Source organism: Chiloscyllium punctatum, chromosome 4, assembly GCF_047496795.1.
Source record: "Chiloscyllium punctatum isolate Juve2018m chromosome 4, sChiPun1.3, whole genome shotgun sequence".
NCBI lineage: Eukaryota > Metazoa > Chordata > Chondrichthyes > Orectolobiformes > Hemiscylliidae > Chiloscyllium > Chiloscyllium punctatum.
In genome coordinates this window covers 10,148,818-10,220,906 of record NC_092742.1, presented here as the reverse complement: position 1 = coordinate 10,220,906, position 72,089 = coordinate 10,148,818, and positions in this window count along the sequence as shown.

Below are 72,089 nucleotides of genomic sequence, written 5' to 3'. Positions count from 1 at the left end.
GGAATGTGGACTAGTTGGATCAGCCATTAACTTGTTGAATGGCAGAGCTAGGTTGAGAGGTCTACGTCTGTTCCTAACTTATATGTTTATGGAAGACAATGGGAAAAGATTTGCTGATACTTTTCCATCCCAGTATATCTAAATACAGGCAGTCCCTGGTTTGTGAATGGTCTTGAATCCATTTGCAAGTTAATTTATGTGCATGATTTGCAGATGCTGGTGTTGGACTGGGGTGTACAAAGTTAAAAATCACACAACACCAGGTTATAGCCCAACAGGTTCATTTGGAAGCACTAGCTTTCGGAGCGCTGCTCCTTCATCAGGTGGTCGACAACCAATTAAACCTGCTGGATTATAACCTGGTATTGTGTGATTTTTAACTTTGTGTGCAAGTGGAAACACAATGCAAGATAATATAAAATAGCTGTTTATAAGTATAAGGAAACCTTTCATATGTCTTTACATATCTGTGTGGGATTGTGTTCACAAGTATGAGCATTTGTAATTCAGATGTTTGTAAAATGGGGATCCCTTGTATATTAATTCTGATAAAATAGAGTTTACTCTTGAATAAATTTGTGTTTCTTCCAGAGAAAATGGAGCAGCAAGTCGGAAACCCTAAACACAGTTAACAGCTCGTCACCATCCTTTGAGAGCCTATAGAATTAACTTGTGCAGTGGAATGGTTCGAGAGTGTGGTGCTGGAAAAGCACAGCAGGTCTGGCAGCATCTGAGGGGCAGGAGAATCGACGTTTCAGGCAAAGGCCCATCATCAGGAATGAGGCTTGTGAGCCGAGGGGGTGGTGAGATAAATGGGAGGGAGGGATGAGGCTGGGGTGAAGGTAGCTGAGAGGGTGATAGGTAGATGGAGATGGGGGTAAAGGTGATAGGTCAGAGGGGAGGGTGGAGTAGATAGGTGGGAAGGACGATGGACAGGTAGGACAGGTCATGAGGGCGGTGCTGAGTTGGAAGCTGGAACAGGGATGAGGTGGGGGGAGGGGAAATGGGGAAACTGGTAAAATCCACATTGATGTCGTGTGGTTGAAGGGTTCAAAGGCAGTCGATGAGGTGTTCCTCCTCCAGGAATTGGGTGATTAGGCTTTGGTGATAGAGGAGGCCCAGGACCTGCATGTCCTTGGCGGAGCAGGAAGGGGAGTTCGAGTGTTCAGCCATGGGGTGGTGGGGTTGGTTGGTGCGGGTGTCCCAGAGACATTGACTGAAATGATCTGCAAGAAGGTGTCCTGTCTCCTCAATGGAGAGGAGACAGCATGGGGAGCAACGAATACAGTAAATGACATGCGTGGAAGTGCAGGTAAAACTCTGATTGATGTGGAAGGGTCCTTTGGGGCATTGGATGGAGGTGAGGGGGGAGGTGTGAGCACAGGTTTTGCAATTCCTGCTGTGGCAGGGGAGGGTGCTTGGAGGGGAGGGTGGGTCGGTCGGGGCGTGGACCTGACCAGGTAGTCAAAGAGGGAACGGTCTTCACAGAAAGCGGATAGTGGTGGGGAGTGAAATATATCTCTAGTGGTGGGGTCCATTTGTAGATGGCGGAAATAGCGGAGGATGATGCGATGTATATGGAGGTAGGTGGGCGGAGGATGGTCGTACTGCAAAAGTGTTTGGAACTATTCCCCTGGCTCTGGTAGTGAGTACATCTGTCTTGATTGCTGGTGGTGTTAAAACTTCAAACCTATTTTGACTAGATTGCATGTTGATTTCATGAATATTGCAAATGTGGTGAATATGATGATTTGATCAACATATGTTTGGTGGCAAGGACATTTTGTGAGACAACTCTGATGTAGAGGAACTGAAAATGGCACTATCAGAAACCGATATCAGTAGCAGTCCATGCAAAGGAAGGGTTGTGAAGTGATGCAGGTGAGGTTTCGTCCAAGTCCAGAGGTAACCCAGAGGACAGAAACAAGGGAGGTATGGAATTAGAAGATGAGGTAGGTTAACAGTCTAACAATATGATTGGTATTCAGGATGATCGGACTTGAGGATGTCTTCATTGTCCAACTTCCGGCTTGTTCGATATGTGGCCCTGTAAATCCTGGTCCTGGAATCATAGAACATTCCAGCAAAGAATGAGGTCAGTCAGTCCACTGGATCTGTACTAGATCATTTGAAGAGTAATCTAATTTGTTCCGCTCTCTGTTTTTTTTTCCATTCCTTCGATTATTTCTCCTTCTAGAAATCCTCCCATTTCCTTTCGAAAACTGCTCTGGAATCTAGGCCCAGCCCCCCCCATATTGGCGGAGGCAGAGCGAGAGTTGGGGGTAGTCCTACAATGTCATTGGCTAGTTACAATAAAAGTTAAGATTCCTTCATGGCTTAGCTAGGTAAAGGTACTGGTAATCTATGGTTGGGTAAAGACAATGGTTAGTTAAAGTTAAGATGAGGGTTCCTTAATAGCTTATTTGGGTAAAGTCGATGTCTAGCTACTAAGCCCAAACAGATGAGTAGTCTGATTTTAACCTGATGAAGGTTTTTCGCTTGAAATGTTCCTTGGATGCTGCCTGACTGGCTGCGCTTTTCCAGCACCACACCCTCGACTCTGAATTTAGCCAGTGCTGAGTAAGTTTATTTCCATCAGGGTACTGGGGATATGAGAGTTAAACCTGCATTTTTTAAAAGATTCATTCACAGGATGTGGGCGCCACTGGCTGGGCCAGTATTTATTGTCCATCCCCAATGGCCCAGGGGGTAGTAAAGAGTCAATCACATTGTTGTGGGTCTGGAGTAGGCCAGAACAGGTAAGGGCAGATGTCCTTCACAAAAACTTTAGTGAATAAGATTTTTTTTCCACCCTAATAATTAGCAATAGCTTCAAGGTCAACATTTCATTTTGGACTCCAGATTTTTATTGAATTCAAATGTGGGATACCAAGTGGGATTTGAATGCAGGTCTCTAAAGCATTATCTGTATTGCTGGATTAATTGTCCAGCGATAATACCACCAGGCTATCACCTCCTACTGTGTTGTGATCAGGTAGTCTGACACAATGGTAAACTAGACAATTACCCTAAACATTTATCCTAACCCTTAATCCTTTTTTCAACTCTGTTCCTAATGTAATCATACTTTTGATCCTAACTTTAGCCTGATCTGTAAGTCTGACCCTTAATGCAACACTGACCCTAACCCTAACCCTAGCGCTAACATGAACTGTACTCTATTCATAAAACAGCACGATCTTAGAAATCGTAAAAATGGGACGTGAGAGCAAGGATAGAGTTGAGCAAATTTCTGCCAAAAATAGCAGAAAGGGAGATTGAGACAGTTCAGGACTTAATGAGTTAAAGTGAATTTAAGGTTTGAATGCATAAATTCCAAAGTCATTAAATTACATCTATACTTCCTGCGAGCTATAGTGTACAGTATTAATTTTTTTATATATATAACTGGATTCATCCCTGCTCTGCTCCAGTTACACCTAATGAGGATCATTATTCCAAGGCTTAACTATAATTCTGTATCAATTCCTAGGTTTTTGGAAGCTTTTATTGGCAGGAGTAGTCTTGCAGGACAAAGCAAAGCTACCTTCATTCTACGAAAACAGATGGTGCTACCCACCTTCCCCCATACCTACCCTGCAACCCCTCCAGAGAAACCTTCCCAACCCTTCCCTCCCCCACCTCTGTCACTCAGCCCCTGCGGTCTAAAGAACTGGGACTAATTCCCAAGTATAGTGACTTAGAGCAAATTTAAGGATGGGATTAAGGCTGGCTCATTCGAGAGGGTAGAAGGTTGAATTTTTTTTTCTGAACAAAAATATGCAGCTAATTCCATCTTGTCAACAGTGGGCATTGAAGATTATTAATTGGCAGATGCAGTTCATGTGGAACCACAATGGACACTCTGTTGCTGTTTAATTTTGGAGACTTGGAATAAATCTGGGATATAAGCAGGGTATCATCTGAAGGTGAAAGTGCAGGGGATTTACTGGGGCGTGTTAGCAGACACAGCAAGAGTTGCACTGGGGTCATTCGGTGGAAGAGAGAGCTGAACTTCGAAGGTAATTTCCTAGGCTTTTAGTTTATAACTTTTTATTGTTTTTGGCCTGGTTTATTTCATTCCAGTTACTTTGGTTTACAACTTCTGCAGCCATACAAAGCAGCACTCTTTGCAAACACCACTCTGTTCATTGTTGGCAGCATTTATTCTTTCCCTAGTTGCCTTTGAGAACTGAGCAGTGAACTACCTTCCTGATCTGCCACTGTCCAGTTGGACCCATGATGCTGTTAGGGAGGGAGTTCCAATGCTTTGACCTAATGACAGTGAAAATGGTGATATATTTCCAAGTCAGGACGGTGTGTGCCTTGGTTGGGAATTTGCATATGGTGGTACTCCCATGTATCTACTGTTCCTCTCCTTCTGGATGGAAGTGGTCTTGGGTTTAGAGAGTGTGTCAATGCATCTTGTAGATATGCACATAGTGAATGCATTTTCAATCATCCATGTTGGAAGGGGTATTGATTAAACAAGGTGCTTTTTGAGTGTTGTTAGAGCTGCACCCATCCAGGTAAGTGGGGAATATTCCACCAGATGACTTGTGTTTTGTAGGTGGTGGGCAGGAGATGAGTTACTCACTGCAGGATTCCTAGCCTGTGACCTGCTCTTGTAGCCACTGTATCGAAATAGCTAGTCCAATTGAGCTTCTGTTCAATGGTAACCCAGGATGTTGATAGTGGGTGGTTCAGTGATGGTGACACCATTGAATGTCAAGGGGTGATGGTATGCTTCTGTCTTTGTTGGAGCTGGTCATTACCTGGCATTTGTGTGGTGCAAATGTTATTTGTAAATCCTTCCAACAAAGTGAATGGCAGGAAGTAAGAGTGGGAATAATTCCTGATCAGCCTGTGATGGACATAAATTGGAGCTCATACCAACACCTTCCCTGGCTGCATGGAAAAGCCCACTTTATGATGGAAACTCAGATTCTCGGAGTGATACATGTTGGACACAAAGTGTTAGAAAATGTCCAGAAGATCTAGAAATAGCAGAGGTGAAATTTAAAAAGGAAATTAGGAAAGCAAAGGGTGAATATGAAACAATATCAGCAAGTCAAATCAAAGAAAGCCAAAAGTTGTCATATGCATATTCGAAGAGCAGAAAAATAAAGCTGAGCCTTTTAGAGATTAACGTATGCATGAAGATAGAATATCTCAACATTGTTCTTGATGAATATTTGCACCTCTCTTCACAAAAGAGAAGAACAGTGCAGACGTTGTGAAGATGCGGAATGTGAAATTTGGGTAAATGTAATTTGGCGGTGCTGGTGTTGGACGGTGGTGTACAAAGTTAAAAATCACGCAACACCAGGTTATAGTTCAGCAGGTTTATTTGGAAGTGCTTTTGGAGTGCTGCTCCTTCATCAGGTGGTTATGGAGTGTAAGATCATAAGACACAGAGTTTTTAGCAAAAGTTTACAGTGTGATGCAACTGAAATTATATATTGAAAAAGACCTGCGTTGTTTGTGAAGTCTCTCATCTTTTAGAAAGAACCGTGTTGGTTTCAGTTCTTTCATATATAAATCCCAGGACTTTTTTTTTAAAGTTACATTCTCAAGTGAACTTTAACAATAGGTGCCATGTCAGCTCAGATAATGCATTGAAGGTGTGGGGTGCCCTGTGTGAGGCTGTCTGTGCCCCAATGTTCAGACTGATTCCATTTCTAAAAAATAGAATAATTACAGAATCTTACATGGATTCATGCAGTTTTTAAGCAAAATAAAATGTAATACTTCAAGTACAAATTCACCCACAAACTTATATGTGTGTGTGTGCATGTGGGTGTGTGTGTGTGGGTAATGTTCATGCGTGAGTATAAAGGGGTATAAGTCTGTCAGAGGGTGTGTGTGTGCTGTGAGTGTTGGGGTTGTGTATGTGTGAGCGTATGAGAAAGAGCTTGTGTATGAGAGAGGGCCTGCTTGAGTGTATGGGTCTGTAGGTGTGTGTGTGTGGCGGCCGATGAGTTGAGCATTGTACCCCATTCTAATGGGGGCATCCTTGAGTACTTCCAAGTGCCCGATAAACATAGTGAGAGGAAATATTTAAAATCCTCGAAAGTAGCTAAATTACCAGGTTTCCCAAGATAAGGAAAGTGCTACATGGCAGAACAGTCAAGGAGCTGGAACTCCGAGAAGTCCAAATACAAGGTCCAGTTGAGTCTGCAACTGGAATTTTCTTTCAATACCAGTGCCTTGTTTTACTGTAAATCTCAATGATTTAGATTGCTCTGTCCAGACTATGATTAAGGAATCTGCAGCTGATACTAAAAGGATAAACCTGAAGAAAAAGGCTGTGGTCTGCAGGAAGATCTCAATGGACTGGTCAGGTGGGCAAATGGAATTCAGCCTGGAATATGGGGATCATTTAGTAAGGGCAGGTAAGACCAGGGGACAATGAATGATGGATATTGAGATATGTAGAGGAATAGAGTGAACGAAGTTCAGGGACATAAGGTGGTTAAATAGATAATGATGATCCTTTCTTTATCGGCTGACGCATAACGTGTAAGAATATGGAGATTTTACCAAGCAGTAGGGAAGTGAATTTAATGTTACCAAATTTGCAGATGAGACTATAATAGGTTGAAAGGCAGGTTGTGAGAGGGATACAAACAGTTCAGAGAGAGTTATTGATAGGTTAAGTAAATGGGCAAAAATGTTGAAAATGGAGTATAATGTGGGGAAATGTGGTGTTGTTCATTTTGGATGGAGAACAGTGTTTTATTTAAATGGAGAAAAATTGCAGAAAGCTGCAACACAAAGGGACTTCGGGGGATCTTGTGTACAAAGCACAGAAAGCCGGCACACAGGTACAACAGTTAATCAGGAAGGCTAGTGGAATGTTGATCTTTATTTCGAGGAGTTTGGAGTATTAGAGTAGGGAAATCTTACTAGACACGTACAAGGTGCTGGTGAGACCGCATCTGGAGTATTGTGAGCAGTCTTGGTCCCCTTATTTAAGAAAAGATTATCATGTTTTGAGAAGATTTGTGGCTCAGGTTTGAGGTTCTGGATATATGCTTGCTCACTAAAAAGCAAAACTAATGTCATTTACAAAATACCGTACAAGGACTATAACAAACACTACATTGGACAAACAGGCAGAAAACTAGCCACCAAGATACATGAACATCACTTAGCCACAAAACGACATGACCCACTCTCACTAGTATCCTTACATATGGATGAGGAAGGACACCATTTCGACTGGGATAACATATCCATCCTACGACAAGACAGAGACAAACGTGAGAATTCCTAGAAGCATGGCATTCCAACAGGAACTCTATCAACAAACATATTGACTTATATCCCATTTACCACCCCTGAGAAAAATAACAGGAAATGACATCACCATTGGAAATTATGCCATCACAGGGAATGACATCACCAACCCAAGGAAACTCAAACATATAAGTAGAAAGTGGGCTACACCACCAGTGCTTCATTCGGAGACTCACTGAAGATGTTACATATAATGGTGATCAAATGTCTGAAAATGAACCTTCCAGCTCAACGAGCAAACCTACAAAAAAAAGACTATCATTTCCTTGGAGGAAGTTCAAGAGAAGATTCACTTGGATGATCCCTGGTATGGAGGGATTGTCTTATGCGCAAAGGCTGAACAGGTAGGGATTCTACTCACTGGAGTTCAGAAGAATAAGAGGTGATCTCATTGAAACATATCAGATTCTTAAGGAGCATGGCAGGGTAAATGCTGAGAGAATATTTCCCCTCATGGGAGAGTGTAGGACCAGAAGGGATAGTCTCAGAATAAAGTGGCACCAATTTAAGACTGAGATGAGGAGGAATTTCTTCTCTCAGAGGGTTGTGAGTCTTTGGAACTCCTTACCACAGAGAGCTGTGGAAACAGAGTCCTTGTCTATATTTAAGGCTGAGAAAGAGAGTTTCTCGACCAGTCAAGGAATCAAGGGAAATGGCAGGAAATTGAGCGTGAGGTATGTTGGATCAGTCCTTATCCTATTGAATAATGGAACATGCTCAGGGGGGCAAACTTTATTCCTGTCCCTGTTTCTTTGGTCGTACCTCTATAAACTAATTAGATGACAGATACGGCACCAGGTACCATTCTGGCAATGACACTGACTGTAGAGCAAGCTGATGAGGAAGTATGCCAGGATTGGTGAATTTTAGTGATGAGTGAATATTTGTTAGGTGGGAATGTTTACTATAGAACAGAGGCAGTTGAGTGGAGATTTTAATTGAGTTATCTAAAATTATGAGGGGGCTGAGTGAAAGTGGGAAAATTTATTTCTGTTTGGAGAGAGAGGAGAAAGTTGAGGATGGATATTTTTTGCCTAAAGGGAGGCAGAGTTTGAAGTTCTCTGCCTGAATGTCTGGTGAGTATGGTTCATCACATCACATTTTAAAAATACCAAGCCATACTCCAACCCCCTGCAATAAGGGCCAACATTCCATTCACCTTCCTGATTATCTGCTGTACCTGTGTGCTAGCTTTCTGTGTTTCATACACAAATTCTCCCCAAATCCCTTTGGGTTTGCCACTTTCTGCAGGTTTTCTCCAATTAAATAATGTTCTGTTCCTCTGTTCTCTCTTGCAGCTTCACATTTTCCCACATTATACTCCATTTGCCTCATTTTTGACCACTGACTTAACCTATCGATATCTCCCTGTAAACTGTTTGCATCCCACTCACAATCTGCCTTTCCACCTATTGTAGAAAATTAGATTAGATCCCCTACAGTGTGGAAACAGGCCCTTTGGCCCCAACAAGTCCACACCGACCCTCTGAAGAATAACCAACCCTGACACATTTCCCTCTGACTAATGCACCTAACACTATGGGCACTTTAGTATGGCCAATTCACCCGACCTGCTCATCTCCAGGCTGTGGGAGGAAACTGGAGCACCCAGAGGAAACCCAAGTGAACACGGGGGGGAAAGTGCAAACTCCATGCAGATAGTCACCCGAGGCTAGAATTGAACCTGGGACCCTGGTGCTGTGAGGCAGCAGTGCTAACCACTGAACCACTGTCCCTAAAGGTCTCTTGCTTACAAGAGCAGAGTTGCGATGCGTTGGTCATTCGAACATTTGTTCAGGCAGCACAGACTCCTGGATGAAGTTACCTCTTACTGTGCTGTGAATTTTGATGAGTCCAATCTTCCCTCAGTCTTACTGTCTGTCGTTGTGAGGAGTGATTTGGTTGAGGCTGCACTGCAATTGATGCAGAACCCAGCTGACGTTTTGGAAACTCTGATTACTGCTGCAGTGAATTGCACAGTTAGGTGGCTGTTTGTGACCAGGGCAGACTCCATGGGCCTTTTCATGTACTGTAGACTTATAGGATTCTCTCCATGTGTTGGAATACCCGGGACCATAATGAATTGTCTCATGTTGTTTCAGTGTTGACTGACTGGGTTGTACAAACTCACTAACAATCCATCATCACTTTGACTCAGTGTGAATCCTTTCTGGGTGGTGAGTATTACTGGGCAGGGAGTGGGGGGCAGGAGTGGAAGGGTGGAAATTCAGCTTGGAAACAGCGAAATGTGACCCTTTTCAGTAGAGAGTGTTCTGGGTCAGCTCGGACACTGAATAAAACAAAGACGGCTCTGGGCCCTGGAATCATTTGAAGAATCTCCCAGTTGTGTTGATCTTGGACTCGTGAAACTCAAATCATTGATGTGCTACCAAGAAATGATTGAATTTAGTGTCAGGAAGTCCCATTCCCGGTTCGCTGCTTTTAGTGTAATTATTGTTCGTAAATGAAATGGAATTGCGTTTTAGAGTTCCCACTTTGATAGTCCTGTCAAGCACTGAAGGGGCTTTCAGTTGAAGATTTATTGGGTCTGGCAAGCTTCGGAATTCTCAGAACAAGTCGCTGAGCTTAGTGTCCACACTCAGAACGAGAGCCAGATGAAGATTTGCCAAATCAATGCATTGCCAAAGTACCAAGCCAGCCCAAGTGCCTTGACGGTTGAATGCGTGCCCTGTGTTGAACAGAACTACACAGAAAGATCCCACATTTAATTTGTTTCTCGTTACCTTGCTGGTTCGCTGACCTCAGAGGCGCCAGTCTCCCCACAGTCAGAGCAGGTTTAGGTGGAAGTAAACAGGCCTCCCATGTCTGATCTCTCGGGCTGGTGATGGTCACGCGTGTAGCCAAGATTGTTTCAGGCAGTAATGACAACAACAACTCACAGAATAGGCCCAGAACTGTCAACAGCTTCAGGTGTGGCAGCATTGCAGTCTCTGTAACACACACTCATCCCCTGCAAGCCCTCACAGGCAAGGACTGTGTGTACAGGGGCTGTGTGTCACTCTGCACATGCAGTATGCTCTGCATTCTTTAAGACCATAGATGCAGGCCATTCAGCCCATCGAGGAACATGCAATGCCATTTAATGAGATTGTAGCTGATCTGACATGACTCAGCACCACTCTTCGGATCCAGAAAATAGCACCGTCTTATTCCTCGACAAAACACTGCTGCAGGCTAACTTAATACTTATATTTTTAAATTTAATCAAGAGACAATACCTCAATAAAACATATGATCAAGAAAAAACCCACTCTACTGACTACTTAACAGCCTACTCGGTGATTAAGTCAGAAACAATGCCTTAATGAGGAAATGTAGACCAATGATGATGGACGATGAGAAAACTTCTTTTAGCTGTAACAGGCTACTCCTTTTTTGAGGTATTTGAGGTGTTGGAGGTGATTTCCTCGAATTCCAGGAGCAGCAATTACTGTTTTACATGCTGCTGCATTGTTTTGGAACTTTGGAGAAAAAAAGTCAAAACAACAGCAGTTTTAAAAGTGAGAGAAACAGACAAAGGCAACACATGGTGAGGTCAGTGCAGGAGAGAGAAAGAGAAAGAAACCCACATTGCTAACTGACACAGCAGTGAACCTGCACAGTTACTGCTTTTGCTGTTTGAATTTATGTATCACTAGACATCGGAGTGCATCTGGGAAAGTTACCAAACAGTGAAATTCACAAATAATCTTGGAGGAACCTGTTTGGGAGGGATCACAGCACAGAAACAGATAAATGAATAGTTTTAAGTGTGATTTGGAGGTGCTGGTGTTTTACTGCGGAGTACAAAGTTAAAAATCACACAACATCAGGTTATAGTCCAATAAGTTTATTTGGAAGCACTAGCTTTCGGAGCGCTGCTCCTTCATCAGGTCGTTGTGGGGCATAAGATCATAGGACACAGAATTTATAGCAAAAGTTTACATTGTGATGTAACTGAAATTATATATTGAAAAAGACCTGAATTGTTTGTTAAGTCTCTCATCTTTGTGGTTTTAGTTCTTTCAAATGTAAATTCCAAAACTTTCTTAAAGTTACATTCTCAAGTGAACTTTAACAATAGGTGCCATGTTGGCCCAGATGATGCATTGAAGGTGTGAGGTGCCTTGTATGAGGATGTCTGTGCCCCAAGTTTCAGACTGATTCTAATCTAAAAAATGGAGGCAATGGCATAATGGTATTTTCGCTGGACTGTTAATCCAGCGATCCAAATAACATTCTATACCCTTGAGTTTAGAAGACTGAGAGGGGATCTGATTGAAACGTATAGGATTATGAAAGGATTGGACACTCTGGCAGGAGGAAACATATTTCCGCTGATGGGGGAGTGCCGAACCAGAGGACACAACTTAAAAATACGGGGTAGACCATTTAGGACAGAGATGAGGAGAAACTACTTCACCCAGAGAGTGGTGGCTGTGTGGAATGCTCTGCCCCAGAGGGCAGTGGAGGCCCAGTCTCTGGATTCATTTAAGAAAGAATTGGATAGAGCTCTTAAAGATAGTGGAGTCAAGGGTTATGGAGATAAGGCTGGAACAGGATACTGATTGGGAAAGATCAGCCATGATCATATTGAATGGCGGTGCAGGCTCGAAGGGCTGAATGGCCTACTCCTGCATCTATTGTCTATTGTCTACTGTCTATTGTCTATTTACAGAATCTTATATGGATTTGTGCAGTTATTGAGCAAAATAAAATGCAATTCTGCAAGTACAAATTCACCTGACAAACTTTTGCATGTGATTGCATGTGGGTGGGTGTGTGCGTGGGCTAAGTATCTGTGAGAGGGTGTGTGTAGGTATGTGCATATAAGTGGGAGTGTAAAAGGGTATAAGTCTGTAGTGTGTGTGTGTGTGGGAGTGTATGTGCGAGCGTGTGAGAGAGAGCTTGTGTATGCGGGTCTGCATGAGTGTATGGGTCTGTAGTGTGTGTGTGTGTGTGTGTAGTGCAATGGGGTGTAGTGTGACATGTACCCAAGGTTCCGGTTAAGGCCAGCCCCATGGGTACCGAATTTGGGTATCAGCCTCTGCTCGGCCACTTTACGTTGTTAAGATTAGGGTAGTGCTGGAAAAGCACAGCAGGTCAGGTGGCATCCGAAGAGCAGGAAAATCGACATTTTGGGCAGGAGCCCTTTATCAGGAATGGCTGATGAAGGGCTTCTGCCTGAAACATCGATTTTCCTGCTCCTCGGATGCTGCCTGACCTGCTGTGCTTTTCCAGCACCACCCTAAGCTTGACTTTAATCTCCAGCATCTGCAGTCCTCACTTTCGCCCACTTTACATTGTTGTCTGTCCCAACAATGGAGGATGGTCACCCAAAGGTCCGAGGTTGAATGTCCCAGACCACTGAAGTGTACTCCGACTGGGAGGGAACCCTCCTGTCTGTTGATTGTTGTGCGGTGCCCATTCATCTGTTGCAGTAACCTCTGCTTGGTCTCACCAATGTACCAAGCCTCAGGGCATCCTTGCCTGCAGTGTATGAGATAGACAATGTTGGTTGAGTCACATGAATACTGGCTCCATACATGGTAGGAGGTGTCCCCATGTGTTTTAAGTTTTAAATGTGGTCTTGCCGTAAGTCTGCAGTAGTCAGTAGAGTTTTTTTTTTCTTGGTCATATGTTTTATTGAGGTATTGTCTCTTGATTAAACTTAAAAATATAAGCCATAAGTATTAAGTTAGCCTGCAGCAGTGTTTTGTCGAGGAATAAGATGGTGCTATTTTCTGGATCTGCAGATTGGAAGAAGCAAAATGACCCATTGTAGAGTGATATGCTCTTCTTGTCAGATATGGGAGTTTAGGGAGAGTTTACATGTTACTGAGGATTATATCTGCAATAAATGTCATTGGTTGCGAATCCTATCATATTGAATAGATTACTTGAAGCGACTGTTAGAGGCAATGAAGAATTTACAAGAGCAAGGGGGTGTGATGGATAGTGGTTATAGGAAAGGAGAAAAGTCACTGATACAGTCACATAGATGGGTTAACTCTAGGATTAACTCCCCATTTCAAGCAAATATGCTGTTTTAGAAAATGTAAGGGGTGATGGATTCTCAGGGGAATGTAGCATGAACAGCCAGGTTTCTGGAATTGAGACTGGCTCTAATGCAATGAGGGGTATGTCGGGCTCCAAAAGATCGATTTTATCAGGGGACTCTCTAGTCCGAGGCAAAGACAGATGTTCCTGTGGCCATCAGTGAAAAATCAGAATAGTGTGTTCCCTCCTTGGTGCCAGGATCAAGGACGTCTCAGAGAAGGTGCAAAATGTTCTCAAAGGGGAGGGGGGCCAGCAGAAGGTCATTGCACACATTGGTACCAACGACAAAGGAAGGGAAAAGGATGAGATTCTGAATGGAAAATACAGAGAGATAGGTAGACATTTAAAAAGGAGATTCACGAGGGTAGTAATATTTGGATTACTCCTGGTGCTATGAGCTAGTGAGGATAGGAATAGGAGGATAGAGCAAATGAATGCATGACTGAGGAGCTGGTGTATGGGAGAAGGATTCACATATTTGGATAATTGGAATCTATTCTTGGGTAGAAGTGATGTGTACAGAAAGGACAGATTGCGCCTGAATTGGAAGGGGACTAATATACTGGCAGGGAGATTTGCCAGAGTGCTCATGGGATTTAAACTAGTAAGGGGGGGGGGGGGGGGGGTGGGTGGTGTGGGGTGGGACCCAGGGAGTTAGTGAGGAAAGAGATCAATCCAAGCCTGGTGTAGTTGAGAAAAGAAGCGACTCAAAGAGTCAGGGCAGGCAGGGGCAAAGCAAAGAACAAGGTAGGGCTGATAAATTAAACTGCATTTATTTCAATGCAAGAGGCTTAACCGGGAAGGCAGATGAACTCAGGGCATGGTTAGGAACATGGAACTGTGATATCATAGCAATTACAGAAACATGGCTCAGGGATGGGCAGGATTGGCAGCTTAATGTTCCAGGATAGAAATGCTACAGGAAGGATAGAAAGGGAGGCAAGAGAGGAGGGGGAGTGGTGTTTTTGATAAGGGATAGCATTACAGCTGTGCTGAGGGAGGATATTTCCAGAAACACATCCAGGGAAGTTACTTGGGTGGAACTGAGAAATAAGAAAGGGACGATCACCTTACTAGGATTGCATTATAGATCCCCTAATAGTCAGAGGGAAATTGAGAAACAAATTTGTTAGGAGGTTTCAGTTATTTGTAAGAATTATAGGGTGGTTATGGTTGGGGATTTTAACTTTCCAAACAATAACTGGGACTGCCATAGTGTTAAGGGTTTAGATGGAGAGGAATTTGTTAAGAGTGTGCAAGAAAGTTTTCTGAGTCAGTATGTGGAGAAGGTGCAAAACTGGACCTACTGTTGGGAAATAAGGCAGGGCAGGTGACTGAGGTGTCAGTGGGGGAGCACTTTGCGGCCAGCAACTATAATGCTATTAGTTTTAAAATAGTGATGGAAAAGGACAGACCAGATCTAAAAGTTGAAGTTCTAAGTTGGAGAAAGGCCAATTTTGATGGTATTAGGCAAGAACTTTCAAAAGCTGATTGGGGACAAATGTTTACAGGTAAAGGGACGGCTGGAAAATGGGAAGCCTTCAGAAATGAGATAACGAGAATCCAGAGAAAGTATATTCCTGTCAGGGTGAAAGGAAAGGCTGGTAGGTATAGGGAATGCTGGATGACTGGAGAAATTGAGGGTTTGATTAAGAAAAAGAAGGAAGCATATGTCAGGTTTAACAGGATAGATCGAATGAATCCTTAGAAGAGTATAAAGGAAGTAGGAGTATACTTAAGAGAGAAATCCAGAAAAGATTGAAGAGGACTCTATTTAAAACCAGGAATGGGGATCAAATATCTTTTGTGATTACGGTTATTTCAACAAGATTTCCTGAAGCTCTGCTTTTAGGGAAAATTGTTGCAGAAACATTCATGATAAAGTAGTTCTGTTTGCTTTACATGATATTGATTACCCAAAGAAATACAATCAGATCAATGATTAAATGTTCTGTTGCAGATATTCATGGGAATGGTGAGTAATTTAGTAATTAAACCATTTACATCTGCCAGTTACAATCTTAAGGTGTGTTAGAAAAAGGACATCGAACTTTGAAGACCATGATTACACCTTATTCAGAATGTCCTAATGATTGGGAAAAAGGAATTCCTTTGACACGATTTATCATTAGGGATGCCCTTAATCAGCTCACAGGATTTAGTCTTTTTGAACTGATGCATGGGTGTAAATTAAATTAATCGCAGGTAAGTTGATAAATCAAAACTCAAATGCACTACAAATTGATATCTAATCCAGAATTTCTGAGAAAAACTAACCAACTTGAATGAGTTAGCTAAAAATATTTGAAAAAGGGTCAACAACAAATGAAAATTAGAGTGACAAAAAGGCCAATGTTTGAAAGTTTTTTAATGGAGTCTAGGCATTGCTCTTGTTACCTGTCTCTGGGAAACCATTGAAAGCAAGTTTCATGGGACCTTATCAAATCCAACAGAATTTTCAAGTTATGAATTATGTAATGAGTACACCAGACAGGGGGTAGAGTCAGTGAGTGTGTCATATTAGCATGTTTAAAATATATCATGATAAGGACAAGTACTGAATGACATATTGAATGTAATTTTAAAAAAATCTGAGTGGTTAGAGTTTTGACTTGTTCATTTTAAATTCAAAGTTAATCCCCAGACAATCAGATTGGATGTCACAGAGGTGCTTAACAGGTTAGATAATGTTATGCTTTATTTTACAGGAAACTCTGGAGGTGACATGAATGCGAATATAAATCAATTTGTGGGAAAGGCCAGGAAAATAGTTTTGACCCAAAGTGTAGCGCTGGAAAAGCACAGCAGGTCAGCCAGCATCCGAGGAACAGGAAAGTCGACACTTTGGGCATAAGCTGACTCACAGTGTGGATGTGACGGATGTGTTACCTAGAAAGGAATATTTGTACAGGCTCAATTGACAGAGATTAGCTCAGTTGAAGGAAACGATTAGGTTCATGATGGACAAAAACATTATTAAACTGAGTCATGGAGCTCACTTGATGTGTATTGATGATCTCATTGTCAAGGTTGGAATGAAAAGGGACTCACCCTAAACAGAAATTGGATGAATTGAACATGCACAATTTGCCATTAAAATTGACCTCCTAAGGGGAAACTGGCAAGTTCCTTTAACTGAGAGAGTGAAAGAAATACCAGTTTTGTAATGACCTACTTAATTCTTTGTGGGATCATCACAAAACTGAATGATTTGATAAGAAGCATTCAAGGGAAATCACAGGAAAGTGAATATCAGATCAGCCATCTGTCAATGGAACAATGGAGTCCATCAAAAGGACTTGCTGATATCCATTTTGGTGATAAATCATGCATTTCCAATTCTTTCAATGCAGTACTCCAATCTTAAATAGGATAAAATTGCACTTTTCTGGTGGTGTTGGCTTTATAATAATGCAGAGTATTTGAAACCAATTTGGTTTCAGCATCATCCATGATACCATGCTCCAATTCCAATGAGTCAGTCGATAATGTCAATCTCCAATATGTACTTAACTTCTTCTCCCTAGAGCTATTTTTTTCTGGATTGAGTCAGTAAGAATGGTAGCACATCCTCTGCATTAACACCATGAACAACTAAAGATATTTATTCCAGCCTATTCACACATTCAGTTATGATTCTGTGATTACCTTTGCAAGTCACTTCATTTGCTTTCTGAAAGATAAATCATTGTGTTATCTGACTGTGTGTTTGAGAGCATTCCTGAAGAGGAGCTTATGCTTGAAACAGCAACTTTCCTGCTCCTTGGATGCTGTCTGATCGGCTGTGCTTTTCCAGCACCACACATTCTTTGACTCTGATCTCCAGCATCTGCAGTCCTCACTTTCTCTTGATTGATTATAATCTTTGTGTTATCCAATCATATTGCTGGAGGATCAATTTCTGGTTAATTCTCCAATTATTCTGATATTATTGTTTTACTTCTTTTTTCAATACTATAAACAGAAATTTCTCCTGACTATTAGCCGTGTCATAATATTACCTTTTATATATTAACATGACACACTTGCTGATTCTTAATCCTTTCTGATTTAATTACAGCCTTGGTTCAAACATGAACAATAAAGGTAAATTCCAGAGGGGAGAGTGACAGACCTTGACATCAAGGCAGCATTTGGTCGAGTATAGCATCAGGGTGTAACATAACTGGAATCCGTGCATATCGGGGGCAAGCACTCTGCTGCTTGGGGTCATACCTGGGACATAAGAAGATGGTTGTAGTTGTTGGAGGTCAGTCACCTCAGCTCCAGGACATCTCTGCAGGAGTCCCTCAGGGTAGTGTCCTAGGCCCAACCATCTTTAGCTGCTTCATCAATAACCTTCCCTCCATCATAAGGTCAGAAGTGGAGATGTTTGGCAATGACTATGCAATGTTCAGCATCATTCATGACTCCTCAGATACTGAAGCAGTCCATGTTCAAAAGCAACAAAATCTGGGCTGACAAATTAGACACAAAGAAAACTGCAGATGCTAGAATCTAAGGTAGTCCAGCAGAAGGCTGGAACAGCACAGCACATCAGGCAGCATCAGGAGGTAGAGAAGTCGACATTTCAGGTGTAACCCTTCTTCAGGACTGATTCATGGGCTGACAAGTGGCAAGTAACATTCATGCCAAATAAATGCCAGGCTATGACCAGCACCAATAAGAGATAGTCTAACCACCATCCCTTGACATTCAATGGTGTCACCATCACTGAATTTCCCACTATCAACATCCTGGGATTTATCATTGACCAGAAACTCAGCCAGACTCACCACATAAACACAGTGGCTACAAGAGCAGGTCATGAGGATAGGAATACTGCGGCGAGTAGGGTAACTCACCTCCTGACTCCCCAAAGCCTGTCCACCATCTCCAAGGCACAAGTCAGGAGGGTGATGGAATACTCCTCACTTGCCTGGATGGGTGCAGCTCCAACAACGCTCCTCTTAATTCACATCACATCCACAAACATTCACTCCCTCCAATACCGATGCTCAGTAGCAACAAGATGCCGTGCAGAAATTCATCAAAGAGGCTTAGACAGCATTACCCAAACCCATGACTCCATCTAGAAGGACAAGGGCAGCTGATACATGGGAACATCACCTGCAAGTTCCCCTCTGGGCTATTCACCATCCTGGCTTGGAAAAATATCACTGTTCCTTCAGTGTTGTTGGGTGAAAATCCAGGAATTCCCTCCCTAAGGACATTTGGGTCCACACACAGCACATGGACTGCAGTAGTTCAAGAAGGGAGCTCACCCCCACCTTCTCAAGGGGCAACTAGGGACGGGCAATAATTGCTGGGCCCAGCCAGCAATGCCCACATCCCAGGAGTGAATGTTTCAATTTGCAATATTTTCTGTTTTTTGATTGCAGTATGACTTTGACTTCTGGTAACGAACTTTAGTGATTGTTATGGTCACTACACAGGATACAAAAAGAGTTAGAACTCATTCTTTCAACTGTTCAGTTTATTTAGCCTCACTCATATGTTCCGTGATTATAGGCGAATCTATGAATTTCATTTCAGCCAAATCACTCCCCAGGAGTGAGTCCACTCCGTTCACAGGTAATGTCCAAACTATCTTGGCTGCCGCTAAACCAGACAACAAATCATACTAAAAATGGGATTTGCATAATAAAACTAGGATTTTCCAAGCACATGAATAATTTTAAAATTGTACTGTCGTTGAATTAAGTTCCATTGAAATAAACATAAGTTTTTGTTCCAAAACATTTCCAAAAACAATACAAAATTTGAAGAATTGAGGTACATATCAGTTTCTTCCACTTTATTGCTGATGAATGTTTCAAAATGCTGTAGAGCCAGCAGAGGCATTTGTCTCTTTATCAATGAATGAATATTTATTGGTGACCTCTGGTCAGTTTCCAAGACCTTGTCATCATCTTGCAGGAAAACAGACCCCACACGAATATCACTGGCATCAATGAGGTTCATTTGAATGGTTTTGCCTAATTTGCCTAAAACACTGGTGCAGCTATCAGCATATGTTACATTATCAACGTTTTTTTGACATCCATTCAAAGGTTCTGTCTTTTCTCAATAAGTTTGTTAAAGGTGCAACAGTTCATAACTCAGACTTGCAATAGAATCCAGTCATGAAAAAAAAAATCAAATTACAGCACAGGAACAGTCCCTATATCACTCCAAGCCTGCACCAATACAGATCCTCCATCTAAACCTGACACCTATGTTCTCAGGGTCTGTATCCCTCTGCTCCCTGCCCATTCATGTATTGTGCTAATAGAACATAAAATGTCACCTTTTGTCCTGGGCATGGGCAAATCCAAACAGCTTGTATCTTCTCTTTTCGAGGTGCTACTTGGCCAGGTCCTACAGCGTGGCCCAGATAAGTTGCCTTTCCCTTGGCAATTTCACTCTTAGCCAGAAGGTTATGACCATGAGAGGTTTGGGTGGCTTCCCTCACCGTATCTTAACAAACTTGGCCAATGTACCAGAGCAATGGCTGAACAAAGGCCATCACCAGGGGTTATGGTAACACCATAAGCAGATGTTAGGGTAGCTGAAACTCTATTGAAAAAGGAGAGTCATCAATATTAGCATTTGGCATGTCCTTAGTAATTGAGGCTCTAGAAGAAGATGCAAAGTTTAAAACATTAGTCCAGTTAGCTCACACTAAATCTGAAGATTAGCGGGTTGCAGTGAAGGATTAGACTATAAGGGAGGTTCTGATAAGGAAGTGGAGACACCATCACAGACTTATAGATGATGATTGGAAGGCTGTTCATCAAATAGTAGCATCGTACAGATATTGTAAGGAGATATTATGAATAGACTATGAGATTCCTATGGCACCATGTATTGAAATACAAGAAAACGCAAGCATCAATAAACATGATCAAGACTTCAAAAGAACATAGTGTGATTCTGTAAAATGTATCAGATAGTAGGAAATCCTCGGCATGTAATCAAGCTAGTAACTCTAGCATTTTGAAAGAACCACTCAGTCAAGTGCGAATAGATCACACAAGGTCATTACCAAAAATGAACACAGGACATCGGAATATCCTGACAATTGTAGATATGAGAACCTGATTTCCAGGAACCAATCCTTTAACACAATTACTGGTGAAGTTGATGGAAATCTTCTGAAAACAGTCATATCAGACTCGAAATGTTAACTCTGTTGCTCTCTTTGCAGATGCTGTCAGACCTGCTGAGTTTATCCAGCAATTTCTGTTTCTATTCCAGAGTATTTTGCTTTTATTTCAGTGGAAAAGTTGACCAACATTTTGCACATTACGGCCGACCAGTTGAAATATAGTGTCATCAAGATTCTAACTGAAAGTTCTCCTGAACATCATCAACAACATGGGTATAAGACAATTGTAGCCAACTGCTCATCATCCATAAACGCATTTATAGAGATGGCAAAGGACTCTAAAAAACCATAGATAAGACAGACTGTCATGAATACCAACAGGATTGACCTTGATCAGATGGATTGATGGGATGAGGAGTGGCAGATGGAGTTTAATTTAGATAAATTCAAGGTGCTGCATTTTGGAAAGGCAAATCAGGGCAGGACTTATACACTTAATGGTAAGATCCTGGCAAGTGTTGCTGAACAAAGAGACCTTGGAGTGCAGGTTCATAGTTCCTTGAAAATGGAGTCACAAATAGACAAGGTGGTTAAGAAGGCATTTGGTACGCTTGCCTTTATTGGTCAGTGCATTAAGTACAGGAGTTGAGAAGTCAATTTGCAGCTGCACAGGACATTGATGAGGCCACCTTTGGAATACTGTATTCAGTTCGGGTCTCCCTCCTATCAGAAGGATGTTGTGAAACTTGAAAGGATTCACAAAAGATTTACAAGAATGCTGCCAGGGTTGGGGGTTTTGAGTTATAGGGAGAGGCTGAATAGGCTGGGGCTGTTTTCCCTGGAGCATCTGAGGCTGAGGGGTGACATTATAATGTTTTATAAAATCATGAAGGGCACTGATAGGGTAAATAAACAAGGTCTTTACCCCCAGGTAGGGAAGTCCAAAACTAGAGGGCACAGGTTTAAATTGAGAAGGGAAAGATTTAAAAGGGACCTAAGGGGTAACCTTTTCACACAGAGGGTGGTGTGTGTATGGAATGAGCTGTCAGAGGAAATGGTGTAGGCTGGTACAATTACAACATTCAAAAATGGTAGCCATGATGAGGAGATGCTGGGGTGGAACTGGGGTGGACAAAGTTAAAACATCACACAACACCAGGTTATAGTCCAACAGGTTTATTTGGAAGTACAAGCTAGCTACCTGACGAAGGAGCAGCACTCCAAAAGCTAGTGCTTCCAAATAAACCTGTTGGACTATAACCTGGTGATGTGTGATTTTTAACATCTAAAAAGATATCTGGATGGGTATATGAATAGGAATGGTTTAGAGGGATATGGGCTGGCAAATGGGAATAGATTAATTTAGGATATCTGGTCAGTATGGATCTGTTGGGCCAAAGGATCTGTTTCCATGCTGTTCATCACTATGACTCGAAGTGTTTGACTTATCTTCAGTAATTTGGCCTCAGAAAGTGGATCAGAAGTTAAGTATGTCAGCACAACAGCTCACACTGACCGTGAGGCTGAAGGCATTACAGTCTGTTATTATATAAGAAACAGAGTTCTGGTAAGGAAAAGAAGGCTTCATCGTAGACCTGCAGATGAATAATCAGTATTGATACAGACCAGATATCATAAGGTTCCTATGGCTGGACAATGGAGGAAAATGGAGAGCTCGAGTGTTGATTAACAGGTATTTTACGTGACGAAGACGTGGTGAAATTCTGTAAAACGTATCATCTGTGTCGATAGGAAAGCCTTAGCATGTAATCAAACTAGCTCCTTTAATACCCATAGCTGGTTTGAAAGAACCAATCAATTGCATGATCATAGATTGTTTTGGACTATTAGCTAAAACAAAAGCAGGACATCTTCACTATATCCTTACTATTATAGATGGGAATATATGGTAACCAGAAACTTCTCTACTGAGGACAATTACAGACAAGGCAGCAGTCATTGATGTTGGCTGAAGATACAATTTGTCTTCTATAGGGGTTAACAAAGGAGATAATATGATTTGGAGATATATATGGAGGTTACAAACCAGCACCATGATACAGAATTGGATTAAAGAGTGACTTAGTAAATGCAGAAGTTGTGGTTGGAACCAAAAGAGAGAATACTGGAGAAACTCAGCAAGACTAACAGTATCTGTGGAGAGAGAAAGAGACTTAATACGCTGAGTCTGCTATGACCAATCTCCAGAATGGGAAGAAGCATACGTGACTTGAAATGTTAGCTCTGATTCTCTCTCCACAGTTCCTCCAGCATTCTCTTTGTGGAAACTGGAAATCTGAAACAGTATTTTGCTTTTATTTAAGTTAAAAATCACACATCACCAGGTTATAGTCTAACAGGTTTATTTGGAAGTACAAGCTTTCTGAGCGCTGCTCCTTCATCATTTAGGGATTTCTGGGATTTACATATTAATGAATCAAAACTTAGGACAGCACAGTGGCTCAAGGGCAGCATGGTGGCTCAATGGTTAGCACTTCTACCTTACAGTGCCAGGGTCCCAGGTTCAATTCCAACCTCGGGCAACTGTCTGTGTGGAGTTTGCACATTCTCCCCGTGTCTGTGTGGATTTCCTCCGGGTGCTCTGGTTTCCTCCCACAGTCCAAAGTTGTGCAGGTCAGGTGAATTGGCCAGGCTAAATTGCCCATAGTGTTCAGGGATGTGTAGGTTAGGTGTATTAGTCTGGGGTAAATGTCGGGAATAGGTCTGGGTGGGTTACTGTGGACTTATTGGGCTGAAGGGTCTGTTTCCACACTGTATGGATTCTATGAAACCTGCAACCCATTCTAAAAGATGAACGACCTAACAGCAACCTAGGTTTGTTCAATATATCGCACCAGTTGTATGATACTATGATCTTTTACAACAAATTCTGCGTCCTGTGATTCTGCCCCGCTAGCTACCTGATGAAGGAGCAGCGCTCCGAAAGCTAGTGCTTCCAAATAAACCTATGGGACTATTACCTGGTGTTGTGTGATTTTTAACATCATCCACCCCAGTCCAACACCTGCACCTCCTCATCATGGCTTTTATTGAAGTTGTAGTTGGAATAGTGTACAAATCCCTCATAGAAGGAATTGGTTTTATCTTGGGTAAAGAACTAGCTGGTTAAAAAATATTGGCCTCACAAAGAGAGCTAGAACAACCAGTGAACTTAAAAGAAACTGAAATGGAGCAACATCCTAGATTGCTTCCTGACTGTGTTGTGATTAGATCTCAGACTCATTGGCTGAGACAGCAAGGAAAAGAACCTTTGAAACTGGGAAATGACTTGGAAATTCAGCTATCAGATACAATTTTTGAGATTTAAATAAAGAAGGATAATGGTAAGTACAATGAGGCTGACATGTTGAGTACATTTTGTTTCTTAGAAATCCAACGAACAGAAGCTCAGTTGAAAGGATTGTACCGCAAGCCTACACAGAAATCGAGTCAGAAACAAATGCAAAGATATTGAAGTTAGGAAACTTGGGGAAATAAATATGACATCTAGAAAAGTGTCCATATTATAGAGGAGGAGGTGACTCAAGGTCTTACAATGCATACAAGTAGATAAATCTCTGGAATCTGATCAGACGTTTCCCAGAACTTTGTGGGAAGCAAGGGAAGTGCTTGTATCATCAATAGCTATAGGTGAGGTGCCAGAAGACTGGAAGGTGGCTAATGTTAACGCCATTATTTAAGAGAAGTGGTAAGGAAAGTCAGCGAACTATAGTCCGGTGAGTCTGACATCAGTAGTGGGTAAATTGTTGGAGGGGATTCTGAGGGACAGGATTTACATGTATTTGGAAAGGTAAAGACTGACTGGGATAGTCAACATGGCTTTGTGTGTGGGAAATCTTATCTCTTGAATCTGGTTGAGTTTTTTGAAGAAGTGACAAAGGAGATTCATTAAAGTAGAGCTGTAGACATTGTTCTACATGGACTTCAGCAAGGCATTCGACAAGGTTCCACATGATAGACTGGATAGCAAGGTTAGATCACATGGGATCCAGGGGGAGCTAGCCAATTAGATACAAAATTGACTTGAAGGTAGAGATCAGAGGTGGGTGGAGGGTTGCTTTTCAGACTGGAGACCTGTGACCAGTGGTGTGTCACAAAGATTGGTGCTGGCTCCACTGCTTTTTCTCATTTATGGAAATGATTTGGATGAGGATATCGCAGGTATGGTTAGTACATTTGCAGATGACACCAAAATTGGTGGCAGAGTAGACAGTGAAGAGGGTTTTCTAAGATTACAAAGAGATCTTGGGCAAATGGGTCAATGGGCTGAAAAATAGCAGATGGAGTTCAGTCTGGATAAATGGGAGGTAGGCAGAAGTGAGGACTGCAGATGCTGGAGATTAGAGTCAAAATTAGAGTGGTGCTGGAAAAGTACAACAGGTCAGGCAGCATCCGAGGAGCAGGAAAATCAGTGTTTCGGGCAAAAGCCCTTCATCAGGAATGGGAGGTATTCCATGTTGTTAAAACAAACAAAGGCAGGACTTATACAATTAATAGTAGGGCCCTGGGTAGTGTTGTACAACAGAGTGACCTAGAGGTGCAGGTATATAATTCTTTTAAGTTGGTGTCTCATATAGACAGGGTGGTTAAAAAGGCATCGAGCAAACTTGCCTTCATTGATCAATCCTTTGATTATCAGAGTTGGGAAGTCATGTTGAGGCCTCTTCTGGGATACTGTGTCCCGTTCTGGTTGCCCAGTTATAGGAAGGATATTATTAAGCTGGAGAGGGTTCAGAAGAGATTTACCAGGATGTTGCCGGGTATGGAAGATTTTAGTTATAAAGAAAGGCTGGATAGGCCGGAACTTTTTTCACTGGAGCAAAGGAGGTTGAGAGGTGATCTGACAGACATTTATAAAATAATAAGGGGTGTAGATAAAGTTAATGCTAGTTGTCTTTTCCCTAGGATTGGGGGTTTCAAGATAAGGGGGCACATTTTTTAGGTGAGAGGAGAGAGATTTTAAAAAAGACATAAGAGGCAAATGTTTTACACAGAGAGTGACTTCCAAGTCTTGAGAAAATGGTGTATGTGGGTACAATTACAACATTCGGGGTGGCACGGTGGCACAGTGGTTAGCACTGCTGCCTCACAGCGCCAGAGACCTGGGTTCAATTCCTGCCTCAGGTGACTGACTGTGTGGAGTTTGCACATTCTCCCCGTGTCTGTGTGGGTTTCCTCCGGGTGCTCCGGTTTCCTCCCACAGGCCAAAGATGTGCAGGTCAGGTGAATTGGCCACGCTAAATTGCCCGTAGTGTTAGGTAAAGAGTAGATGTAGGGGAATGGGTGGGTTGCGCTTCGGCGGGGCGGTGTGGACTTGTTGGGCCAAAGGGCCTGTTTCCACACTGTAAGTAATCTAATCTAATTTAAACCTGACTGGATAGATACATGAATAGGAAAGGGCCATGGGCCAGGAGCAGGCAGGTGGGACTAGTTTAGTTTGGGATTATATTTGGCATGGACTGGTTGGACTAAAGGGTCTGTTTCCATGCTGTATGACTCTATGACTCTAAAGTTGGAGATGTAGTGGACAGGGAAGAAGGTTACCACAGGGTGACCCAGGGCCATCACTGTCACTTATCAATGATGCAGAAAAGTCTTTGTTGACAAGCAACCTGAAGATTTGCAGAAGGAGACACCCCATAATATGAAGGGAAGGATGAAGACAGCAAGTGGTGTTGCTCACAATCCCAAAACCCACAGACTGGGAGGTTTGGATGAGAGGAATGGATGGCGGGGTGGGGTGGTTGGGGAATCCATCACAGATGGTAAAGGGCAGGGTGACACAAGAAAGAGAGAAGCCTGGGGTTTAGACCTTTGGCAAACGTGGGAAGCAATGGCCTCGTGGTAATATCATTGGATTGTTAAACCAGAGACCCAGGTAATGTTCTGGGGACCCAGATTCAAATCCCACGACCACAATATAAATCTGGAATTAAGAGTCTAATGATGACCATCAGACAATTGTCGGGGAAAAACTCATCTAGTTCACTAATGTCCTTTAGGGAAGGAAATTGCCATCCTAACCAGGTCTGGCCTACACATGACTCCAGACCTACAGCAATGTGGGTGACTCTTATCTGCCCTGTGGGCAATTTGGGATGGACATTAAATGCTGGCCTGGTCAGTGATATCCTCATCCTGTGAATGAGTAATAAAAGACATGACACATAGTGTCCAGCACAAGTTGCAGGAAGCTCAAGACAAGGTGTATTCTGTGGGATGTGTTTGAATGTGCATCATCCACTTATTAATCTTATGCAGATCAAAGACAAAAGTAGATGACCATGCACTTCCAAATACTCTTCAATCTCAACCTTTATAATGGACTCTAAAATATTGTCAAAGGTCAGGCTAAGCTGCTTATAATTTCCTGTCTTCAGCCTCAGCTCCCTGCTGGAGTTCCTCAAACAACCAACACGTGTTACAGATGTGGTCACAATGGGGTCCACCAGCTTCCACATCATGCAGATACAAACACATAACCCGGTCCGACATCTCTATTTTATTTCTTCAGTTCTTAATTTGATTATTAAACATTTTGTACTGGTCTTTTAGTTTGTAGCCAGTAAATATGTCAGTTTTTTTACCTTTAATTTGAAAGTCCACCTTTAATGGATAGTCAAATTAGTAGTATCACTAAGCAAGAAATTTACGGTTTACCTGTGATGTCACTCATTTGTGCTGGGCTCCTGATCTGAAGCTTGATTTTTTTTGTTTTAAAGAAAAACCTTACAAACTTTGAGTCAAACATGCAGTTAAAAGGCACCTCTTTCCCCTCTGCACCAAATTCCCACATTACTTCCGAATTACCAAAAGGATGTGGGCACTTTGGAGAGGGTGCAGAGAAGATTTACGAGGATGTTGCCTGGTATGGAAGGTGCTAGCTATGAAGAGAGGTTGAGTAGGTTAGGATTGTTTTCATTAGAAAAAAGGAGATTGAGGGGGGACCTGATTGAGGTTTGCAAAATCATGAAGGCTATAGACAGGGTGGATAGAGACAAGCTTTTTCCCTGGGTGAAGGATTCCATAACGAGAGGTCACGCTTTCAAGGTGAGAGGTGGAAAGTTTAAGAGGGATCCCTGTGGCAAGTATTTTACACAGAGGGTGGTGGGCGACTTGAACGTGTTTCCAGCAGAGGTGTTAGAGGCAGGCACGGTAGATTCATTTAAGATGCGTCAGGATAGATGTATGAGTAGGTGGGGAGCAGAGGGATACAGATGCTTAGGAATTGACTGACAGGTTTAGACAGTGGATTTGGATCGGCTCAGGCTGGGAGGGCTTGTAAATTTTCTTTGTTCTTTCTTTGTTCTTCTCTGTATTATATACTCATTCAGGCTGTGTCTGACTCCGAATGTGATGGTGACTCTCTTCCTGACGGTCTGACACTTACTGATCATGTGCTTTCATATATAGAGGCCTTTACTTAAATAGAGCTGAGGTGAGCAGAGACGATTCATACCGGGTTTGCTCATTCACCTGACACTTTTCTCACCTGCAAAGGCTTGTTATCAGCCTGTCGACACTACACTCATCACTACACTACACCATTTGTCCTCATCCTTTGACGCTCTTAATCACATGGAATTATCTTGCCATTATCTCTCCACCTATAAATTCCATTCCTGTGCGCTTCCCTGCACTTCACCTGATGAAGGAGCAGTGCTCCGAAAGCTTGTGATTTCAAATAAACCTGCTGGACTATAATCTGGTGTTGTGTGATTTTGCCACACTGAATAAGCTTCAACAGTAATTAAAGCCCTACTCAGGGATCAGGTGGCCCATCAGTCAGCTACATTATTAATCTTCTCGCTAGACTTTTAAAATGGAGAATAAAAAGAAAGATTTACCAGTTCTATTACAAAAGGAAGATGTTGTCTCAGGGGTTTTGGTGAATACAGCTGCAGATGGCTCTTGTATCCCTGCAGAAAGTCAACCTCCCATTAGACACCCAATGCTCTTCCAGTATGAAAGAGAAAACCTCTTTGATGGATTGGAGCAGTTGATGTGGAGAGACTGGTTGTGATGGGAGAATGGGAGGAAGAGGCCATTGTGAGGGGGGTGGGGTGGGAGGCTGGTGGGAATGGGGCTCCTTAATGTAGTCCATGTGCAGATGGTAAACCACCTGTAAGCAGTTCGAACCTTCACTCTGTGGCACTTTTTAAATGTCTTCATTCCTTGGGTGAAAACTCTTTAAAGGTAAAAATCGATGTGACTGGCAACCTTTGGCTGGGCCCATAAAACTACTCAGTGTTTCTCAAATATGTTGTTTTCGGCACCTGAAGTTTCTTAGTTTAGAAAAAAAGGATTTTGATTTTATCAACCGCAGTAAAATATATTGAGAGTCATCTCAATATCCAGGTCGGTTCTGAAGTGTGTTGTTCTTTAAACCACGAGATATAAGACAGCTTCGTTATTTTAAGTTTTACTCAGATTTGTTATGGCACGCCATCAAAGCAAGTGGGAGTTTAACCCAGAACATCTCATCAGAACTCAGAGGTAGGGACATGCCAATTTCTTTTGATTCTTTCATGAGATGTGGTTGTCATTGGCTGGGCCAACATTTATTGCCCATTCCCAATTGCCCAGAGGGCAGCTCAAAGTCAACTACATTGCTTTGGGTCTGGAGTCACATGTAGGCCATGTAAGAATGGGAGATTTCCTTCTCTGAAGGATGCTAGTGAACCAGGTGGGTTTTTCCTGACAGTCAACAATATTTTCATGGTCATCATTCAACTCTTAATTTGAGATTCTTTATTGAATTCAAATTCCACCAATTATCTGCTGCAATGGGAGTCAAACTCAAGTCCCAAGAACATTATCTTGGTCTCTGGATTAATATTCTAGTGACAATACCACTAGGCCATTGCCTCCCCGCTTCACCACACGAACCAACTGCTGATCTATGAGACAGAATTCATAACTGGGGTGCAATCTGTTCATTCTCAGCAGCACAGAGAGGGAGAGGGGGAGAGAGAGAGAGAGAGAGAGAGAGAGCAACACACACACACACATGTATATACACATACACACACACACACACACTCTAACTGACTGATACGTACAGATATATACAAACAGATAATTACAGACAGATGCAGATTCACCAACCACCAACCAAATGTAGACTGACACACATCCAGACACACACAGGCACACATCCAGACACACACAGGCACACATACAGACACACACACACTCTCTCGCTCTCTCTCTTTCTCTCGAATTTACAAACTGATCCTGAAATACACACAAGTAGTCACATTCACACTCAGAGTCACAGACACACAGAGACAGACAAACACGCATATAATCATTGGGACACAGACAAAGACAGATAGGCGCACACGTACACACACACACAGTCATATTCACACAGACAGACAGACACAGTCAATCAGATACACAGCCACTTTTGTGCAGGAACAAACATAGAGACAGAGTGTCAGACATACACAGCCAGACATACATCCACACAAATGATGTCACTTGACTGATTGATTTGCTACTGTTTATTAAGTCCCCCATGTGCGAAAGTGAAAATCCACCCAGCATATTCACTTACAGAAATGACAGCAAGCCTGTCTCACCATGGGCCAGAGCAGTGAAGCACATTACACTGCCTGGGCACCAGTACCGAACCCATGTGAACAAACACAATCACATAATCCTTCTCAAATTCCTCTCACTGAGTCTTTCCATGATCTTACTAGTGGCAGGTTTCCAACTCGAGAGAGAGAGAGGCCGGACAGGAAGATAAACAGATGTGAAGTTAATATCCCAGGGCAGTTACCCAAAAATACCCTTCACGACCTTTCAAATGGAAGCCAATTTCTTCGGACCTTCTAGGTTCTTTCTCAATAAGCCTGCAATTATAGTAATAATTATTATTTCTATCACTTGAATCAACCCGGGCATAATTAACAGCTCAAGTCCTGCCTGATGTGATGTTTGCCAGGTCTGGCTTTGACACCACATTAATGGTCATGATAGTTCATGACCAATCATTTGTATTTTTTTCTCACGTCAGCGAGCCTGGACACATTACTGTTTCGCACGGCAGGTTTGCTCATCAAGACAGTGTCCAAGATGATTAATGGACTAGTTAGGGTGGATAGAGAAAAACGATTTCCTCCAGTGGGAAAATCTGGATCGCGATGCCAAAAGGACTGAGCTCGGCCAATGACAGGATAACTTCTTCAAACAAATGGTGTGAAGCATTGAAGCCCAGCAGCCAATGAACAACATCAAAACTGAGATTGGGAGACCCCTCCCTCAATGGTCCTTCTGCTCACCCGAAGCCCTCTTTGTGGGTGAGCAGGAATTTCCTCCAAGTAGATATTGGGAATTCTGAAGCCATTGTTTTTGGTCACCACTCCAAATTCCATCTGTTAGCTTCCAAATCCATCCCTCTCCTGGGGAACTGTCTGACACTAAACTAGAGTAGCTGCAACTTTGATATCAGATAAGACCACAGTAGAAGCAGGCCATTCAGCCCATCGAGTCTTTCAATGAGATTGTGGCTGATTTGATAATCCTCAACTTCACTTTCCTGCCTTTTTCCCATAACCCTTGATTCCTTTACCAATTGAAACCCTGCCTGTCTTAGCTTTGAATTTACTTAATGACCCAGCCTCTGCAGCCTTCTATGATAAAGAATTCTACAGATTCACTCCCTCTGAGAGAAGAAATTTATCCTCATCTCTGTGTGAAATGTATGATCCCTTATTCTGAGGGATTCCATCTGGTTCTAAACTCTCCTACAAGGGGCCACATTCTCTCCACATCTACACTGTCAAGTCCCCTAAGAATTTTGTAAATGTTAATAATGTTACCTCTCATTCCCTTAAGTTCTGACAAGCATTATCCCAATCTACTCAACTTCTCCTGATAAGACAGTTGCTCCATTCCCAGTATCAAGCTAATGAACATTCTGAGGAATGCCTCCAAGCCAGTATATCTTTCCTTAGAAAAGGGAACCAAAGTTGTTCACAGCTGTGATCCAGTTAGTGCCTTGCATACTTTTAGCAAGACCTCACTAATTTTACAGGTGAAAGTGAGGACTGCAGATGCTGGGGATCAGAGTCAAGATTAGAGTGGTGCTGGAAAAGCACAGCAGAACAGGCAGCATCTGAGGTGCAGGAAAATCGACATTTCGGGAATCCTGATGAAGGCTGATTTTCCTACACTTCGGATGCTGCCTGACCTGCTGTGCTTTTCCAGCACCACTCTAATCTTGACTCATCAATTTTACATTCCATTCTCTTTGAAATAAAGGCCAACATTCCATTTGCCTTCCCTGTTACCCACTCAACTTAACCGTTAGTTTTTTTGTGCTTAATGGATGATGACTGCCAAATCCCCCTGTGTTATAGCTCTCTGCAGTCTTTCTCCATTTAAACAATTTTCAACTCCTCCATACTTCCTGCCAAAGTGCATAATCTCACATTTCCCCATATTATATTCCATCAACCAGGTTTTTGGACACTTGTTTATCTTGTCTATACCCTTCTCTAGACTGCTGCCCTCATCATTTGCCCTCCCACCCATTTTTGTGTCATCCACAATCTTGGCAATAGTGCGTTCACTTTCCTTAACAAAATGATTAATATTAATTGTAAATAATTGCGGTCCCAACACCTAACCTTATGGCACATCACTAATTACAGGTTGTCATCCTGAAAGTGCCCCTTTTATCCTAATTATTTTTCTTCTATTAGAGTCATAGAGATGTACAGCATGGAAACAGACCCTTCGGTCCAACCTGTCCATGCTGACCAGATATCCCAACCCAATCTTGTCCCACCTGCCAGCACCCGGCCCATATCCCTCCAAACCCTTCCTATTCATATACCCATCCAAATGCCTCTTAAATATTGCAATTGTACCAGCCTCCACCACTTCCTCTGGCAACTCATTCCATGCACACATCACCCTCTGTGTGAAAAAGTTGCCCCTTAGGTCTCTTCTATATCTTTCCCCTCTCACCCTAAACTTATGCCCTCTAGTTCTGGACTCCCCAAACCCAGGGAAAAGACTTTGTCTATTTACCCTATCCATGCTCCTCATAATTTTGTAAATCTCTATAAGGTCACCCCTCAGCCTCTGATGCTCCAGGGAAAACAGCCACAGCCTGTTCAGTCTCTCCCTATAGCTCAGATCCTCCAACCCTGGCAACATCCTTGTAAATCTTTTCTGAACCCTTTCAAGTTTCACAACATCTTTCCAATAGGAAGGAGACCAGAATTACACGCATATTCCAACATTCCCAATCAATGTCCTGTACAGCTGAAACATGACCTCCCAACTCCTGTACTCAATACTCTGACCTATAAACGAAAGCATACAAAGCGCCTTCTTTACTATCATTAGCCAATTTTCTACCCATCCTGATTTACTCCCTCCAACACAATGTGCTCTTATTAAATAGCCTAATATGTGATGCTGTCCCAAATACCTTCTGAAAATCCAGATGTATGACATCCTCTGTTTCCCCATTATCTACTTTGTCTGTTACCTTTTCAAAGAAATCTAGTAAATATTTGACTTGAGTGCACTGTATATCCCTATTTAATCAAAGTACCCATGTCCAACAGCTGCCTAGATCCTGAGCTCTGAAATACCCTTCTTAAACTGCTCCACCTTCTTCCAGATGTACCTTAAAATTAACCTCTTTGGCTAAGTATCAATCCCAATATTGTTTAATATGGCTTAATGTTAACATTTCACTTGTGATCATTTTTGCTGTGACGATTTATTATGTTAAAGGTGTTACATAAATACAAGTTAATATGGACACTGGATATTAAGGGAAATGAGTTCTAAGTAGTCGAGTTAAAATGCACATCAACCATGCTCTAAATGAACAGCAGAAAAGGCTGGAGAGACTGAGAGGTCGTCCCCAGTTCCCATGTGTTTAGCTGAGTGGATGGTAAAGATTCTCAGTCCATTATGAAGTTGGATAGAAACAGCTATATATTCAGCAATGACAGCTAGCATGATCCATTCCTAGCAGACTCCCTCTGCTGGTACATGTGTATACCAAATGGACCAAATGCACAAGAGAAAGTTCAATGCACTTTTCCCAAGAAATTAGTCTGAGAGAAGCGAACTTTACTGGCATCAGTGAAAGCTGCATCTTCCAATATCGCTACAACACTGGCATCTCTCTGACAATGGTGAAAATTGCCCAGGTATGTATTCTACATAAAAAGCAAAACAAATTCAACTCAGCCAATTACTGCCTTATCAATCTACATCCATTCATGGACAAACTGATGGAAGGAATCATCGACAGTTCAACTATGGGGCACTTTCGAAGAAATAACTGTCTCACTGACATTCAGTTTGCATTCCACTACAACTCCTTAGTACCTGAGCTCATGGTCAATAGAGACGGTCTACAGAGGTGACTATACTATACAATAGAGGGGCATTTAACTGGGTGTGGTATCACAGAATTCTATCAAAACTGGAGTCAATGGGAATCAGGAGAAAGCTCTCCACTGGTTGGGTTATGCCTGACACTTAGTAGGATAATTGTGGTCATCTCAGCTCCAGAAGATCTCTGGAGGGGTTCCTCTGGCCAGTGTCCTCGGTCCAACCATCTTCAGCTCCTTCATCAATGACTTTCCCTCCATCATAAGGTCAGAAGTGGGGATGTTCACCGATGTTCAGTCCTTTTGTGATTGCTCAGATACTGAAGCAGAATAAGTTCATATGCAGCAAGATCTGAACAAAGATCAGGATTATGCTGATAAGTGGCAAGTCTCATCTGTGTGATGACCAACTCCAACAACAGAGTACTGACCCTCTCATCTTAATATTCAATAGCATTAGAATTGCTGAACCCTTTGCTCTCAAACACCTGGGGCTAACCATTGACTAGAAACTGAATGGGCTTGCCATATAAACACATTGGCTACAAGAGCAGGTCAGCGATGAGGAATACTGCAGAGATGAGGAATACTGCAGCAAGTAACTCACCCTCTGACTTCACAAAGCTTGCCCACCACCCACAGGAGTATGATGGAATACTCTCCACTTGCCTGGATGGGTGCAGCTCCAACGACAGGCAAGAAGCTCAACATCATCCAGGACAAAGCAGTCTGCTTGATTGGCACCACATCCACAAACATCTACCCGTTCCATCACCGACGCTCAGTAGCAGCAGTGTATGCTATCTACAAAGTAAAAGCAACAACTGCAGATGCTGGAAACCAGATTCTGGATTAGTGGTGCTGGAAGAGTACAGCAGTTCAGGCAGCATCCAAGGTCTGGATTAGTGGTACTGGAAGAGCACAGCAGTTCAGGCTGTGCAAGATGCACTACAGAAATTCATCAAAGATCCTTAGACAGCACCTTCCAAATCCATGACCACTTCCATCTAGAAGGACAAAGGCAGCAGCTTAATGGGAACACCATCCCATGCAAGTTCCTCTCCAAGCCACTCACCATTCTTGGAAATATATCGCCATTCCTGCAGTGTCACTGGGCCAAATTCTTGGAATTCCCTCCCTAAGGGCATTGTGAGTCAACCTACAGCACGTGGGTTGTAGTTCAATAAGGCAGCTCATTGCCATCTTCTCAAGGCTCACTAGGCATGGGCAATAAATACCAGTCTAACACATGATACCTGCCACCTTTCAACAAATAATGCAAAGCAGGAGGCACACGAGTTTCAAACTAAGCTGGGAGCTTAGCAATAAAAGTGATGGAATGAGGAATATGAGAAAATCCAAATGTAAAAGACTCCAGATCTACAGCAAACTGCCCTCTGGAAAATTAGGGATGGAATCTTGGATAGGCACATACAGGTTAGTATAACACAAAGGGTATGTAGGTGAGTCTGATTTTAGAGTAGGATAAAAGGCTGGCACAACATCGAGGGCCTGCACTGTGCTGTATTATTCTATGTTCTATGTTCAACAAATGCTGGCCTATCTAGCAATGCCCTCAACCTGTGAATAAGTGAGAAATCCTGTCAGCTCTGCAGAAATTCAGAAAGAGATTCATCTCTAAACAATAGACTGATACATTCTCTAAAAGCTGAGGCTTGGGCTGTTTGGAACAAGCAAATGTTGGGTGAAAATTCAGTATCACTGACCTCAAACATCCAAGAATCAAAGATTAATCTCCTGGTTATTTCCCATGAAGAATTCAGGAGGATAAACATAGAAACATACAAATATTTTATGTTCTGTTAATGTAAAAATAAATATCTGGATATTGTTGTCAATTAGTTCTAACTTCAGTAGGCTGTCTGGAAGCAGAAGGCATGTTGAAATCTCGATAAATTCATCCAATTGGTGCTGGCAAATCGAGATAAAGATCTTCAAAAAGGCACTAGCTCTGACATTGGCATCTAGACTTGCGTTCCCTGAATTTAGGAAGTTAGGGATAATTTGATGGAAGTTTTCAAGATAACATGAGGAACTGACAGGATTGTTGGAGAGAAATTATTTCTGCTGTCTGGGCCTAGTACTATAAATGAAAGGCAGATCTTTTGGGAATAAAATTAGGAAACGCACCTTCACAAAAAGGATTGTAGATGATTTAGGCCACTCTTTTGTAACTGGTACGATCAACGGCAATGTTAAATCTGAGAATGATAGACCACATCATCCAAAGGTTCAAAGGGATGGAGATCTGAAAGGGGCACTTGGATGTAGAGCACAGATCAACTGGAAGAGACTTTGGTGACTAAATATTCTCATTCTGTTCCCATGTTCCTCATGGTCTCAATATATTTTCGATGGCCATTTCGATTGCCTGAAAAATGGCCCACCCCAATCAGACTTTTCAAAATACCATGGGAGCTGGAACATTGAGATCAGACAACTGGTTAAGACAGCTGGTGAAGAATTTAATTTGAATTAAATCTTATTCTGAATAGTTTATTATTTAAAGAATGCAACATTACATATGTTTGCTCTTTGTGTATGGGACATACCTGGGTAATTTTCCACATTGTTGGTTAGGTGCCAGTGTTGTAACTGTACTGGAAGAGCTTGGCTAGGGGAGCGTCAAGGACTGGAGCACATGTCTTCAGTACTATTGCTGGGATGTTATCAGGGCCCATTGCCTTTGCAGTATCCAGTGTCTCTAGCCGTTTCTTGGTTTCATGTGGACTTTGTGAGTTACTGATAATTACAAACGTTTAAAATTAAAAATACAAACAGCTGTTTAAAAAAAAATCCTTCAAATTGAATGAGAAAACCTGCAACAAGACCTGGTAAGTTGGGGCCTTTGAAAGAGAAAAATCCTTAAAACTTCAGTCTCAGGTCAAGAAGCAGCAGTCTTTAAAAATACCTCTTGTTACCCACAGTAAACCTTCTTCCTGTTCAACACTGACTGGATCAGGTAGGAATTTTCTGTGACTAATTAAATTAATGCTCACCACAAAAAGCCTGGTCACTGCATGTTGGAGTCCTTTGGAGTATTATATGTATGTAAACGGAGAGATTTATATATTTGGATAGAAAGCGAAGAAAACTCTGAGCTGGATTTAGGTTAATTTCCTTCCAATTAGAGGAAGGGAAGATTTATGCTATAGCTCCTCAAATCCATCCTGTTTCATTTATTAAATCAGAGACGAAATCCCCCAAACCTCTGTTACGAATTCTCTTCCTGCATATACAGTTTCAGTATCTACAGAAGAACCTGACATGCAAACCCTATTAATTTATCAATCCAAGCACAGAATCAAATCTATGCTTTTCTCTTAAGGCAAACAGCTGTATTAAAGTGAGGCACACTCCCCGGCTCAGGGGAAACCCAAATTCGCTGAGCATGCTCTTTATGTTGACTGAGGCAAACGTGGTGAAGTTTTCTTCCTCTGCGGCAGATGGAACTTTCTGGGCGTGTTGTTACGCTGTTTCATTGAATGGGTGTGAAATAAAATGGATTGAGGTCCCTTTTACCCAGTTCCGTTCTTCAAGAAAGGAAAGATTCTATGTAACACCATACACAATGACAGAATGTTCCACAGAGCTTTACAATTGCAGTACTCTTGTAGTCCCCTGTTGTAATGGCAGAAACACGGCTGCCAAGAGGCAGATATCAACGCTTTAATGACCAGGAAATTCAATGTTTCTGTATGTCTGCTGAGGATGAATCTTGGATTCATGTCTCTAGGGATAACTTGCATTCTCTTGTGTGGGCACTCTCTTGGGACTCTCTATGGTCAGCTGATTGAGAGATGAGCCCTCAGTTCAGTGTCTCTGCTTGGAAGGCAGAATCTCTGAAAGAGCATACCCACTGCATGAGAGAGTCTACTAGCTTCTGAACTGGGATTCAAACTCATAATGGCTCAGAAGACCAATGGCAATGGTCAGGCGATACAGATAGGACCAGGTATCAGTGACATTGACAGGACCAGGTATCAATGATATTGATAGGACCAAGTTTCAATGATATTGATACGACCAGATATCAATGATATTGATATGATTAGATATCAATGATATAGATAGAATCAGACATCAGTGATCTTGATGAGACCAAGTGTCAAAGGTATAGATAACATGGAAAACAGTGATATTGTTAGCAGAAGGTGTCAATTATAATGATCCAACTGGGTATCAGTCATATTGATAAAACCAGATATCAGTGATGTAAATAGCCCTAGATATCAATAATATAGATACATTCTCCTATCTATGATATCGATTAGACCAGGTTTCAATGATATTGATCGAACTTGGTATCAGTGTTAGAGAAAGGACCAGGTATCAGCGATATCAATAGGACCAGGTGTCACTGATATTGATTGATCCAGGTAGCAATGATTTGGACTGGAACCAGTATCAGTGATATAGATCAAGCCAGGGAAGAGGTTCTTCTTAGCAATATGAGCTCCTAAAGGCTAAATCTAATGTCAGTACCACAAAGTTAATTATCTCTAAATTCTGATGTCTTTGATAGGTAATCATGGATTATTTCCTGAGTCATGATCAAATTGGCCAATGGTAAATAAGATTATAGAGTTAAATGCATACTTGAAAGATTCCTATATGAAAAATGGTTTTGAATTCATGGCACTCTGGCACCAGTACTAAGGGAAGTGGGAGCTGTACTATGAGATGGTCTACACCAGGGCTGTTCTGGAAACAGTGTTCAGATAACCATATCCTTGGTGCAGTAGAAAAGGTGTAAAACTAAATGGAGCTGTTAAGGGATTGTATGAATGAGCATGTGATAAACTAAATAGAAAGGATGAGACAGTGTAGTAACATGGATAACGGAAGTCAGAACATGATAGGAAAGGGCAGAACTCTCAAACTTAAGAGTGTGCTAGCACATAAGGCTAGATATTGCAAAACAAAATAACAAGACAGAACTAAATGTGCTGTATCTGAATGCATGTAGCAGTCCCAACAATGGAGGAATTGTCAGCTCAAATAGAAACAAAGATAGAACCTGATTGTCATTATAGAGACATGGCTGCAAGGTGACAAAGGCTGAGACCCGAATATTTCAGGATACATGACATTTCAGAAGGACGGAAAGGTAAGAAAAGGTGGTGGGATATCTATGATAAATACAGGTGGCATTAGAATGATAGTGAATCTTGACATTCTGAGGAATAAGATGCAGAATGAATTTGGATAGAGATAGGATATATTAAATGTAAGAAATCACATGTGGCAGTATGGCTCTCCTGTAGCGACCATACTGTAGAATGGTTTTAACCCATGTATAAATTGGATGAATGATATGGATAAAGGTAATCTGGAAGGGAGTTCATGGAGTATGTTCACGATAGTTTCTTTGAGTAGCACATTTTAAAACTGACCAGAGAACATGTGATCCAGTCCCTGGTAATATGTAATGAGATGGGTTTGATTTATGATCTTCATAGTAAAAGAATGCCTGGGGAGCAGAGATCATAACATGATTAAATTTCATATTCAGTCTGAGGGAGAGAGGAGTGGGTCAGAGCCTAATGTTTTAAACTCAAATAACAATTATAAGAGTGCGAAATCAGAGCTAGTTAAAATGAACTGGGAAATTCAGTTAAGGGAGATAACAGTAGAGAAATGTTGACAGGCATTTAAAGGGTTATTTTATAACCTTCAACAAAGATAGATTCCAGTGAGAAAGTAAGCCTTTAGGGAAGGACATGCCATCCTGGACTATTTGAAACAATTGAAATTAGAGCTAAATTGAAAGAAAAAAAATGCACAAATCTGTGAAGATTAATGGCTAGTCAGAAGACTGGACAGAGTATAAAAAACATCACAAACAATGGATAAATAAGTTGGGAGAAAAAATATATAGAGCATGACCAAAGAAAATAGCTTATATACTTCTAACTAGCTAGAAATAAAACTGCAGGTAATAAGAGTTTGATAAAGGGAATATAATGTGGCAAAATGCAAACTTGCCCACTACGGCAGAAAATACAGAAAAGACATAGACAGTACTATGGAGAGAGAATGCAGATCTCTGAGGGATGCAGTGATCTTGGTGTCCTGGTAGTTGAATCGAGAAGTCAGTTTGCAGGTAGAGTCAGTAGGGAGGGAAACAGAATGTTGCCAAATACTGCATGGGGAATGGTATATAAAAGTTGGGATATTTTTCATTGTGCAGGGAGTTGGTGATATCTCTTCTGGACTATTGCGTATAGTTTCCTTTTCCTTATTCAAACAAGGTAATTGCATTTGCAAAAAGAAAGTGAAGGTTCACTTGACTGATTCCTTGCTTGAATACATTGTCTTAAGAGAAAAGATTGGGCCTATATACATTGGAATGTAAAAGAATGAGAGGTGATCTTATTGAAATTGTGTAAGACCTAAGGGAAATAGCTAATGTGAATGTTGAAAGGATATTTTCCCTTTGATTAGAACTAGGGGGTGACATTTCAAAGTAAGAAGTCTCCAATTTAAGGTAGAGATGTATCTGACATGTCCTGTATCTGACAGTTTCTGTATCTGACATTTCCTGAATCTGGACTGGTCCATAATTATCTGACATGTCCTGGAAATGAAATAAACACAAAGAACGGTGAATGTTGGAAATCTGAGACAAAACCAGAAATTGCTGGAGAAACACAGAAGCACAAGTTGGACTGAAGGGTCTGTTTCCACGCCATATGAATCTGTGACTCTATGTCTGACAGCATCTGGAGAGAGAACTGAATGCTTTCTCTCCACAGATGTTACCAGACCTGTTGTGTTTCTCCAGCACTCTGTTAATGCCCTGCATCTGGCCTGGACTGTATCTTTTGCATTATGATTGATAGATGCTGTATTTGACATGTGCTACAATTGGCCCAGGCTGTATATATTATTCTGTATCTGGTGGATCTTGTTCTAATGTATACTTTGTCTGACTGGGCTGTATCTTTTGCAATGTATTTGACACATTGTGTATCTGACGTGCTGTATCAAACACACGCTGCCCCTGTTGTGTTCTGTTTCATACATGTGCTTGATATGTGCTGTATTTGGTATGTGTGTGACATGTACTGTGTCTAACACATGGTCTCTCTGACCTGGACTGTATTTTATGTACTCTTCTGATGAGCGTATTTAATTGGTGCTCATTCTGACATTTAGGTTATATGGAGTCATAGAGTCATAGAGATACATAGCATGGAAACAGACCCTTCAGTCCAACCAGATATCCTAAATAAATCTAGTCCCATCTGCCAGCATTTGGTCTATATCCTTCTAAACCCTTTCTACTCAAGTACCCATCCAGGTGCTTTTTAAATGCTATGATTGTATCAGCCTGCACCACTTCCGTTGGCAGCTCATTCCATACACGCACCACCCTCTGTGTGAAAAAGTTACCCCTGAGGTCCTTATAAATCTTTTCCCTCTCACCTTAAATGTATGCCCTTTAGTTCTTGACTCCCTAACTCAGGGAAAAGACCTTGTCTATTCACTGTATCCATGCTCCTCATGATGTTATAAACTTCTACAAGGTCACCCCTCAGCCTCCAATGCTCCTGGGAAAACAGACCCAGCCTGTACAGCCTCTCTTGAAAGCTCAAACCCTCCAACCCTGACAACATCCTTGCAAATCTTTTCTGAACCTTTTTCAGGTCTCACAACATCCTTCCGATAGGAGAGAGACCAGAATTGCACGCACTATTCCAAAAATGGCCGAACCAATGTCCTGTACAGTCACAACATGACCTCCCAACTCCTGTACTCTATCTGTAACATGTGCTCAATAATTCCAGAACTGTACCTGCTTCATCCCTTCATATCACAGTGCATTCACCCTTCGAGCTGCTGAAGACTAACTTGCTAGGTATTTTTATACAAAACCTTCATCCTGTGGGATGTTATTGCCTGGACTTCACTTGATACATTAAATCATTAACTGCCATCTGTATCAGCATTCCCACACAGTTATGAACCTCAGCAGTTACATACAGCAGAACAGTGCAGGAAATATCTAACACAGTATTGGGTGACACACTGCGAGGTGCTAAATCAGTTTTACAGCCCAAAAGGGCCATGTGAGTGAACTGCAGGCCAGATGATTCAGACAGGCCTTTCTCAGCTGCATCGGTTGTGACTCAGTGAGTTGCACCCTCACCCCAGAGAATAAGGTGGTTGCAGGTTCTGAATTCTACTCCAGGGACTTGGGTCTGTAATCTGCTCCCAGTGCAGTTCTGGGGAGTCATTGCACTGTAAAAGGCACCATTGGCCCCACGGGATGGTAAATTTGGGTTCGGCCTTTGCTGGAGATGCACGTCCAGTGATCACTGTTCAGAAATAGATTCTCTCCTGCATCCCTCAACCCGCACCTTAAAACAAGCTGCCTGGCCGCTATTACAATAATGCCTTTAGAACTTTGCTGTTTGCAAATTAGCTGCTGCATTTCCTACATCACAACAGTCACTACACTTCATTAGCCATAAGATCCTTCCAGATGTTCTGCAGCTATAAAGATGCAAGTTCATCTTCCCTTCCTAAGGTCGAAGGTCAAAGCTCAAGTCAGTGTGGAGCACCAACAGGGAGTCAGGTAAGGAGATGAATAGGTGAGGTAGTGGTGAGTTATCTCACCACACCTGGTCACTTTTCGACTTTCCTCCTTCCATTGACTTAACCTTATCCCAACCTCTCCAGTCGATCCCTGAATTTGTCCCGAGTCCCATTCACCCATCATCCCTTTACTTGATGATCTACATTGGCTCCCAGTAAAACAACACCTCGATTTCAAATTCTCATTGTATTTTACAAAATTCATCCACAGAAAATTGCTCCTTCTGAACTCCATAGCCTGCTGCAATCCCACAACCCTCCAGTTCCAGCCTCTTGTCGATCCCCATTTTTGACTCCCAGCCATTGGTGGTCATGTCTTCAGCTGTCCGAGCCCCTTCGCCTAACCTCTCGTTCCCTCTTTCCTCCTTTCAGACAACCAGAAGGCCTACCTTTATAACCAAGCTTGTAGTTACCTGCCCTAATGTCTCAAATGTTAATAAAACTGAAAGAACAGTGGATGTTGGAAATCTTAGGCTAGCTACCTTTGTGGGCGGCACAGTGGCACAGTGGTTAGCAAAGCTGCCTCACAGTGCCAGAGACCCGGATTCAATTCCCACCTCAGGCGACTGACTGTGTGGAGTTTGCACATTGTCCCCGTGTCTGCGTGGGTTTCCTCCGGGTGCTCCGGTTTCCTCCCACAGTCCAAAGATGTGCAGGTCAGGTGAATTGGCCATGCTAAATTGCCTGTAGTGTTAGGTAAGGAGTAAATATAGGGGTATGGGTGGGTTGTGCTTTGGCGGGTCGGTGTGGACTTGTTGGGCCGAAGGGCCTGTTTCCACACTGTAAGTAATCTAATCTAATCTAAAAAAACTACCCTACCCTGTTCCCTGGCCAACATCTCTGTCTCAGGCTTGCTACAGTGCTCCAGTGAAGCTCAGTGCAAGCTGGAAGAACAGCCCCTTGTTTTCCACTTGGGAATCCTGAAGCCTTCTGGACTCAATATCCAGTTGAACAATTTAAAGGCTTGAGCACCTTTCCTCACTATTTACCCCAATCACAAACCAGACCTCGGTATCACACGGGCTGCTACTACACACTATCTATTGTTAGCCTCTTATAGTCCCCATTAGCAGCTATTCATTCCCCCCAGACAGACCTCTACCCCTTTGTCTGTCCAACTATTTCTCTCTCTCTTTTGGCTCTATCTCCATCTATCATTACTCTTCCCCCAACCCATACCCCACCCATCTTTTGTATAAAACCAACCATTTCCCTAGCTACCATCAATTCTGAAGAAGGGTCATTGGACCTTATATATTAACTCTGATTTCTCTCTACAGATGCTGCCAGACCTGCTGAGATTTTCCAGCAATTTCTGTTTTTGTTTTATCTCAAATTTTAATTGATAATGTGCCTGCGAGGGACCAGGAAACACTTTGCTCCCTTAAAGGTGCTTTAGAAACGCACGTGGTAGTTATTGTTGTGGGAAGATAGATCCAATGAGCTTATGGGGATCCAGTATAAGTGTAGGTGAGAGTGTGGGTGAGAGTGGGGATGGATCTTCCTTCAATATACCAGCTACAGGGTGCAACCTTATCCCCGGGCAATGTTTGAGGTCACAATATCAAACAAAATTTCCTTTTCCTGTCCAGTCCTTACACTTTGACCTCTGCGAAAGTATTCTTTGCCTTAATTTACACTAATTGGCTAAGCCTTTGACTGACAGATGTGTGTTAAATAGTTCTAGCCCTCATCTATCAAGCTCTGGTTTAGACACAGACACTCATTAGGAACTCAACATTTGGATCTGGTTTATCGGAACAGTTCCCACATAAATCTCAGTTAATCTGAGCTGCGTGAATCATGCCATATAGATTCATATTTAATTCTTTCTGTCAAGCTCCATCTCACGGAGCTCCATGCCAGCTTCACTGGGAAGGGAATTAACTCTTAACCCCTCCCTTCCCCCCGTTCATTCCCTCAGCGCTGATGAATTCAAGAAACATAGTTTCCTTACTTGCCTGTGGTAAAGTCTACATTTGCAATGATTTTATTTGCTGGAGAAGCTCAGCTGGTCGGGCAGCCACTGGACTCGAAATATTAACTCTACTCTCCCTCCACAGATACTGCCTGAGGAGTTTCTCCAAAATTTCTCTTCTTGTTTCATATTTCCAGCATCCTCAGATTTTTTGTTTCATTTCTATTTGGGACTGGGTTCCACTGCTGGATAACACACTGGCCTCTCCCTTTTAAAACTGATCTTGCTCGGACTGCTCAGAGACAACTGCATCATGCACTGTCTTTCCGGGATCAGTGCAGTTTGTCTACAGGATGCCAGACAGTGAGGTTGCCTGGTACATAATATCTCCCAGGAGCAGGAGATACACAGGAACCACCACCACCCACACGTTCCCCTCTATGACACGAGCCATCTGACTTGGAAATATTTCAGATGCTCCTTCAGTGTTACATTCCTGCAACACTGAGCATTTTGCATGTGACTTCATGGTGGCTCAGTGGTTAGCACTGCTGCCTCACAGCGCCACCAGGGACTTGGGTTCAATTCCACTCTTTGGCAGCTATCTATGTGGAGTTTGCACATTTTCCCTGTCTCTATGTGGGTTTTCTCTGGATGCTCTGGTTTCCTCCCAAAGATCAAAAATCTGCTGATTAGGGTGGATTGGCTATGTTAAATTGCCCATAGTGTCCAGGTATGTGTAGGTTAGGTGGATTAACCATGGGAAATTCAGGGTGACAAGAATAGGATAGGGGGTGAGTCTGGGTGGGATGTTTTCCAGAACGTTGGTGTGGACTGGATGGGCCGAATAGCTTGTTTTCACACTTTTGGGATTATATCAAGGTCAAAAGTCACATGACATCAGGTTATAGTCCAACAAGGTTTACTTCAAATCACAAACCTTTGGAGTGCTGCCCCTTCGTCAGCATGGTGGCTCAGTGGTTAGCACTGCTGCCTCACACCTGGACCGGGTTCGATTCCAGGCTCGGGCGACTGCCTGTGTAAAGTTTGCACATTCTCCCAGTGTCTGTGGGGGTTTCCTCTGGGTACTCCGGTTTCCTCACACAATCCAAAGATGTGCAGGTTAGGTGAATTGGCCATGCTAAATTGCTCGTAGTGTTCAGGGATGTGTAAATTAGGTGCATTAGACAGGGGCAAATGTAGAGTAATGGGGAATGGGTTTCGGTGGGATACTCTTTGGAGGGTCGGTGTGGACTTGAGGGATGTATCACTGGCCCAAGAGTGTCCAAAGTAGAGGTGGAGCATCCAGGAAGGTGTTGTGTACCTCGAGACTTATCGTTGTGAAAAAAGCAGAATCCCGGGGTGGGGGGGGGGGGGGGGGAGGTGGTAGTGGGGGGAGGGGGCGGTAACAGCGAAAGGAGCGTGCTGCCCATACCAGCGCCCCCGCCTATCCCCTTCCTGTGATCACCACCTGCCCCCAAGCGTAACAGAGCTGCGGTAGCCCATTTGGGCTCTGCAGCCACCCACAGACTCACCCTGGGATTGGAAGCGAGTCATCAGTGTTTATGAGGGACCGCCAATGAACGGATTGGGTCAAAATCCTGAATCTCCCCAACAGCATTGTGGGTGTAACAACATTTGCCATAGGAGCAGAAGTACAGCCATTCAACCCACTGAGCTGTCCCTACACCCAAAGGACTGTAAACGTTCAAGAAGACAGCTCACCACCAGCTTCCCCAGGGCAAGTAGAGATGGACAATGATTGCTGTCTCAGGAAGTGAGTCCATAAATGAATAATTAAAGAATTACAGTTGGAAGTGGGGGGAAAGGGCTTAAAGGGAATGCCACAGTCAGATCTTATCAAATGGAGGAACAGGTTCAATGGACTGAATGGCCTACTCTGGTTTCTTATGTCCGTAAATAGCAGATTTCTCAAAGTTACAATAGTTTTCTTTACATTTTGCCACCTACATTTCTCGTTCCCCTCCCTTTTCCCAGTCTTTCAAAAGGGGAGCCAATGGTCTCGAGTACCTCAGGTAGGGCCATCCTTTCATTGTTCACACAGACAGTCAGTCAGTGGATATTGTAGGTGAGACTGACCCTGTCCGCTGCTAGGAATCCAGCTAGTATACAACCCAGGGAAAGGAGATCAATAGAAACCAGGCAGGGATCAGCCAAATCAGGGGATTAAACCTGAGACTTTCCTGGCCTGACTATTTCAGCGACTCAAAAAAACCCCACAATATAGTCTCAAAGCTTCATTTATTTTGTTAACCTCTATTTTACAGAGGTCTTTGTTGAGTTTCCTCTCTGCTATTACAACTCATCTCAGAAAAATTGGATAATTGCCTTCCTTAATATTTGAGAACAAAAATATGACTAATTAGAGGTATTTTTCCAAGGAATTGTGTGGTATGGCCGGTTAATACAATGTCCTTCTATCGCTAGGGTCTGAGTTCAACGACTGATTAGAAGAAATTCTGTTTCTCACCGACAGGCGAACAGAAACAAACTGCAACAAAAGCCACTCGTCCATTCAGGCTGTTCCACTGACGCTGACTTTTCTTTGTTTCCCCAACAAGCTGAAAGGAGATTTCTCAGCATTTCACTCAATTCTATTTCACAGTAACAGAGACTCCAGTTCTCTGCATCTTTTTACTACCACCCAGTGCGAAAACTGGCGTCCGGGGGGAGGTTAGTGGAATCCAGTCTAGATGCACTGTGAAGTGATGCACTGGGCAGGACCATAAGACCATAAGACCATAAGACATAGGAGTGGAAGTAAGGCCATTCGGCCCATCGAGTCCACTCCGCCATTCAATCATGGCTGATGCGCATTTCAGCTCCACTTACCAGCGTTCTCCCCGTAGCCCTTAATTCCTCTGGACAACAAGAATCTATCAATCTCGGCCTTGAAGACATTTAGCGTCCCGGCTTCCACTGCACTCCGTGGCAATGAATTCCACAGGCCCACCACTCTCTGGCTGAAGAAATGTCTCCGCATTTCTGTTCTGAAATGACCCCCTCTAATTCTAAGGACAAACAAGCCAAGGAAATGCATGATGAAGCGTAGGACCCTAGGAAGCACCGAGGATCACAGGGACCTTGGGTGTGCATGTCCCTTGAGGTATCAGCACCGGTAGATAAAGTGGTGAAGGAGGTATATGAGATACTTCCCTTTATTAGCCGAGGCATAGGGTTTATGAGTTGGGGGTTGGGGGGTTGGGAGAGGTGCGGTTGTGCTGGAACTTTGTAAGACTTTGGTTAGCCCACAGCTAGAGTATTGCGTGCAGTTCTGGAATCCACATTGCAGGAGGGATGTGATAGCACTGGAGAGGGTGTGGAGGAGATTGACCAGGATGTTGCCTGGCTGGAGAGTTTCAGTTATGAAGAGAAAGTGGACAGACTGGGGGTTGTTTTGGAGGGTGTGAATGGGTGGGGGAAATTTGGACCTCACTGACTATGAGAATTGTAGAGGTAGAAATGCTAATAAAATGGAAGGAGTATTTAAGATGTACAGCTGTCAGAGCAAGATATACAAGGCTATGGGGCAAGTGCTGGAAAATGGGATTTGAATAGCCACATGGTTGTTTTGGATAGGTGCAGACTTGATGGGCCAAAAGACCTGTTTCTTTGTGGTAGACATCTGTGATTCTGTGACAGACCAGTTTTTGCAGCTTCCACACTTCTCCTTTCTTTCCAAACCTTGCGTTGCCCCCAGTCAATGCTGTCATCCACTGGAGAAAATGTTTCTACTAGAAGCATGTAGGTCAATGCACCCTTCATCCTGCCCTTCATCAAATGGATTAAATTCCTGATGACGGGGGTAATTCTCGAAACATCAACTTTCCTGCTCCTTAGATGCTGCCTGACCTGCTGTGCTTTTCCAGCGCCACATTCTCGACTCTGATCTCCAGCATTTGCAGTCCTCACTTTCTCCAGATGGATTATAGCAGCTGAACACACTGTCCCTCCATTCAGACCAGGCTATTGCAATCCAATTGTACAAAGGTGGCTACAGTAGTGGAAGTTAATAACTTTCCACAACATTACACTGTTCTCCAGGGAAACAGCATGAAGCAACTCAATACACAGGAAGTGAGGGGTGAGAAGAAAGAATACACTACAAGGTTTCACAATCACAGCATGTCCAAAAGCACCTAACAGTCAATTAAGTACTTTTTAAATGTAGTCCCTATTCCTACCTGTGTGATAAATTATTTATGATCAATTTTGCCTGTATTGAATGCCAACACAGGGCAGTCAAATAATTGTGGCATCATTATCCAAGTTCATGGCATAATGATCTCGGGAATGGATGTAATAACCTCCAGTTGCCTAGACAAGTGCAGCTCCAATATTCAAGAAGCTTGACACCATCCAGGACAAAGCAGCCCTCTATTTTATATCTTCAACATCGGCTCCCTCTACCACTGACGCTCAGTAGCAGCAGTGTGTACTATCCACAAGATTCACCACTGAAACTCACTGAGGCTCCTTCGACAGCATTATCCAAACCCATGGCCACTTCCACCTAGAAGGGAAAGGGCAGCAGATGTGAACAGCAAGTTCCCCTCCAAGACACTCACCCGCCTGACTTGGAAGTAATTCAGCATTCCATCTGCGTCACTGGGTCAAAATCTTGGAATTCCCTCCCACATGTGAATCTACCCACATCCCAAGAAATGCAACGGTTCAAGAAGGCAGCTCACCACCACCTTCTCAAGGGCAACCAAGGATGGGCAATAAATGCTGACCCAGGCAGTGACGCCCATATCCCACGAATGAATAAAAAATGGACACTTGCAAGGAACAGGCAGAGCAATCATATATCTAATTATTCTTAACTCTAAATCTGGTCAGAGGGGTTAACAGACGTGATGGGAATAAATAAATTCATTCCACTGTTGCCTGTTGCCGGTTCTAAATAAACTGGGTCACTTCATTCAGCAGTGGCCATTTCTGTGACCAGTTACATTTGACATTGTCCACCCAGTACTTCCTCAGACTTCTTATGATAAAGTGAATCACCTCAAGCAAATCCTCAGGAAATATCACTCAACCCTGCAGCACCAGCTGAGCCACCCTTTCCTCTGGTTAGATTTTGGGAAGATGTGAATGAATCGTTTTTGCTTCCTCCCCACATACATCGCAAGCTGCCTCAGGCTTCATTCTGGCTACTGGACCAGACCGTGCTCAACGTGACCCCAAGCAGAGCCTCTGCACATCACCCCTCCTTCCCATGACAAAGACATTCCAATTCCCTCTCCTTAATGTTAAGCATCTTCAAATCAACCTGAGTCCACCTATTGCTAAAATCGTCATCAGTGTTGTTAACACTTCTTGGATTTAATGCTTCCAATGCTCTCTGGACCCCTCATATCTACCACTCACTATGTCAGAACATCTGAAAACTAAATCCCAACCATTCCTGTCATCCCTCACCTACTTTGGAGCTGAGCTCCTCAGTCCCTCAAACTTGCATTTCCCTTCTTCCCCATCCCTGAACCTCTTCCAAGTTTAAAATCCATACCCATTCCATTTGCACCTTGTTACTGTCTAGGCCTTTGTGCATGACAGACACATCCAGATTGCTTCAACTCTGTTCCATCTCCACTTCCCAATTCTGCTTAAAAACTGCCTTTCTATTTCTTTATCCAATTAGTTGGATCCCTTCTGATATCTCCGTAATTGGTGGAATCCAATTTGCTTTCGATCTGAGAATGTTGTGGGTGTTGGGATAGTTGGTGCCTTCAAGACTGATGTTGAAAGCTGAATGTTTGATAAGAGAATCCAGGGATATGGGATATAGATATGTGAAGAATTGGGTACACATCAACCGTGACATATCTAAATGGCAGAGTGGGCTCAGAAGTGTGGTGAATAGGAAGGATATTGTTAAGCTAGAGAGGGATTAGAAGAGGTTTGCCGGGATGTTGCTGGGTATGGAAGGTTTGAGTTATAAAGAAAGGCTGGATGGGCTGGGACTTTTTTCACTGGAGCCTAGGAAGTTGAGAGGTGACCTTATAAAAGGTTTATAAAAGCATGAGGGGTATAGATAGGCTCAGTGGTTAGCACTGCTGCCTCACAGTGCCAGGGTTCAATTCCACCCTCGGGCAACTGCCTGTGTGGAGTTTGCACATTCTCCCAGTGTTTGCATGGGTTTCCTCCCACAGTCCAAAGATGTGCAGGTTAGGTGGATTGGCCATGCTAAATTGCCATTGTCCAGGGATGTATAGGCTAGGTGGATTAGCTATGGGAAATGCAGGGTTACTGGGATAAGGTGAGTCTGGGTGGGATGCTCTTTGGTGGGATGAATGGCCTGCTTAAACGTTGCAGGGATTCTATTCGATATGGTTAATGACAGGTGCCTTTTCCCTAGGATGGGGATTTCAAGACTAGGAGGTATATTTTTAAGGTAAGAGGAGAGAGACTTTAAAAAGACATATGGGGCAGATTTTTTACAGAGAGGGTGGTTTGCATGTGGAATGAACTTCCTGAGGAAGTGGTGGATGCGGACACATTTATAACATTTGAAAGACACTTAGATAAGTCCATGAATAGGAAAGGTTTGGATGGATATGGGCCAGAAGCAGGTAGATGGGACTAGCTTAGTTTGGGACTATGGTCAGTATGGACTGGTTGGACCGAAGGGTCTGTTTCCATGCTGCATGACTCTATGTCATCCTATTACTGTGTTAAAACAAAGAACTACAGATGCTAGAGATTGGAAATGAAAACAGAAATTGCTGGAGAAACTCAGCAAGTTTCTGGCAGCACCTGTGGAGAGGAAACAGAGTTATCGTTTTGAGTTACTGCGTCAAAGGTCTGATGAAGGGCCACTGGACTCGAAATGTTAACTGTTTCTCTCTCCACAGATGCTGCCAGAGTTCCTCCAGCGATTTCTGTTTTTGTTCTGTCCCCATGTTCTTAGCTAGACAAATTCTCTACAGGGCATAATATGGAGTTAGAAAGCTAACTCCATCTCTACTGGTGGGAGTACGCAATAACAGACTAGCACTTTTATATTAGGAGTTGTAATGGTAAATATGAATTATACAGAAACAAATAATTAAAGATGTTGGCACAGAAGGGAGGCAAAAGCAGGAAAACAGCCTTTTCTGCATGGGGAATGCTTGCAAAATAATATTTTTAATATGATGTAAACAGATATGCCATAGACTATGTATAAAATAGCATTAGTGTATATATTAAATAATAGCTTTATATTTTTCAATGTATCTTCTATTTATCTCCTGATCTATGTGATCACACTTTTCTATTCAGTCTGTGTATAAATCCCTCCAGCCAATTATCATCTAATTAAACCATTTAATTAAAGAATTTAAATTGATGTACTGAAGAAAGGTCACTGGACTTGAAACATTAACTCTATTTTTCTCTCTTTACAGATGTCTCCCGGACCTGTTTCTCCATCATTTTCTGATTTTTTTTGTTAAATTTCAGATCTCCCGGGTGACAGTATTTTGCTTTAATTATCATCTAGCTAAACATCTCCTTCAGCATTTAGCGTTCGCATTGTCTGTCTATATGTTATCTTACTTTGTTTATGTCTTAAAGTGCCCAGCATGGGCTACAACACCACGAGAGATTAGGAGAAGCTTGAGAAAGCGGGTAATCTCTTCCACCTAGTGCTACATATTGATGAACTGCTAATTCATTACTTAGTCCGTAATGAGCTTTCTTTCACACTAAAGGTACTGAGAAGTTTATTTCTTTTCCTTTGGGTCTTTTAATAGATTTAAGGCTGTGGAGACCACCTGGGTAGGGATTTGATGGAAGATGGCCCATACTGCAGCATTCACTTCCTGCTCATCCATTGTATTGGGAAATAACCATTTGAGGTGAGTAATCCTAAAGCAGCCCTGATAATTAATTGCACAATGAACTGATTAGAGGGAAGCTGCTTTATGTCAACAGCAGGTCTTTTGTCTAGAAGCTCGCTGCCATCTTGTCAATAATTGCAGTGGTCCTGGGTTGGGAATGAGATGATGAGGGTTGATGGAGACAATGCAGGGGCAGGGAGGGTCAGTCATGCTTATGTGGAGCGGTAAGGGCCTACTTTCAAGTGGAAGATATAGAAGATAAGGCCATGCAAGGAACAATGAATGAGTTAAAATCACTCTTTTCTCTGCCAATGTATTTTGGGTTATTTTTATGATGTGATATTGACAGACGAAGTCAGAATCTCATAGTGAGTTCCACATGAAAGAAGCACAAGAGCCATTACTTGAGAAACAGTACTATGGAAACTAATGGGGCTAAACGTTGGTAAGTCTCCTGGGCCTAATGGCTTGTGTCCTAGGTTTTAAAGGAAGTAACTTTGGAGATTTCCAGAGATTCTGAAAAATTCCCAGAGGAATTGGAAAGCTGCCAATGTATTATTCAAAAAGGGAGGAAGGCAGAAAACAACTATTGGCCACTTAGCTTAACACTCATCATTGGAAAAGTGTTGAGTCTATAATGAAGGATGTAATGGTGGAGCATTTAGAAATATATAATATAATCAAGAAGAGTCAGTATGGCTTCCCAAAGGGGAAATCGTGCCCGACAAATTTATTATAGTTCTTTCAGGAGATAACAAACAGAAGGTAAAGGGAAACTAGTAGATTTGATATTTTTGATTTCCAAAGGGCATTCAAGAAGGTATTGCATGTAAGGCTACTTAATAAGGCTTAGTTTCTGAGTGTGGACAGATGATTGACTAACTAATAAAAGATGGAGAGTTGGGATAAAGGGGACATTTCTAGGATGATAACTTGTAACTGGTGGAGTGCCACAGGGATTAGTGTTGGGGTCACAATTATTTGCGATATATTTTACTGATTTAGATGAGGAAAGTGCATTATTATCGCTAAGTTTATGGATGGCACAAAACAGATGGGAAGGCAAATAGGGTGACATAAAGCATCTGCAGAGAGATGTTGACAGGTTATGTGAATTGGCAAGAGTTTGGAAGATGGAATATATTGTGGGAAAATGTGAGTTTCTCCACTTTGGCTGGAAGAATCAAAGTTAGAATAGATTATTATTTAAATAAAGCAGCAGTGCAGAGGGATTTGGAGATCTGAGTACATGAATCACAAAAAACTAACATCCAAGATCAGTGGGTAATAGGAAAGGCAAATGGAATGTTAGCCTTAGTTTCAAATGGAATTGAGTATAAAATTAGGGGGGCCTTGCTCATACTGTATAAGGCAGATGTCAGAGCATGGCTGCAATACCATGAATAGCTTTGGTCCCATTATCTAAGGAAAGATTTCACAACATTGGAGGCAGTCCAGAGAAGATTAACTACATTGATCCTGGATATAGAGGAGAGCTTGAATAGATTGCCCTGTACTCATTAGAGTTCAGAGATTACCTTGATGAATCAAATAAGATTCTTCAGGGATATCTCAGGGTAGATGCAAAGGGACAAAACCAGAAGATGGTGCAAAAGCTCAGCAGTTCTGGCAGTATCTTTGCCGAGAAATCAGAGCTGGGGTTTCGGGTCCAGTGACCATTCCTCAGAAAGATTCTGAGTCACTGGACCCAAGACATCTCCACAGATGCTGCCAGGCCTGCTGAACTTTTCCAGCAATTTCTGTTTTTAGAACATTGACCAATACAGCGCAGAACAGGCCCTTTGGCCCTCAATGTTGCACCGACCTGTGAACTATTCTCAGCTCATCCCCCCCACACTATTCCATTATCACCCATGTGCTTATCCAAAGATTGTTTAAATCTCTCTAATGTGGCTGAGTTAACTACATTGGCAGGGAGGGCATTCCATGCCCTACCACTCTCTGAGTAAAGAACCTGCCTCTGATTTACAACATCCGCAGTACTTTCGGTTTTTATTTAGATGCAAAGGGGTTGTTTTCCCTTCCGGGAGAGTTTAAGACAAGAGGACATCATCTCAGTGTCAGAAGTCACCCACTTAAGACAGAGGTGAGGAGGTGTGGAATTCTTTACTGCAAAGGCCTGTTGAGATTGTGTCATTAAGTATTTTCAAGAGTGAGAGAGACAGATTTGTAATCAGTAAGAGACTCCAAGGAAATCAAGGGTTGTTAGGAAATGTCAGGAATGTGGAGCTGAGGAGTATCAGATCAGACCAGATCAGCCAGGACCTCAATGAATGGCAGAGCAGATACAATGGATCAAATGGTCAGACTTCTGTTTCTGCATCTTATGACCTTATTACTAACCACTGGCTGTGTGAGGAAAAGTCTCTTGGATAGGGCATGGAAGGGGGAAGATTAGAGCAAAGAGAAGCCACAATCCAAAATTAGAGTAAGTATTAAATTCAAAGTTTGGGAGAAGATTTGTAGCTCGGGTGCTCGTTGTTGTGGTTCTGTTCGCCGAGCTGGGAATTTGTGTTGCAAACGTTTCGTTCCCTGTCTAGGTGACATCCTCAGGGCTTGGGAGCCTCCTGTGAAGCGCTTCTGTGATGTTTCCTCCGGCATTTATAGTGGTTTGTCTCTGCCGCTTCCGGTTGTCAGTTCCAGCTGTCCACTGTAGTGGCTGGTATATTGGGTCCAGGTCAATGTGTTTGTTGATAGAGTCTGTGGATGAGTGCCATGTCTCTAGGAATTCCCTGCTGTTCTCTGTTTGGCTTGCTGGTCGTTTCGTGGCTAAGGAACAGCTATCCTTAGTAGCCACACACGCAGATGACAAACAACATGAATTCGACTGGGACAACACTACTATTATAGGACAAGCCAAACAGAGAACAGCCAGGGAATTCCTAGAGGCATGGCACTCATCCACAGACTCAATCAACAGACACATTGACCTGGACCCAATATACCGGCCACTACAGCGGACAGCTCGAACTGACAACCGGAAGCGGCAGAGACAGGCCACTATAAATGCCGGAGGAAACAGCACAGAAGCACTTCACAGGAGTCTCCCAAGCACTGAGGATGTCACCTAGACAGGGGACGAAATGTTTGCAACACAAATTCCCAGCTCGGCGAACAGAACCACAACTAGTATTAAATTTATTACAGTCACTTGGTTAATGAGGAGACCAGAAATAGGTCTTCATTTTTAGTCTTATTCACAAAATGGGGCATTGCAAAACATGTTGTTTTCTTTATTTGTTCACTACCCATAATTATTGAGGTCAGGCCATTTCAGAGGGCAGTTAAGAGTCACCCACATTGCTACAGATCTGGAGTCACATGTCGACCAGACCAGATAAGGACGGCAGTTTCCTTCCCTGAAGGGCATTAGTGAACCATACAGGATTGGATGACAATTAGTAATGGTTACAGAGTCACTCCCAATTATTTTTTGAATTCTAATTTCTTCTGCTATACTGGGAATTCAAGACCATGCCCTCAAAACACTAGCTTGGGTGGCCTGGATTGCTAGTCCAGTGACATTACAATGGTACCACTGCCTCGCCTATTTCCTTCATAGGATTAGGACATCTCTATCTGTGCCAACATTTATTGTCCATCCCTAGTTGCTCCTTGAGAAGGTGGTGGTGAGCCGCCTTCTTAAACCGCTGCAGTCCACCTGCTGTGGGTTGACCCACAATGCCCTCAGGGAAGGAATTCCAGGATTCTGATCCAGTGACACTGAAGGAACGGCAATATATTTCCAAGTCAGGATGGTGAGTGGCTCGGTGGGGAACTTTCAGGCAGTGGTGTTCCCAAGTATCTGCTGCCCTTGTGCTTCCAGACAGAAATAATCGTGGGATTGGTGGGTTCTGTTGAAGTTTCTTTGGTGAATTACTGCAGTGCATCTTACAGATAGCGTACACTGCTGCTACTGAGTGTTGGTGGTTGGGAGTGGATGCTTGAGATTTGGTGCCTATCAATGTAGAGGTCTAGGGTCTTGGGGCATACTCCTTACCTGGAAGGTATCAAGCCTCTTGAGTGTTGTTGGAGCTGCACCCATCCAGGCAAGTGGAGAGTGTAGTGATTGTAATGAGGTCAACCAGGTGGACCTCATCAAATTTGAGTTCCCTGATTGGGTCTGTTAATCTTGTCCAATCAGGGAGCTCTGGCTGACAGATATAAACAAGAGTGTTCCTCTTCACTGTTTGCTCACACAGCATTGCCCTTTGGTGTGAAGGGCACTGCTTGTCACTGGCCTATCTTCCTGGTGTTGGAAATTGAATAAAGATTCGTACACTTTGTCTCTCGCACTGTGTCTCACACCTGCACACACACACACACACCATGGGTGCTGGGGAAAAAAATAAGCACTACCGCAGAACGAAAAAAAAGAAAAGAAGAAAAAAAATAAACAAGAGTGTCAGGGACTCTGTTCACTTTGACAGCTGGCTCTGAGGGAGCTGATTCAGAGTCAAGGACTATCCGTGTGGAAATAAAGAGGGACTTGGTGATGGGATACCAGCCTCTGTGGAGATTCTTCAGTGAGTATGCCCCAAAATGACAGCTCAGGCCTCTGGGCTATTACCTAAGCTACATCAATACCACCCCAACATGTCCCTGAGTATGGCTCTGAATGTTGCAACCCAGTGTCAGTGTCACGGAGTGACTTCCCTGGGACTTGAATCCCAATCCTTCAAGCCCACAGATAGAGACACCAACCCTGTGCCATAAGACACTTAATAATTGCCTTTTTAAAAAATGAAATCAATGTATTCATAAAATGTCATGATATATCTTCAAGGCAGGTAAGAATTGAACATGGACCTTCCAGCCCAGACACAGCAGCATTGTCACTGGGTTACAAGACTTCTCAAAGTCTCAGTTTGCATGCTATTTTCTATGTACCAGGAATGACTCCCACAGCCAGGAGTTTGCCCCTGATTCTCAGTGATTCCAGTTTTGCTGGGACCCCTTGTTGTCACACTCAGTTGAATGTGGCCTTGATGTCAAGGGCTGTCATTCTCATCTCCCCTCAGGAATGCTGCTCTTTTGTCCATGTTTAGATTAATGAGATCAGGGGCTGGGTGATCCTGACAGAACCCAAAATGGGCATCAGGGAGCAGATTGTTTCCTTGCTACTGGGGATGAGTTGGGAGCTCAACTCAGCTCAGAGTGGGATTTATTCGACAAAGAACAACATTTCAATCCAAATTCCTTGCTTCGTTTAATATTTAGCCATTTTCTCCTTCCACCTCTAATTGCCTTCTTGTATAAAATTTAAACATTGCCAATCAAGTTGCAAGGTCACTCTGCTCTTTTTAATGGCTGAAAGATAAGCATGGGCCCGGAGGCCAGAGAGAATTCCGTATTTGAAATTATGCCATGGGATCATTACATGCAGCAACGAGTGCAAAGAGGGCATCTGCCCAACACCTCCTCTGCACCTCCGACAGTGCAGCCCTCCTTCAGTAATTACTGGAGTATATTTCCAACTCAAGTCTCAAGCAGGACAGAGGTTAACTTTACTAACAGACTGTTTCTACTCTGGAATTTCCCTGTAATCTGTAGGAGTCATAGAGTCATTGCGATGCACAGCACAGAAACAGACCATTCGGTCTAACCCATCCATGCTGACCAGATATCCTATATTAATCTAGTCCCATTTGCCACCACTCGGCCCATATCCCTCTAAACTCTTCCTATTCATATACCCATCAAGATGCATTTTAAATGTTGTAATTGTACCAGCCTCCACCACTTCCTCTGGCAGCTGAAGCCATCACCACAAAGGGGCAGATCCACCTGATTATTTGCCTCATTACTAGAAGTGGGATCTTGTGTACAATTTGACAGCCAACGTTTCCCTCATTGCAGCCACTGAAATGTTGCAATGTACCTCTGACACCGTGAGATTACGAGGTGCCTCACATCGGCAGGCAAACAAACTGTGCGTTTCGAAAGAAATTCAGCATTTGAAGGGTTACAGCTTTCAATTGGACGCCCAGCATTCAGATCATGCTGGTGCTTGTGGTAACACAAGTGAAAGGTCAAGGATCAGTAAACATTGGCAGGCTGAGAGATAAACAGATTAAAATAAATCCACTGCCATTAAATCTGGACGGGGGATAATTACGCCCTGTGTATTTCTGCTTACTTAGCTCACATTTGTTGAATTTCTAAATCATGTCGATTGCCTGATTACTGTGGCTTGCCTGGGAGGGCAGGCCCAATCATTTGGCCATCGCTACAGGTCCTGGGGAGCGTGAAAAATGAGTTCAGTGTAACCTGTGATTCAAATATTCACTTGTAATCTTTTTAAATACCAACATCTTCCAAGTCTGAGCTGTCCCAGTGGGATCCTGGAATGTTAAATACACTTACGAGATCAATGCACCAGCAAGTAACGTGGGAACAGGAGGCCATTCAGCCCCTCAAGCCTGTACCATGAATCAATCAGATCATGATTGATCTGTCAATTAATAGCATTTAACCACCTTTTCTCCATCTCCTTGAACAGCCTCAGTTGCAGAAATCTTTGATTGAAGGCCTGGAGAGGGGATTGGGCCTCAGAATGGAGTTAAGGAGATGGATTCGGCTCATCGGGTCTGGACTGACTGCCCCCAGAGGGATCATAAATTAATCTCACTGCCCCTTGCTCTCCCCATAGCCCTGTACCAAACCCCTAACTAATCCCAGTGCCCCTTGCTCTCCCCATAGCTCTGTATCAATCCCTAAATTAATCCCACTGCCCCATGCTCTCCCCATAGCCCTGTACCAAACCCCTAACTAATCCCACTGCCCCATCCTCTCCCCATAGCCCTGTACCAATCTCTTAACTAATTCCAGTGTCCCGTGCTTTCCCCATAGTTCTGTATCAATCCCCTAACTAATCCCATTGTCTCGCGCTCTCCCCATAGCCCTGTACCAATCTTCAAGCTAATCCCATTGCCCCACTCTTTCCCCACCGCCCTGTATCAATCCTCAAACTAATCGCACTGCATGAGAATCCTGTATTTTTCTCTCAATCAACATTTTTCGCACTGTCTTTCAAATGATGGACCTTGCCTCAACTATTGCCAGTGGTTAAGGGCTCGGAGCATTAACATGTGTTGGGACCATTTGTTGAACTTTTGTTGTCGTTCTGTTAGTAATCTCTAAGTCCTCATTGACACCAGCATGACAGCGAGGGGAGCTGATCTTTCCTTGCTCAGCCTGTGAAAACGCTTCATGCTATAACCCAGAGAGAGTTGTGTGGTGGTTGGAATATTAGATCAGGAGAAGGGGAAAGAGCTGGGAAGGAAAAATGAACAATGAATTTCATTCTCTGGGGCAGGATTCAAAAGATCTTACAGTATTCTGCACAATCAGAGATCCTTTTATTTTCGCTCTGTCTGCTTTGGCTTTCTCAGCATTCATTACTCTGAACTGAGTTTCGTAATGGAAAACATGTCCATACTGAGCAAAGGCGCCAGGGACAGTCTAGTGATATCAGCAAAACAATGTCTTTCACTACAGTCAGAGTAAGGAAAACTAACTCATTTGGCAACACTGGTCAGTCAAATACATCGAAGCAATTGTAAATGCTACTGCCCATTCCCCAATGGGCTGTTTTACTTGGAGAATGAGCCCAGAACTAGATGAAAGAATTTGGCTTTATCTTGCACCTTAGGACGTCTCAAAGCACTTCAGCTTCAATTAGTTATTTTTAAAGTGCACCGACTGTTGCTATGCTGGCAAACAAGACAGGAAAATTCCCAGCAAAATCCCTCAATAGCAAATTAAATGCATGACCAGTTAATCTGATACTTGGTAAAGGGAGAACTGTTGGCCAGGGGAACAGGAAAACTATCCCAGCTCTCTCTCAGACAGCACCTTGGCTTTGGTTTAATGATTTCATTCAAAGGATTGGAGGCCCCAATGGTACAGCACAACTGTACATCTGACAGTGCAGCACTCCTTCAGCCCTGACCCTCTGACAGTGCCTGCTCCCTCAGTACTGACGCTCCACTGGTGCGGCACTCCTTCAGCACCGACCCTTCGACAGTGCGACACTCCCTCATTACTGACCCTCTGACAGTGCAGCACTCCCTCAGTACTGACCCTCCAACAATGTGGCATTCCCTCAGTACTGACCCTCAGACTGTGTGGCACTCGCTCAGCACTGAACCTCAGACAATCCGGAACCCCCTCAGTACTGACCCTCCGACAGTGCGACACTCCCTCAGTACTGACCCTCCGACAGTGCGGCACTCCCTCAGCAGTGACCCTCCGACAGTGCGGCATTCCCTCAGCACTGATTGTCCCATCACTGACCCTCCCTCAGTATGGCACTTCCTCAGCACTGACCCTCTGACACTGCAGCACTCCCTCAGTACTGACCTTCCGACAGCGCCTGCTCCCTCAGCATTGACCCTCAGACAGTGAGGCACTCCCTTAGCACTGTCCCTCCAACAGTCCAGCGTCTGTCAGCATTGACCTTCCAATAGTGCAGCACTCCACCATGTCATTGACATTAGGTTTGGATGGATTTCAGGCCTGGTTGATGGGGTTGAGTCTTTAAATGGCTTCATGAGTTGCCTGTCAATTATTTATACCCTCTGGGTTCAAACCAGGACTTAGCAGTCAGTAGCAGAAGGTTCTGCTGACTGGGTCAGGTGAAGGAAGGCAGGAGGAAGCTACAGAGAAGTAGAAACCCTGGTGCAAACCATTAGGGTTGAATGGTTGTGGTGTACATTCAAACGAACCCAGTGACTAGGCAATTGAATCAGGGTAATAGAAGATTGCAATCAGGGAGGCCCTACTGGTATTATCACCAGACTTTTAATCCAAAAAAAACAGCGAATGTTCTACAGACCCAAGGTGAAGTGGAATGGTAGATTGGTGGAATTTGAATCCAATAAGAAAAAAATCTGACATTAAAGGGTATAATGATGGAACCATTGTCATTGTTGGAAAAACCCATCTGGCTCACTAATGTCCTTCAAGGAAGGAAATATGCTATCCTTATCTGGTCTGGCCTCCATGTGGCTCCAGACCCACAGCAATGCAGTTGACTCTCACCTACTCTCTGAAATGGCAATGAAAGCCACTCTGTTGTATCAATCACTACAAAGTCTTAACAAAAGAAATGAAACCAGATGGACCACCCGGCATCGACGTAGGCACTGGAAAAGATAATGGCGGAAACAGCCCTGGCAGTCCTGTGATGATACAATGGCCTTAAGAGGTGTGTTTTGTCCAGGTTGTTTTTAATGAAGAAAGGTTGAGCCAGAGGAATCAAGCGATCTACTGAGAGCCAATAAAGTAAATAGCTTGTGAGGCCTGAGGGTTTATTTTAAAGTTGGAACAATAGAAGCAGCCTGTATGGGTGGGGTTAAGCTCCCACAGAACCAGGATTTTTAGTTTTAGTTTATCAGTAGCAGTTGTTGCTAGAGTCTTGAAACAGGGTTTGGAAGCTGTTATTGCAATCTTGGTTGCATCTAAAAGCTGGGGTTCTCTTCCTGCTGCTGGAATTGCTTTTGGGGCAATCTATTTTACTGAATTTGCCTTTGCCAAGGGTGTGTTTATGGGATGTTAGTGTATTGGAACTGTTACTGTTTAGTAGCTAAATAACCTATTATGTTTTCCAATGGATTTAATTATTCCAGTTTCTTCTTTTGTTAGGTGTATTTTACCAAGAGTGTATGAATAAAGTGTGTTTTTGCTTCAAATCTGGTAATTTGACCAATCGAATTGCATCGGGAACACAACATCTTGCACTTGCCTGGAAAATAAGAAACTGTTAGGGTCTAGACCATCTTCTGAACATATTTTGAGGGGGTTTACTCTGGTTCATAACAATCCTGTAAAGTCCTCCTCACAAACACTGGGGGCTGGTACCAACGTCGGGAGAGCTGTCTCACAGATGAGTCAAGGAACAGCCTGACATAGTCATACTCACAATATCATACCTTACAGTGTCCCATCCCTGGATATATCCTGCCCCACCCGCAGAGGTGGAGGCACAATAGGATACTGTAGCGAGGGAGGTGCTCTGGGAGTCCCCAACATTGACTTCTGACCCCATGATGTCTCATGGCTTCAGGTTAAACATGGGCAAGGAAACCTCCTGCAGATTACCTGCAGATGACTCAGTACTCTTCCATTTTGAACAGCACTTGGAGGAAGCGCTGAGGGTAGCATGGGCACAGAATGTACTGTTGGTGGGGGATTTCAATGCTCCCCAACAAGAGTGGCTTGGCAGCAGAGCTACTGATTGAGCTGGTCAGGTCCTAAAGGGCATAGCTGCAAAACTGGGTCTGCGGCAGGTGGTGAGAGAACCAACAAGAGGGAAAAACATACCTCACCTCATCCTTACCATTCTGCCAGCTGCAGAAGCATCTGTCTATGATAGTATCAGTAAGAGTGACCACTGCACAGTCCTTGTGGAGACAAATTCCCGTCTTCACATTGAGAATAACATTCATTGTGTTGTGTGGCACTATCACCGCGCTAAATGGGACAGACTTTAAACAGATTGAACACCTCAAGTCTAGGTATCCATGAGGCACTGTGGGCCATCAGTAGCAGCAGAATTGTACTCCAGCACAATCTGGAACCTCATAGCCCAGCATATCCCCCACTCAACCATTACCATCAAGCCAGGGGATCAACCCTGGTTCAATGGACTGTGTAGGAGGACGTGCCAGGAGCAGCACCAGGTGTACCTGAAGATGAGACATCAAGTTGGTGAAGCCATCAAACAGGATTACTTGCAAACCCAACAGGATAAACAGTAAGTGATAGACAGAGCTAAGCAATCCCCTAACCAATGCATCCGATCTAAGTTCTGAAGTCCTGCCACATCCAGTCATGAATGGTGGTCAATTAAACAATCCACTGGAGGAGGAGGCTCCACAAATGTCCCCCCCCATCCTCAATGATGGAAGAGCCCAACACATCAATGCAATAGATAACGCTGAAGCTTTCACAGCAATCTTCAGCTAGAAGTGCCAAGTGGATGATCCATCTCGGTCTCCTCCAGTGGTCCCCAGCATCACAGGTTCCAGTCTTGAACAGTTCCACGTGATATCAAGAAATAGTTGAACACACTGGATTCTGCAAAGACAATGGGCCCTGATAACACTCCGGCAATAGTACTGAAGACCTGTGCTGCAGAACTTGCCTCTCCCCTAGCCAAGCTCTTCCAATATAGTTACAACACTGGCATCTACCCAACAATGTGGAAAATTGCCCAAGTATGTCCTGTACACAAAAAGCAGGAGAGATTCAACCCAGCCAATTACCACCCCATCAGTCTACTCTCGATCATCAGTATAATAATGGAAAGGGTCATCAATAGTGCTATCAGGCAGCACCTGCTCAGCAATAACCTGCTCAGTGACGCCCAGTTTGGGTTCTGCCAGGGCCACTCAGCTCCTGACCTCATTACAGCCTTGGTTGAGTCACTGTTGGAATATTGCGTGCAATCCTGGTCTCCTTCCTATCGGAAAGATGTTGCAGAACTTGAAAGGGTTCAGAAAAGATTTACAAAGATGTTGCCAGGGTTGGAGGATCTGAGCTACAGGGAGAGGCTGAACAGGCTGGAGCTGTTTTCCCTGCAGCCTCGGAGGCTGAGGGGTGACCTTATAGAGGTTTACAAAGTTATGAGGGGCATGGATAGGATAAATAGACAAAGTATTTTCCCTGGGGTCAGGGAGTCCAGAACTAGAGGGCATAGGTTTAGGGTGAGAGGGGAAAGATATAAGGGGCAACCTTTTCACGCAGAGGGTGGTACGTGTGTGGAATGAGCTGCCAGAGGAAGTAGTGGACACTGGTAGAATTGCAACATTTAAGAGGCATTTGGATGGGTATATGAATAGGAAGGGTTTGGAGGGATATGGGCCGGGTGCTGGCAGGTGGGATCAGATTGGGTTGGGATATCTGGTCGGCGTGGACAGGTTGGACCGAAGGGTTTGTTTCAATGCTGTATATCTCTATGGCTCTATGACTAAATTCCAAAGGGGAGGGGAGAGTGAAAGCCATTGATGTCAAAGCCACATTTGACTGAGTGTGGCTTCAAAGAACCCCAGCAAAACTGGAGTTATTAATAAGTATCAGGGGGCAAGCTCTCTGCTGCTTAGACTCCTACCTGACACATAGGAAGATGACTGTGGTTGTTGGAGGTCAGTCATCTCATCTCCAGGACATCTCTGCAGGAGTTCCTCAGGGTAATGTCCTATACTCAACCATCTTCAGCTGCTTCAGCAATAATCTTTGACGTTGGGTTGGGATATTCACTGATGATTGTACAATATTTAGCACCATTCACAACTCCTCAGATACTGACACAGACCACATTGAGGACCTGCACAATATCCAGGCTTGTGCTAACAAATGGTAAGCAACGTTCACGTCACACAAATACCAGGAAACGAGAGATACAATAAGAGACAATCTAACTACTGCGCTTGACATTCATTGGTATTACCATTACTAAATCACACATTATCAACATCCTAGGGGTTACCATTGACCAGAAACTCAACCAAACTCACCACATGAACACAGTGGTTAGAAAAGTGGGTCAGAAGCTAGGAATACAGTGCCAACTCACCTCCTTAACTTCCCAAAGCCTGTCCACCATCTACAAGGCATATGTCAGGAGTGTGATGGAATACTTGCTTAGATGACTGCTCTCAAGAAACTTGACATCATCCAGGACAAAGCAGCCACTTGATTGATATTATATCCATAAACATCCACTCCCTCCATCCCTGACGCTCAATAGCAGCAGTGTGTACTACCTACAAGATGCACTGCAGAAATTCACCAAAGATCCTTCGACAGCACCTTCCAACCCACGACCACTTCTATCTAGAAGGACAAGGGCAGTTGATACATGGGAACACCACTCCCTGGAAGTTCCCCTCCAAGCCACTCATCATCCTGACATGGAAATATATTGCTGTTCCTTCCCTGTCACTGGGTCAGAGTCCTGGAATCCCCTCCCTAAGGGCATTATGGGTCAACCCACAGCACATGGACTGCAGTGGTTCAAGAAGGCAGCTCACCCCCACCTTCTCAAGGAGCAACTAGGGATGGGCAATAAATACTGGACCCAGCCAACGATGGACCATGAGTGAATTTTTTTTAAAAATTGAGACCTATCAAGAGAAAGTTTGAACAGCAACAGCACTTCTCTAAGTGAAGTTCTCTCTGAATGAAGGGAACAGAAAGGAATGTGTGGGTGGAGACCCAGAGAGAAAATAGCTTCCTAAAATCTGGCTCTGGTGGTAGCTGCAACTTTATTGGATTCCTTTAAGCAGGAGGTAGACCTTGTGTTGAGCAGTAGTGAAAAACACCCAGAGTGCACAGGGACCAGGTAATTTGCTGGACTGGGTTCACATGGAAGGAAATTTCCCAGATGTAGGAGAACCCAGAGCCCGCTTAGGGCGAGCTGCTACTCTGACTCACAACTTACTGCAACTGATTGGTGGCAGGCTGAATGAATCATTAGGGTCGTATCTATTTGTACTCACTTGTATGTTCATAAAAGACATGGTGCAAATTTCCTGGGAGTGAATTCCAATCCATCCTCATTGAATCAGCGAATCATAGAATCCCTACAGTGCAGAAAGAGGTCATTCGGCCCATCAAGCCTGCACTGACCCTCTGAAGAGCATCCCAACCAGACCCAGGTCCCCAGCCTATGTTCGTAACTCTGCATTTCCCATGGCTAAAACATCTAGCTTATACATCCCTGAACAATATGGACAATTTAGCATGGCCAATCCACCTTAACGTACACATCTTTGGACATGCTTAAATACACGCTTAGGCTAGATTTTGGCTACATTTATAATGATGTCACTGCGGTAGAAGCATTGATACTGAGTGAATATTTCTCAGTCTATCCTACATTTCGAAGACACCTTCAGCTAAAGGAACCTGGTTAGCTGGTGCAATAAAGGAACTGCCCAGTGAGTGGGCAAAGCTGTGAACAAATTACATTTTCGAAAGAAAGGATTTGCTCTTCTGTCATGACCACAGGAGATCCCAAAGATGAATTTTGAAGTACAAGTCACCATTGAAATGCAGGAAATCAGGCAGGTAATTTGTGCACAGCAAGGTCCCAAAGTAAGCGTATAAAATAATAAACCATCTAGGGACTAAAGAAAATGAAAGGGGGAGTGGGGGGAGGTGGAGTGCAAAGGCTGCTCGGTTCCAGCAGAACTGGGTTGATGAAGATTAAATAATGAAAGTTTGATTTAATTGAAGAATTTAGATGATATCGCAAATCACAAGGTCTGAAGCTCAATTGGTTAATGGCTGTCATCTACACCAAGAGATTATGTTACATTCTTGCTGCTTGCTCCCAATCATCGGTAATTTTTTTATATAATATATTATGGTTTTAATAAAAACGAAAATCAAGATAATAACAGATGAAAGCAGAGCCCAAATTACCCTGATTGGGGACCAGGAGGTTATCGGAATGTCAATCCAGGACAGGCCAGGCATGTTTCTTAAAGGGACACACCACTATAGGTCACGATACACATCTTCCTTCTTATACTAGTTCTGTTATGTTTTAGAGACATAAAGCTGTACAGTATGGAAGCAGATCCATTGGTCCAACTCGTCCACTCCGACCAGATATCCTAAATTAATCCAGTCTCATTTGCCAGCACTTGGCCCATTTCCCTCTCAGCACTTCCTATTGAAGAAGAAGGTGTTGGCTCTTGCTGTGCCTTTGACCCAGTGACTATTCCTCACTAGTGTCAACTTAGCTCAATGACTCAGATAGTGTTGTCTGCATGGAACGTGGATTTGAGGGCAGGGTTTAGACTGCAGTAGATGAGGGCTGTGTTGTAGCAGCAAGCTTCATTTCAGATGGAAAGACTTGCATTTACGTAGTGTTTTCTCATGATCACTGGACATTACAAGATGCACTACAGCCAATGAGGAAGTGTTGGGAACCAGGTCTCAGTCTCAGTTTGTGACATTATTCTTCCAGTGTCCTGAAACAGTGATTTTTAATGCACCAAAGTCCATGACTTGATCTTTAACTCATTTCCAATGGGATTATTTGGCTGCGCGGTGGCTCACTGGTTAGCACTGCTGCCTCACAGCACCAGGGACCTGGGTTCAAGTGGAGTTTGCACATTCTCCCTGTGTCTGCGTGGGTTTCCTCCGGGTGCTCCGGTTTCCTCCCACAGTCATAAAGATGTGCAGGTCAGGTGGATTAGCCATGCTAAATTGCCTGTAGTGTTAGGTGCATCATTGAGAGGGAAATGGGTCTGGGTGGGTTGCTCTTCGGAGGGTCGGTGTGGACTTGGTGGGCCAAAGGGCCTGTTTCCACACTGTAAGGAATCTAATCTAATCTAATCAATGGTATTATTGAGTCAGAGGATGTAGGTTACAAATCCCACTCCAGATAGTCCCAAGGATGGTGGAGCAGAGCTTTGACTTAAACAGCTGCCACCTTTCAGGCCCCATGGAGATCTCTCTGCTCCAGTCTCACTGCCACTGTTACAAAGACAATCAGGAGACGGGGGCCCTGTTTCTTGAGAAATATGTCTCCTACAAGCACCAGTCTTCATGGGCTAGTCATTTGCACAGGGCTGCTTTTGGAGCATGCTGTGTACAAAATGGTTGCTGTGTCCTGTACAACAGCTTGAAAAGATGGTGGTGGCGTGGTAATGTCATTCGACTAAGAATTCTGTGGTCTAGGGTAACAAACTGGAGAGGGTGGCATGATGGCCTCACAACAACAGAAATCTGGATTCAATTCCAACCTCGGCTGACTGTGTGGAATTTGCACATTCTCCCTTTATCTGTGTGGGTTTCCTTCCACAGTCCAAAATTGCGCAGGTTAGATGGATTGACTGTGCCAAATTGCCCATCGTGCCCAGGGATGTGGATTACCATGGGAAAAGCTGGGTTACAGGGATAGGATAGGGCAATGGGGCTGGGTGGAATGCTCTTCGGAAGCTTGATGTAGACTCAATGGGCCGAATGGCTTGTGTCCACACCATATGGGTTTCTATGTGGTTCAAAACCGAACGTGTGGTGAAATATAATAAAAATTATGATTTGGAGATGCCGGTGTTGGATTGGGGGTGTACAAAGTTAAAAATCACACAACACCAGGTTATAGTCCAACAGGTTTATTTGGAAACACTAGCTTTTGGAACACTGCCCCTTCATCAGGTGGTTGTAGAAGCAGCTTTCAAATAACCTGTTGGACTATAACCTGGTGTTGTGTGATTTTTAACTTAATAAAAGTTAGGCTTGTAAGTTATGGTGACCATCATAGCTATCACTGATTGTTGTTAGGAACCCAGTTCACTCCCATCCTTCAGAGAAGAAAATCTGCCATCCTTACTGAGTCTGGCCTACCTGTGACTCCAGACCTACAAAAATGTAGTTGAGTATTAACCACCCTCTGAAGTGACCGAAGAAGCCACTCAGTTCAAGGTCTTATCAGTCACCCTCGTAAAAGAGACAAAGTTAAAACAGTGACGATTGAGATATCCTGACCGTATGAAAGGTGCTTTAGAAATGCAAGTTCTTCATTTTTATTCCTTTCGCTCTCCATCGAAATGAGACAGATGTGCAATGTTTTTATAAAAGTGATTATTATTTGTTCTCGGATCACTCTGACGATCTCCAGTTGCTCAGGGAAGGTGAAGCTCGCTTCGCTCCATTAAGATTGAACCAAGTCGTGTACAACTGCAATCAAGGTTCCACCCCCCGAAGACATTGATGAATCAGTTGGGTTCTGAACAGCAATCCCGTGAGCTTTTCATGGTCATTTCCAACTGGTGCCAACCCCCCAAACGAGTAGATTTATAGGAGATTAAGTTTCACAATTCGCCATAGTGTGTGACTGCAAAAACCCACAACTAATGGTCATTCTATAGCCTCCTCCTGACTGCTAACAGGACAGGCGATGGTGGGGTAGGGAGGTGGGGGTGGGGTGGGGGCGGGGGGGTGGGGGGGCGCCACTGCGCAATCCTTAAGAAATTGACGGGTGGTATTTATAAGAGAAAACCACTCCTGAAAGTGACTAAAACACCAGGCTGTTGTTTCACAGTAAGGGTCATGGGATGGCCCAGAAATTGCTTGAGGCGTGTTATTGCTGTGTATGACATTGCCTTAGAAACCCCTCGATTGAATTACAGCCTTGTAACAGACTCCCGGGTATGTGTCATTCTATATTTATTCAATGATCCTAAAGGCAGTAAATAGAGAATAATATGTTTCCGGACCGGCGAAACCATCTGGCAGTATGAAGGCCTCTGATAAAAATCAGCTCAGGTCAGCCAGAGAAAGAAAAAGTGATCTCATAAGTACACAGCAACATATGATCTTGAGCCGATGCTCAGAGTGCAGACTGCAGACACAGGAGGTACAGTCAAACTCATTGCTCTATCATACAGAGACTGGTCAGCGAAAAATAACACCTCCTCCTCCATCCCTGTAACTGACTGAGTACAGGCTGCTTGTAACTCAGGCGCTTTAAACTCCACAGTGTAATCAATGAAAATTGATTCTATGACCAGGTACAAATCACTTGGTGATCACATAATCTAAAATGGACCCAATACTGACCATTTAGGCTCACAATCTTTCTCCAATCCTGAATCATAACTCCCACAGAATGGTTATTGGCGAATTTGAGACATTCAACAGAAGTCTAGACTCTTCCCATGAGTGGAGTGAGTAACAGGCCTGCTCCAGAAACCTGGCCACCAAAACCACCATAAAACAGACCATCAAAACCACCAGAAACCTGACCATCAAACCCACCAGAAATCAGACCATCAAATCCATCAGAAACCTGACCATCAAATCTACCAGAAACCAGACCATCAAATCCATCAGAATCCAGACCATCAAACCCACCAGAAATCTGACCATCAAACCCACCAGAAACCAGATCATCAAACCCACCAGAAACCAGACCATCAAACCCACCAGAAACCAGACCATCAAACCCACCAGAAACCTGACCATCAAAGCCACCAGAAACCAGACCATCAAACCCACCAGAGACCAGACCATCAAACCCACCAGAAACCTGACCATCACATTCACGAGAAACTGGACCATCAAAGCCACCAGAAACCAGACTATCAAAACCACTGGTGCCCTGTTCTCGAGTGGAGAGTAAATGTGAATTTGCACAGGTTGAGCTCAATGTTACACACACTGGAACTCTGTGCAAATCCAACATGAACTACAGGTAAATCTTCTTGAATCAAAAAATCTTAGTTTTTAATTAGTGAATGGGCTGATGAAAGTCAGCCAGTGTGGACTTGTTAAAGGCAGGTTGAAGTAAACTGATTCAAAACTTTCGATCGAATGAATGCATGTAACAAAGGCATTCGATAAAGTTCCTTTTGGAAGCCTTGTTAGAAACCTTTCAGTTTATTTGTTCAAGGGAATGTGGGTGTATTGACTGGGCCAGCATTTATTGTCCGTTGCTAGTTGCTCTTGAGAAAGTGGTGCGAGCTGCAGTCCTTGGAATATAGGATTTTATTTTATTTTATTTATTGAAGTCACATGTACCTAAGTACAGTGAAAACCTTTGTTTTGCGAGCAGTACAGGCAGATCATAGCAAACAAGGACATACAGAACATAGGGTGTTCAGACAAAGTGAGGCATACAGCTGCACAGGAGGGGCACGGAGCAAGATCAGCATTATTTGAAGTTAGAGAGGTCCATTCATCAGTCTAATAATGGCAGGGAAGAAGCTGTTCTTAAACCTGTTGGATCGTGTGTTCAAACTTCTATATCTTCTGCCTGATGGAAGATTTTGGAAAAGAACATTACTGAGAAGGGAAGAGTCTTTGATGATGTTGGCAGCCTTTCCACTGCAAAGAGAAGTATTAATTGAGTCCATAGATGAAAGGTTGGCTACCGTAATGGTCGGGGCTGTGCACACAACCTTCTGCAGTTCCTTACAGTCCTGGGCAGGGCAGTTGCCATACCAGACCGATAGGATGTTTTCTATGGTGCATCTGTAGGAATTGGTGAGGGATTTAAAGGATGTGGCTAACCACATTTAACCAGCTTGTTCTCATATCCCTCTGAGTCTCCATTTTCTTGATTCGCTGATCTAATTTCAGGTTCAAATCAACATCATTTCAGTCTCAATGATGACAACTAAATTCCACAAGCTCGCAAATCTCTGAAGAAATTTTCCTGCCCTCTATCTAAATGTCTCTCATTGAATCTTATAAATTGCATCTGGTTCTAGACCCCTCAACAACTGGAAATAATCTGATTTCTATCTACCCTGTCCCCATCCTTTTATAATCTTAAACACTCTTTGCACTGAAGTTTGCAGAACTGTGGTTGAAATTCCCTTTGGAGAGTCACTCCTTAGTCTCACTGTCATTTTTACTTGGTTTGAAATTTAAAAATCTTGGTAATATTTTCCAAATCAGCAAGATATAACACTTATACAGTGTGTAAAGGATTGCTGATTCGTTACAAACCTGTTTCACATTGCTGGTATTGATCAAACCTTTAATATCAGGGATGGAGATGGAAGTGGCCTCCAGGGGTCAGTATTCAGCACTATGGCTTTTCTTAACATATAAATAAACTGGGCTTCTGCACTTGGGCAAAATGTCAAAAGCTACAGCTAATATAAAACACTGGGAGCCGTGTCAATGGCTTCAGGAGAATCAATTATTGCAGTATTTGCACAGATTGCTACTGCTGACTCCTCTCCTAGTAAGTAACAAAGGATACGGGTTGTTGGTTGTAAACATTGAGATAGTTCACTGCTACTATTTCTCCTTTCTCTATACTGTGTTTAGGATGAATCAAATTATCAAAGGTAGAG